Source organism: Silene latifolia, chromosome 3 (genome assembly GCF_048544455.1).
Source record: "Silene latifolia isolate original U9 population chromosome 3, ASM4854445v1, whole genome shotgun sequence".
Classification (NCBI taxonomy): domain Eukaryota; kingdom Viridiplantae; phylum Streptophyta; class Magnoliopsida; order Caryophyllales; family Caryophyllaceae; genus Silene; species Silene latifolia.
In genome coordinates this window covers 16021630-16093718 of record NC_133528.1, presented here as the reverse complement: position 1 = coordinate 16093718, position 72089 = coordinate 16021630, and the positions used below count along the sequence as shown (strand labels likewise).

At 37.2% G+C, this 72089-nt stretch overlaps 4 protein-coding genes and 2 non-coding genes across 8 annotated transcripts; 5 read left to right on the top strand and 1 right to left on the bottom strand.

Moving 5' to 3' along the window:
* The first annotated feature begins 8353 nt into the window (after positions 1-8353).
* LOC141645960 (ribosome-inactivating protein saporin-4-like) lies at positions 8354-9737 on the top strand. Of its 2 annotated transcripts, none has more exons than XM_074454100.1 (2): positions 8354-8434; positions 8774-9737. In XM_074454100.1, exon 2 carries the CDS (start codon positions 8788-8790, stop codon positions 9646-9648), a length of 861 nt encoding a protein of 286 aa, XP_074310201.1. In that variant the 5' UTR covers positions 8354-8434; positions 8774-8787; the 3' UTR covers positions 9649-9737. The 2 variants fall into 2 exon arrangements, with proteins under 2 accessions (XP_074310201.1, XP_074310202.1); XM_074454101.1 differs by having other exon boundaries at positions 8367-8434; positions 8763-9737.
* A 764-nt stretch (positions 9738-10501) lies between these two features.
* Positions 10502-12346, top strand: LOC141645959 (ribosome-inactivating protein saporin-4-like). Of its 2 annotated transcripts, none has more exons than XM_074454098.1 (2): positions 10502-10586; positions 11309-12346. In XM_074454098.1, exon 2 carries the CDS (start codon positions 11322-11324, stop codon positions 12180-12182), a length of 861 nt encoding a protein of 286 aa, XP_074310199.1. In that variant the 5' UTR covers positions 10502-10586; positions 11309-11321; the 3' UTR covers positions 12183-12346. The 2 variants fall into 2 exon arrangements, with proteins under 2 accessions (XP_074310199.1, XP_074310200.1); XM_074454099.1 differs by lacking the exon at positions 10502-10586 and adding an exon at positions 10621-10922.
* Positions 12347-15194: 2848 nt separating this feature from the next.
* LOC141647293 (ribosome-inactivating protein saporin-7-like) lies at positions 15195-16841 on the top strand. The gene is made up of 2 exons (XM_074455426.1): positions 15195-15390; positions 15763-16841. Exon 2 carries the CDS (start codon positions 15776-15778, stop codon positions 16634-16636), a length of 861 nt encoding a protein of 286 aa, XP_074311527.1. The 5' UTR covers positions 15195-15390; positions 15763-15775; the 3' UTR covers positions 16637-16841.
* Positions 16842-35027: 18186 nt separating this feature from the next.
* LOC141645958 (ribosome-inactivating protein saporin-4-like) lies at positions 35028-36445 on the top strand. Its single transcript, XM_074454097.1, has 2 exons — positions 35028-35158; positions 35497-36445. Exon 2 carries the CDS (start codon positions 35511-35513, stop codon positions 36369-36371), a length of 861 nt encoding a protein of 286 aa, XP_074310198.1. The 5' UTR covers positions 35028-35158; positions 35497-35510; the 3' UTR covers positions 36372-36445.
* A 9417-nt stretch (positions 36446-45862) lies between these two features.
* Positions 45863-45969, bottom strand: LOC141650849 (small nucleolar RNA R71). The gene has a single exon (XR_012546861.1). It is a non-coding gene; the product is annotated as a small nucleolar RNA R71 (small nucleolar RNA).
* Positions 45970-68819: 22850 nt separating this feature from the next.
* On the top strand, positions 68820-68926 carry LOC141650170 (small nucleolar RNA R71). The gene has a single exon (XR_012546220.1). It is a non-coding gene; the product is annotated as a small nucleolar RNA R71 (small nucleolar RNA).
* The last annotated feature ends 3163 nt before the right edge of the window (positions 68927-72089 follow it).

Sequence of the window (72089 nt, the reverse complement as noted above, 5' to 3'; positions counted from 1 at the left end):
ACTTGGCTGGTCTTCTCGATCGTCGTCGTGACAAGAAACGGGTATGTTCCTTTTTAATGGGTCTTGATTCTCGTTATTCTGTTCTCCGTTCCCATATCCTTGGTACGGAACCTTTGCCCAACTCAAACCAAATTTACAGCCGCCTTCAACAAGAAGAAGGCATGCGGTCTTCCTTAAATAACCCGCAATCTGACCCTTGCCCCGATACGATGATTTATGCTGCCCATGTTCCTTATGGAACTCGACAGGTAATCGGGAAAACATGGGACAAATTAAACAATAAGAAGGCATGCGTGTTGGTAATTTTAATGCCAGTAATTTTAATTCCGGTAATATCGAAAACATTAATCCTCCAAACCCCACCTGTCTTGCTTGTAAACGGAAGGGTCATAGCTTTCAAACATGTTTTCGAGTTACGGGATTATTTCCCGACTGGTGGGGCGATCGACCTCGCAACCGCATATACATTAGTCCCGGTGCAACCGACCTCAGCCAAGCCATATTTGTCCCTGACCCACGCTATAAGAAAAAGCAGCCTTCCTCCGCGGCACCGCAAGCTAACATGGTAAGTCAGGTTGGTACGGTTGGTGCACAAGGACCGTCTTCCTCCTCTTCTACACCTGCTGTGTTCGATAATGCCGACTTGAACAATTTAAATGCGGCCGAACGAGCTGAACTTGCCCAGCTGTGGCAGTCACATAAACGCTCGTCCTCTGATCATCTCAATGGTAAGGTTTCTCTTTCTTCTTGGATAATTGATACAAGGGCGTCTCGTCACATGTCGGGATGTTTATCCCATTTTTCGAATATTCGAAATATCGCTCCTGTTAATGTTGGGTTGCCTAATGGTGACCGAACTGCGGCTACTAAATGTGGGGATATTTGTTTATCCCCCCGTCTTATTTTAAAAGATGTTTTATACGTGGCAAATCTTCATTGTCACTTAATTTCCGTTTCTAGTCTTCTTCTTGATGACAGTTTAATTATCCAATTTTCACAAAAAAATTGTCTCATACAGGACCGTTCCTCGAAGATAGTGATTGGTGCGAGTGAGCAACGCGAGGGACTCTACTATTTACAAAGTGTCCGAACTGTCGAGGCTAAAGCTCACATGGTGGGTTCAGTCGATACAACCGAACTTTAGCATAGAAGGTTGGGGCACCCTTCCTCACATGTTACTCCTTTTCTTTCAATTTTGCAAAATAAACCTTGCACTACTTCTTCTTTTCATAGCAAAACATGTGACATTTGCCTTCGTGCAAAACAGACTCGTGAACGTTTTTATTTAAGTCAGAACAATGCAACATCTATTTTTGATTTAATTCATTGCGATCTTTGGGGTCCTTATTCCGAAAACGGGTCATGTGGCTCCACGTATTTTTTAACCATCGTTGATGATTTCTCTCGTTCCACTTGGGTCTATTTGTTGCGACACAAAAACGACACCCATCAAAAGATATTAAATTTTTTCGCCATGGTCGATCGTCAATTTAATAAGAAAATTAAATGTTTACGGACCGATAATGGGACCGAATTCTCCACTCTTAAAACTTTTTTTTAATGAAAATGGAGTTATTTTTCAAACTTCAAATGTTGACACTCCTCAACAAAATGGGCGCGTTGAACGAAAACATCGACACATTTTAAATGTTGCCCGTGCTCTTCTTTTTCAAGCATCTCTACCTATTTTCTTTTGGGGGGGAATGTGTTTTAACAGCCGTTTATTTAATGAACCGAACCCCATCAAAACGTCTCCATGGTAAAACCCCCTACGAACTTTTATTTAATAAACCTCCACCAATGGATCACATGCGAATTTTTGGTTGTCTTTCCTACACGAAAACCATAAACCGAACACGTGACAAATTTGCCCCTCGTAGTCGAAAATGCGTTTTCATTGGTTATCCCTCAAAGGGTGGCGATTATGTGACCTCGACACAGGTTCCTATTTTGAGTCTCGAGACGTTGTCTTTGTCGAAGATCAATTTCCCTATGCTTCGATTAACATTCACGACAAAGATACCCAGTCTACCTCTCTTATTCATGACGACCTTACACCTATTGATCAAATCATGATCATTAACAAACCCCCCACCCCAACTGTGACCAACCCGACACCTACTCCTACAACGACCTCGACCTAGCCACCACCCAAAACAACCACCATTCCCACACCGACTCCCACGGCCACCTCCACTTCATCCGACCCTCCACCTTCGACCACCGAGACCGCAAACCCACCCAACCCTACTGCCTTAGGACGGGGTCATCGACTGAAATTAACCAACACTAATCTCAAATATTTCGTGGTTAATACTACTCGTCCTTCACCACATGCTCTCCTCGCATCATCACCATCTTCAGGTACTCATTTCCCGATTTCTAATTATGTTGCTTGCACTAATTTTTCTCCTAACCATCAAGCTTTCTTGACGGCCGTAACTAAACATCACGAGCCTCGTACCTTTAACGAAGCTATGCAGGACGCACATTGGAGGGACTCAATGAAGCTCGAAATTGATGCTCTCGAAAAGAATAACACCTGGACTCTTGAACAATTACCTTCTCATAAGAAGGCCATTAGGTCGAAATGGGTATACAAAATAAAATACAATGCAGATGGGACTATTGAACGCTATAAAGCACGTTTAGTCGTGATGGGTAATCGCCAAGTTGAAGGAGTTGACTACAACGAAACCTTCGCCCTTACAGTCAAGATCGTCACAGTTCGCACTCTTCTCGCAATCGCAGGCGCCAAACAGTGGGAACTTCATCAAATGGATGTTCATAATGCCTTCCTTCATGGTGATCTACACGAGGAAGTCTATATGAAACCTCCTCCGGGTTTTAATTCTTCCACTGATGGGAAGGTTTGCCGTCTCCGAAAATCTTTATACGGGCTCAAACAAGCGCCCCGATGCTGGTATGCCAAGCTCACCTCCGCTCTTACTCAATATGGGTTCCAACAGTGTCTGTATGATCACTCTTTTTTCTCTATTACCACTTCCACCACCAATGTCCATGTCCTCATATATGTCGATGATTTGGCATTTGCGGTAATAGTTCCGATATGATCAAACAATTCAAGAACTATCTATGCAATTGTTTCCACATGAAAGACCTCGGCACCCTCAAGTATTTTCTTGGGTTAGAAATCGCTCGAAGCAAAACCGGGTTGTTCATCTCTCAACGAAAATATGCCCTTGACATCCTTTCCGAAGCCGGTCTTCTTGGGTCCCGACCGGCACACATTCCCATGGAACCGAACCAGAAACTAGCCTTATCAGCTGCTCCACCGCTCAAGGATCCCCAATCATATCGACATCTTGTTGGGCGTCTCGTCTACCTCACCATCACAAGGCCGGATCTCACCTATTCTGTTCACATTTTGGCACAATTTCTGAATGCTCCTACCACCGAACATTGGAACGCAGCCCTACAAGTCGTCCGTTACATTAAAAATTCTCCCGGTCAAGGACTTGTATTACGCTCAGAATCCGATCTCACTCTTCATGCCTATTGCGACTCCGACTACGCCACATGTCCGACAACACGACGGTCCCTCACAGCATATTTTGTTCTCTTCGGCTCTTCCCCGATTTCTTGGAAAACAAAGAAGCAAAACACCGTTTCCCTCTCATCCGCCGAAGCTGAGTATCGCGCTATGGCCTACGCCACCTGCGAGCTCAAATGGCTCAAAGGTCTCTTGACCTTCCTTAGGATTCAACACCCACAACCTATCACTCTTGAAAGCGACAGTCAATCTGCTCTACACATTGCTAGTAATTCAGTCTTCCATGAACGGACTAAACATATCGAAGTTGACTGTCATTTCATCCGCGATGAGATTCAAATGGGCACTATCGCTCCAAGCTACATACACACCAAGAATCAACTCGCCGATATACTTACCAAAGCACTTGGTCGCGCCCCGTTTACACATCTGTTATCCAAATTGGGCGTTTCGAACCTCCACGCTCCAACTTGAGGGGGGGTAATAAGAGTCGTTGCTCTCTACCAATAGAGCCGTTGGCTCATATATCTCAAGCAAGGCAAATCTTCTCATATTTCCTTGCAAAACATATTTTGTTATTTCGTTTCCGTAAATACCGTCACATGTATATAGTATATAAGTAAATACCATTCTTTGTATTCATTCACGATTCACAGTAATAATACAAATATCTTACATATTCAATTACATATTCTATTATAACCCATCAAGTAGTTTAGATCATAATAATTCGACAAATTTAAATTTTGGATTAAACACGACTCACCCGAATTAATAACATCAACCGATAAAATCCAAAGTAAACACAACTCATCTTAACCTCATCCTATTATGTCAATAAAAAATAGGAAAAATTACAAATAACCACCACGTATTTCCGACTTTTTACAAATTACCACCTCGAATTTGTTTTTTTACAAATAACCCCCAAACTTTAACGTATATTCCCCAATCACCCCCGTATTTTTTTCCCGTGCATCATTTTTCTTATTTCCCGACTCGTTAAGTGACGATTTTCGTAAAATACCAAACCTACCCTCATTTATTCATTACGCGCTCCTCTACCACACAACACATTATGATGATTTCAGTTTACCCAGATATACATTTTCTTCATTTTACTCTAACCCTAAATCCCAAATCTCTAATCGCATCCCCGATTCAATTCGATAATTTGGGGTATTCATCTTCACTTTCCCTAATTCAATCAATCCATCACTGATGAATCATAATTCAGTCGATTAATCGACCACCCAAAACAAACTGTGGAAGTTAGTAACTAAATACATTCAACAATCTGATTAATATGGGTCACCAAAAATCAAGTGAAAATGCAAGTATACATTCGATGACCAATAAATCTTATCTGGGCATCCATCACTTGAAGATTCCCGTCATCCGAGATGTTGAAGAGGGCAGATAAGTATTTTACTAGTATCTGTTGGCCACCAAAACAACCTCCGAAGAATTCTCAGAACTAAACTTGTTATTAAACCATATGGCAGGATACCAATTCGGCGGGTTAGTTGGACTAAAGAAACCCAGTTGGAAATTAGCATTGTTAGAGACCAAAAGGGAAGCAAACAATTGAGGGGTGAGAATCAAATAAATTAGGGAAATTTATTATCTGAATTTAGGGGTGAGAATTTGGGGAAATGTTATGATGTTTGTGGAGGGTGGCCAATATAAATTTAATAAGGGTAGTTTTGGTATTTTACGAAAATCGTCACTTAATAAGTCGTGAAGTAAGAAAAATGATGCACGGGGAAAAAATACGGGGGTGATTGGGGAATATACGTTAAAGTTTGAGGGTTATTTGTAAAAAAACAAATACGAGGTGGTAATTTGTAAAAAGTCGGAAATACGTGGTGGTTATTTGTAATTTTTTCTAAAAAATAAACTCATCTTAACTTAAAATAACTCTACTTAACTAACACTTGGGAATACGATGACAAATTTTGCTGCGTACTTTGGCATATTTCTCGATCGGTACTAGACTACTTGTAGTAGATTAGCAATAATATATTGCATTGCTTATTACTAATCTAATAAATAGAGGTCAAAGAACGTGCGAATAACACTAATTAAACATTAATTAATTAATTAAGTAGAGTTAGTACAATAATGCAAAAAATATAGTTTACTAATGGATGAGAGTCCTATATATTTAACATTAAAATTATTGGGTAAAATGGCCGTTTCACACAATCAATATCTATCTATATTATTAAAGGAAGCTTTTTTCGAGCGATTAGAAAAAGTCTAATCTTTTGAAATTACCTAAAATAATTATAAATAAAAATATATTTGGAGATAATACTAAGCTACTAAAATTCTATCATAATTTATGTAGATGTAATTGATTACAATTATAGTGTATATAAATAAATTGTGGGATGTATCTCCCTACTGGGTACAGCCCATTAATGTTTGGAATCTCCAACTTATATGAGATATTCTTAGATTAAAATAATTAAATTAAATTAATATATTTGATAGTATTTGTATTAAATTAATATATTTGATAATATTTGTAGATTAAATTTCGTCTAAACAATATAGTTAGTAGACACAACTTCTAAGTTCTAATTTACGTAAGGAGTATCAATTTGAATATGTATTGGAGACTTACTCCCACATTTTATATGTATAAATAGGAGATATTGATAGCCCGAAGAGGAACTTCTTTTTACGTAATTCCCCTCCCCGTAGTATATTACTCCGTAGCTTTTTTACGCATAAAACATATTCCTATATTTGTTTGATTAAAATAGGTTTACTGAATAATCTTCTCTTTATCGCAGGAAATATATATGAAGACTAAAGTACGGTGCTCAGTTATTGGAGTTTCGGCCGCAGATGACTCAGGGAGGACCAATATTATCGAATTCTTTATATATTAGCTTTTGTTGTTGCATATTGTTATTGGGAGACTTTACGTTTTTAGTTATAGTCTTATTCTAAGTTTGACAGTATAATATGTTAATGATATCGCTTTACACCAAACATCCTCAATTATCTAAAAACGAAACTGACTTTGATTGATACAGAGTATACCTCTTATTTACATCTTTTTCATACGAAGTACAATTTTGTTAGTCCTCATATATACTGTTTGATTATGCATGCTTTTGTTTGTTCATTCAATATTGGTTACATAAAAGTATAAAACTAACCTTCAATACAATGTATTCATTTCCAATTTTCCAATGAAAATGGAGTCGGAAAAAAAAAAATTGCGGAAGTTGCTTAAGAGATTAATTTAGTGATTGTAGGTTAGAATTCCTATACAACTAATCTTTATGACTATAATAACCATATTATCAAAACGTATGCATATATTCTCATGCATACCGTTATTATATAGGATCACAACTATAAGCTCAGTTCAATTCAGCAAAATTAAGGTCAAAAACAGAGCTTTGGATTATTATTACTCCCTCCGTCCCGGTCATTTGTTGTCCTTTGGTTTTGGCACAAAGACCAAGAAAATAGGAGAGGGCCAATAGCTAATTGACAAGTGGAACAAATTGAGTTGAATGATCAAATTACTCATCAAGTTCATTCTTAAAATAAAAAGGACATTAAATGACTGAGACACCCCAAAAATGGAAAAGGACAACAAATGACCAGGACAGGGGGAGTACGTCGTAATCATAGGATATTAAAAATTGGCCCGTGCATCTTTGAAAATTCATCGAGTACTTCAAATGCTAAACATTATAACCCAAAAATGGAAAAGGACAACAAATGATCGGGACAGGGGGAGTACGTCGTAATCATAGGATATTAAAAATTGGCCCGTGCATCTTTGAAAATTCATCGAGTACTTCAAATGCTAAACATTATAACTAAGAAGCAAACAATTAAATAACAGTGAAACTTGGCATCATCAACCAAGTGTGTTCTAACAATGTCGTTCAGCTCATTTTGGACTAATCACGACTCACCTCAAATAATTTTTTTTTGTTCTAACGAAGCGCGCATTTAGTTGCATTCAATAGAGGGGAGCGGAAATTCAAACCTAATTAAGACCTATTGTCCATAATTAACACTGACCGATAAAATCCAAAATTAAGCACAACTCATCTTAACTTCATCTTATTCGGTCAAGAAACGAAATATTTAACTTTATCTCAACATAAGAGCATCTGCAATAGTTCTCTTTAAGGACCTGCTTGCAATTTTTGCAAAATAGTAAGCATGTAGCTTACCATTAAAGATGAAAAATTGAGATGTAGCTTACAAGCATGGTAACGTAGCTCTATCAAGTTACATGTTTGCTTTAATAAAAAAATAAAGGATAAATTCTCATTAGGTAAAAATAAGAATGTAGGACCCGTACAAGCTACAAGATATTGTAGTTCGCCATTAGAACGGTACGTAGTCAAAAAGCAGGGTAGCTTAAAAAATTAATGTGGCAAACCAAACTACTCGGTACTTCGTATTTGTGATGAAAATAACCTGGCCAATCTAAGTACTTTGGCATATTTCTTGGCTACTAGTGGAAGGGTTTGGGTTTCGAGACAAAGAAAGATCAAGGCAGCGTCAGTGATTCGATTCCTTTGGTAAAGACTATCGCTTACTAATCTAAATCAAGATCAAAGAATGCGAGAAGTACACTAATTAACTAACTAGAGTTAGTACAATAATGCAAAAAAAATTGTTGTTTAATAATAAATGATTAAATATGTTTAACGAGTAGCAGGCACATTGACATTAGGCCGAGGGATGCGGGAACACGCATGTTAGGTGTTAATTTTATTCATTTTTGGATGGGAAAAACATGAATTGGCAAACTCTTTGGAATCTCTTTGCTCTTATAAAAAGACCTCTAAATGTAAGACTTTCATTCACATATTAAACATCTTCTCCTCTTCAAGAGTATCACTTCAACCTACAACCGGATTTAATTACTAGGTACGCGTGTATTTTTTTCATTTCATTTATTTGTTTATCTTTTTTATTCTTTTGAAGGAATATTTCAAGTTTTTAATTGAAGGTAAACAAATGAAACTTAATTAATGAAAATTTTGTATTCATTTCGTTAGATATAGTCTAGGAATAACTCGTCGAAACTCATGGTATCTATTGCGTTATTATTGGTGACACCTATTTTCAAGTCAAGCACTCTCTCATTTACGAAAGTCTCTCACGCGTGACGTGACGTTATCATTACCTTATTAGATATCAATATTTTATCGTATATTTTTTAATTTCTGCTCAAACTTATGACGTCTAAAAGTAGTTTTCCAACAGGTAAAAATACAAAGATGAAGGATGGGCTAATCGTGACAGTAACATGGACCATCCTGCTGTCATGGGCTTTGATAGCGAATGCAATCCCATTGGATCTCGCTAATCCAACCGAAGCTAAATACTCGACTTTTCTCACCGCGATTCGAAACGATGTGAAGGATCCAAAGCTCAACTACGGTGGTACTGGAATACCCGTAATAGGTGCACCCACTGCCACATTTCTTAGGATCGATCTCACAGTTGCGACAGGAACAGTCTCACTTGGTCTAAAACGTAGCGACTTGTACGGGGTCGCATATCTTGCTAAGAACGATAGAAATGTATTTCGGGCATATTACTTTGATGGCCAAATTACTTCGGCTCAATTAGACAAACTATTCCCAGAGGCCAAGGGTACCGCAAATCAGCAAAAGATAACCGAGTATGACGAAAGTTATGCAGCACTAGAAAAGGCGGCTAAAATGACTAGACAACAAGCTGGGTTAGGGATTGCCAAACTTGTTACTTACCTTGGAGCGGTTAACGGGAAGGCGCGTAACGTACAAGCTGAAGCTAAGTTAATAATGGTTGGCGTTCAAATGGTGTCTGAGGCGGCGCGATCTGGGTACATCCAACAGGCGGTTCTTGATAATTTTCCAAGTGGGTTTCGCCCTGATGATAATGTTATTATATTGGAGAGGAATTGGAGAAGGATTTCAGAAGCGATAAAAGCTTCTAATAAGGGAGTGTTTACGCCACCCATTGTCTTAGGGACTCCGGATTTAACCACCACTTGGACTGTGAGCAATGCCGCGGAGCTCAACATGGGACTCCTCAAGTATCTCGGAAATGCTCTATTAGAGTCGTCTTCTGAGGAATATTATGCTGAATTTTGATCAATGTTTGTGATTTCTGTTTCTGTTACCTTTAATTACATTACCTCTAACAAAAAATAAAAGTATTGGACAAATAATTGGGACCGAAACAATGCTGCATCTTTTTTGATTCACAAATTCTCGTGTAATACATTTTTACACGATTTTATTGTAAAATCAAATGACATTTTACTTGTAATCCTATTAAATACACAAAACTTCCCATTGCTATGTTTGTTTGCAATAAAGGTATGTTAGATACCACCATTGTCAGACTCATCAATCTCCATATGCAAATGTGAAGATTTGATGCTTTGTATGGTTCAGAATCACTCTATTTCTTCTTTTCTTAATCTTCGTGCCCAAAATAATGTAATAGATAATTATTGATCGAGATAAAGCTAAGGGATTATATATTGTCGTAACTCGTAAGTGCATTATTGGAATAATACAATCACGTAGAGTCAAGATCAAAGAAGGTGAAAATTACAATAATTAGACAAGGAGAGTAATACAATAAATACGAAAATATTTTGTTGTTTGGTACACAAAATGACAATATTATTCAATGATGAGTTGCATAGCCGCCATGGCACGAGGGAGGCTGCGAAATACTCACTAGTCACTCTATCCCGGTCATTTGTTTGATGCACAAAATAAAGAAAAAAAGGAAGATATCAATTATTAGATACGAGTTAACGAGTATACTAAATTAAGAGTGGAGGATCCAATTGCCTATCAAAATCATTCTTATACTATAAAGGCGAATAATTGACTGAGACACACCCTAAAATAGAATAGAAAACAAATGAACTTAATTTAGGGTACTAGTGGTGTAGATTATTCATAGCTGGACTCGAAAGAGATGAATGGTCCCACTTCGTAACCTCGTAGCCCAGATAAAAAGCCCACTTTTAGAAGACTTCCATGCACAAATACATTACCACTGGTGTTACTAGGTACGTTTTATTACTTTGATTTGATTATATTTTGCTTCATTGTAATATTAATAATAATAATAATAATAATAATAATAATAATAATAATAATAATAATAATAATAATAGGAAAAGCCTTGTGTAACTCATGATAGGAAGAGTGTGAGAGTACTAGTGGTGATAACGAGTCAAGCCCAGTAAGGCTAAGTTTGTGCTCGTGAAGCAAAAGTCAAGCTCGAATTGATTTTGAGAATTGATTTTGAGTTTGTTTGCGCTTTAAAAAATTGAGCACAATATCAAACTCAGTGAGTTTAACCCCGAGCTCGAGTAGAATTCGAGCTAAACTCAAGTCTATATGTAATTGTTTCATTTCGTTTCTCACTTTGATATTTTTCAAAAACTTGGGATTCGAAGGTTATGTATAAAAACATTGGATGAAAACAAAGATAAAGTTATGATAAATATTTTTATAAATAAGACGTAAGATATATTATCTAATCATACAAGTATAATTTGAATCGCTCGTGAGCCTTTTGAGCCGAGCCAATGTTAAAACTCGCCTTAACTCATTAAGTTCTCAAGTTGTGCCCAAACTCGAGTCAGCTCAGGCCAAGTTTTGACCGAGCCGAGCTCTAACTTCTCGACAACTATCTCGTCTCGTTATCGCTCCTAAATCACATTATTGTACAATGCTTGTGAATATTCAGCTGATTATGCACAATGCTAATCCAATTTTGTAACAGGTAAATACTGAGAATGAAGTCTTGGCTAGTCGTCATAATAACATGGACAATCCTTCAATCATCGGCTTTGTTAGCAAATGCAATCGCATTGGATCTCGTAACTCCCACAGAAGCTAAATACTCGACATTTCTCACTAGTATTCGAAACAACGTGAAGGATCCGAGTCTAAACTACGGTGCCACGGGTATACCTGTAATAGGAGCACCCACAAGCACATATCTTAGGATCGATCTCACAGTTTCTGCAGGAACGGTCTCTCTTGGCCTTAAACGTAGCGATTTGTATGTCGTTGCTCTACTGGCTAAGAACGATAAAAATGTATTTCGGGCATATTACTTTGATGGCCAAATTACTTCGGCTCAATTAGACAAACTTTTCACAGAGGCAAAGGGTGCAAAAAATCAGCAAAAGATAACAGAGTACGCCGAAAATTACACATCACTTGAAAAAGCAGCCAAAACAACTAGAAAACAAGCTGGGTTAGGGATCGGCAAGCTTGTTACTTACCTTACAGCAGTAAATGGGAAGGCGCGTAGCGTACCAGCAGAAGCTAAGTTTATGATGGTTGCTATTCAAATGGTATCTGAGGCAGCGCGATTTAAGTATATCGAGCAGAAGGTACTTGATAATTTTCCGAATGGGTTTACTCCTGATGATAATGTTTTCATATTGGAGAGGAATTGGAATAGGGTTTCGGAAGCAATTAAAGCTTCCGATAAGGGAGTGTTTCCGGCACCTCTAAAATTGGAAAATCCGGACGAAGGGACCACTTGGACGGTGACCGATGCCACGGAGCTACATGTGGGACTCCTGAAGTATCTTGGAAAAGCTCTGTTCGAGCCGTCTTCTGAGAAAAATTATGCTCAAGTTTGATGAATGCTCCTTGTGTGATTTGCGTATTTACCTGTTGTATATATTTTATCGCTAAATCCTAGCTTCGCCACTGTTGTCACGGGTAATTGAGTTTTATTTATATGGTATGTGGTTCGAACGTTGTCTTCTGAGAATAATAAAGAGTCTTATCATGTTGTTAATTAGTTTATCATCCATTAACAATACTCTTTCTAGCTAATTTTAATTAACACTTAAATCATCAATTCGATCAGAATAATAACTTGGTATGATAATATCTAGTAAGATAGTTTTAGAATAGATAAATCATCACAACCAAAACCTTAAGGTGATGGTTGAGCTCTAATAATTATATTTATTTCCTATTATTTTAGGAAAATGAGATAGCGCTACCGGTACTACCCAAATTAAGTGCCACTGAGGTTATAATAGTAAATTACGTAGCTATTTTTATTTCCCTCTCTTAAAATTTAAATTCCAAACTAATTAGTAGAAAAGGGTAGTTTAGGAACTTATATTATACTCCTAATTAATTGTAAAAAAAAATATGAGTATGATCATCCTGCCATTTTGCCAGTTTTTTAGGAGAGAAGACGTTACAACAAACAAGATTGTTATTTATTTACACATCTTGTTGACATCCTATAGTTAACACATAAATGATGTAGATTTGTATATTCAGAAGGAGCTCAACAGACATGGTGGTGGAAAGATGGATCGATTAATGGATAAGTAGTGGTTATCGATGTCACGGTTGAAAACATTGTTGCTCAATTTTGGCTTGATTCGGAGTCGGGTTTCGCTTCCGATCTCGTATTGTGCGGTGCTACATTTATAGGCAGAGTGACAATGGATTCAATTGTGTGGGTGTGACAAGGTAGAGCTTGGTAGTGATAATTGTGGTTTGATACGTGATGAAGCCATGGTTCAATGGTTGTTTTATAACATAGCAATAAATAGGTGAAATGGTAAACAATGTAGCAGTCAGACCTGCAAAAATTTGGATAAATTGATTTGTTAAGGACAAGCTTAGGCCAATCTACCTTCGCTCGTCTGTTCATTGGCATAGTTTTTGAATTTTGGTCTTAATTTACGAACTATCTGTTACAAAAAATTTTAGTATCGATAGTCACTAAAAAACAAAGAAATTCATGTACTATTTTATGAAAATGAGTACTTTATAGCAGTTTGGTATATAAAATTGTTTTGAGGTAAGATATTATGATCAATTTAGTTTAGTTAAGATATTGATTTTAATTGAAGAGATATAAAATTACATATGTATCCTTGAAATTTTGGCGCAAAACCGAAAACTAACTTTGTATTTTTTATTTTATACCTTTAATTATTTTTCTCTTTTTATATAGGGAAGTTAATAATTAGAATTTTTAATTAAATCTTTGATAGTTTACAATTCACAAAAGATCAAATACTCTGTGATTATTGGCTAACTAGAATCTATCATGTTAGACAAAATTGATTATCTTCAAATCTTAATTGTAAGATTGGAAGACCCCTCATGAAAGGTTGTATTATAAATCAACGATATATATGATAGAAGATGTGTAGAAATGAAGCAAATCAATTTCCGAGTTATTTGTATTATGGAGAATTTATTTTTTCTGTTTTTTATAAATTTGTATCTCATTAAATTTAACATATTATGTATGGACTACATGTTATAACTTAAATTAATAAAAAGATTTATTTGTTTAAAAAAAGAAACAGAAAGAATCAATTATTTAGCTTATCTTAGAACTTGATGTACAACAACAATAATAAATTTTACTCTCTGTTCCGGTCAATAGTCACACTTTCATGTTTAAGGGTATCAGTCAATAGTTTACACTTTTCGTTTTTAATAAACAAACCAAGCCATGTGGGTAAGGACCGTTATATTTCCTTCTCATTTCAAGTTGCTTTTATTTTTTTTTTTTTTGGTAAAGTTGCTTTTATTTTTGTAATAACTACACACTCGTTCCTCTTTTCTTGCCTTACATACTAATCGTATATAAATCAATTGTAATTTATTAACTGGGCGAAAGGAGTAACATATTCCTTGGCTACATCGTACATACTTTACATAGTCAATATAAGTGTGCACCAAAAAAGATTATTTTAAGCTTTTAGTGGTTTTTTAGTGGCACTAGTAGTAGATTAATAACGATATATTATATATATACATTGAATTATTGCTCACCAAATGCAGTGTTAACTGTCCATATCAATGAAAGTGAGAATAACACTTCATTGACAAAGAGAGTAGTACTATACTACAATAATGCAAGAAATTTGTTGTTTTGGTAATGAAAATGACAATTTATTCAATGATATATGAGTAACATGGCACGAGGGACGCGGGGATACGTAAGTTAGGTGTACCCGTCTAGTTCATTTGGAATCGAAACAGATAAATGGGCCCACTTATCGGAAGCTGGTAAAATTAACTCGACTCGTATGATCCGTTCGAATAACATGGATTCCCACTCTGAATTGAGGATCCGAATCAGCCCGTATTGACCGGGCCTTGATCAACCCGACCTGAATGTTTATTTTCGCATTGATTGACCGTTATTTTTAACAACCAGCCCAAAATGACCCGATCCGACCCAAATTCTTGCAAGCTTCAAACCCGAACTCACCTGACCCTAACATGAACCCGACATCGATTACCTGTTTTCCAGTATAGTGGTAACTTATGACGAGAAAATATCACCATTTTATACTTGGTAATAAGTAGTAGTGATCATTTAGCGATAAAAAAATATAATTAACAGCAACTCTCCTATAGGACCGTCTTATAGCATAAGACTGGTTCAATAGGAGAAAGCCCAAGCACATGTCATTACTTTATACAGCTTTTTATTTTATTTTGATAACTTTATAACTTATTTTGAAAACTAACATATTTAAATATGTATATTATCAACTTATAATATTAAGTTATTAAAATAAAAATATTATTTTATATTTTTACTACGTAATTTTGATGGGCCTCATTTATTAGGCCAGTCTTATCTAAATTTAAGTCCTACACAACAATTTGTGAATGATCAAATACTTTATCCGTCTTAATTTCAAATGGATTCAATGATTTGAAATGAAAATTTGCGCTTATAAAAAGCCCACCTTTGAAAGACTTCCATGCACAAATTACAAACACAACAAAATATCATTTCTTCTCTTAAAGCTTATAATAAAAGTTCGTACGTACAACCTGAGTTACTAGGTACGTTTATATCTTTGATTTACTCTTGATAATCTAATTTTTATTTTCATTCTTTTAAATGAAATCTTTGGATTATTCTAGTCGAGAGCCTAAATTCAAGATACAAAATTTCATCACCTTAAAAAGTAATAACTTTGGATTTGGGTAAAATTATGTTTTGATGACATCCAACCTGAATCCGTATCCTATAGTATGTCTCGATGTTTTAGTCATCATATTTCATATCGGGTGCCCGATAATAAAATCAGTCATAACAATAATAACTAATCTAGATTGGATTTGGGTAAAATTATGTTTTGTGTCAACTTAGACTCACTAAATAAGTGATCTTAACTTATGACATCATTTATATATAATAATGCTAATTAACAGGTAAACACAAAAAATGAAGTCCTGGCTAATAGTCACAATAACATGGACTATCCTTCAATCATCGGCTTTGTTAGCAAATGCAATCGCATTGGACCTTGCTAATCCCACCCAAGCTGGATACTCGACTTTTCTCACCGCTATTCGAACCGATGTTAAGGATCCGAAGCTCAACTACGGTGGTACTGGTATACCCGTAATAGGTGCACCCACTGCCACATATCTCAGGATTGACCTCAAAGTTGCTGCAGGAACTGTGTCTCTTGCCCTTAAACGCAGCGACTTGTATGTCGTTGGGCTACTGGCTAAGAACGATAAAAACGTAAATCGGGCTTATTATTTCAATGGTCAAATTACTTCGGCTCAATTAGACAAACTATTCCCGGAGGCAAAGGGTGCTGCAAATCAGCAAAAAATAACAGAGTACCAAGAAAATTATGCATCGCTTGAAAAGGCAGCCAAAGCGACTAGAAAACAAGCCGGGTTAGGGATTGGAAAACTTGTTACTTACCTTAATGCGGTAAATGGGAAGGCGCGTAGCGTACCAGCTGAAGCTAAGTTTATGATGGTTGCTATTCAAATGGTATCTGAGGCAGCGCGATTCAAGTATATCGAGCAGATGGTACTGAATAATTTTCCAAATGGGTTTAATCCTGATGATAAGGTTCTTATATTGGAGAGGAACTGGGACAGGATTTCGGCAGCAATTAAAGGTTCTAATAAGGGAGTATTTGTGCCACCCCTTGTCTTGGGGTCTCCGGAGGTATCGACCACTTGGACAGTGAGCAAAGCGACCGAACTGAATATGGGACTACTCAAGTATCTCGGAAATGCTCTTTTGGGGTCGTCTTCTGGGGATAATTATGCTGAAATTTGATGAAATTTTATTAATTCTTGCAGTCGAATAATGAATAATGAATAATGAATAATGAATGTAATTTATGGTGTGTGATTTGCGAATTGTAGGTTCGACACATTTGAGTGTCTTTGTCATCGATTCATCGAGTCCTATGTATGCGGCGTACTGGCATTATTGTTACAATAACGTTTTCATCTTTGAATAACCCTCTTTTTAGGGGTCATCAGCCGCCCATTGTCTTAAAGTATTTAGTAATTTACCATTGAAATTAAATTTTCAACCAAAGGCCAATTGCTTTACTGTACTATTGAAAACACAACCAATCTAATCTACTTGTTTTTCTAATAAAAAAACTCATGTTATCTTAAGATGAAATGAACATGACCAAACACCAATTGCTTTACTCAATAGCACTTGCCAATTGGGACTACATTGCTAAATTTTGACATATTCCTTGGCTTAGATTGTGAATTGGTCGTCATAATCAAGTATTGTAATGATAATTAGTAGTCCGGATTAGTACAACTAGTAGATTAGCAATAATGTATTTAATTATTGATTGTTTATGCTAAGTCAATATCAAAGAACGCAAGCGAAATTATAATTTAATCGAGGAGAGTTAGTACAATAGCGCAAAAACAAAATGTTGTTTAGTAATGTAAACGATATCCATTCAACAAAGTACGACCATGGCACGAAAGAGGAATAAGTAAGCCTAGATATGTCAAAGCCCGATCTGATCCAAACAACCCGGTTTTTTCAATCCGCAAACAACCCGACTCGTAAATAACCCGCAAACAACCAGGGTTTTTCAATCCGAACCCGAAAGATACCCGAACCCGTTTTGACTCGTAAACAGCGGGTGGACCAAGACAATATATCTCTTTTAAAATACACGTTGTTGTATAGCTATTGATGACTTATATTGTTTGAGAAAATATATGTATATATGCGTTATGTCACATCATCATCTTAAACCACATGCCACATCATCACCTAAAAGTGTATGTCACGTCGTCACTTTTACCGTATTACCTTGAACTGCATTCCACATCATCACCGCCAACTCATCACCTTGTACCACATGCCACGTCATCACCTTAAAGTATGTACCACGTTGTCACTTTCACTATATATATAGTACGTCGAACCGCATTCCACATCAGCACTGTCACCTTACCATTTCGATGGACCATATGCTACGTCATCACCTCGAAAAAAAAATATATTGAGCGACCTCACCTTTCGATTTTAGCACGTTATTTCTTTAAACAAAAACCCTAAGGCACCCTTCACTCCTCACCTGTCACCTCCATGAAACTTGCCTGCCTTCTTTCCCCATACAAAACATGGATCCTGCTCCGGCTTCAAAATCGAGTTTGTCCGCGGGTGGAACAGGATGTATATTCGATCCGGAGGTGTATAAAAAGAATAGTGAATTCCATGCCGATTACATATGGAAGAACATGAACAAAACTTATTCCGAATACTTCTATGAAGGCGCCGGGAATAATGATATGACGGTTGTTGCTGTGAATGATGATGCGGAATTATTAATCATTTGTATGGAATGCTACAAGGATGATAGTAGTTTCAAGACGGGTTATAAATGGGAGAATTTGTTGTTGCACGAATTATTTGAATACGACTCTCTCAATTGTCTAACCGTTCTTCTCGATGACGATGGCGAAGCCAAGGGGATCATTGGGGAAATGCGTCCTCCCATCGAATTAATGGAACTCGCCTGTGATTACGGAGCTCATCGTTGTGTTAACCTTTTGCTTCATCATTTCGGTCCGGATCTCGCTAACCTCAGGGATTCTAACAATCTATTGCCACTCAATCATGCTCTTGCCGCATTGTACCTACCTACTTACTATTTAATAATCTATTGCAATTCAATATAATTTAATTTTAACTATATTTAATTGAATTGTTGCGTCAAGCCGCCATCCGTCTTCCGATCCGATCCGCCGCCGCATCACGGTGTTTCTCCGCGCAACCACTAGCAACACCAGAAGTTGACACAACATTTGTAGAATCATGGAAGAAAATGATACCAAATTTGGACCCACCAAATACACCATCGGCATACATGAAACCTCGACCTCCAACACCTTCTGCTATCCCTTCTAAACTCACTGTTAGCCTCGCTCTCCCTTATTCCTCCCTCCTTGCCTCCAAAGAGGTTCGCCTTTCTTTTTTGTACTCCCTCCGTCTCAATCATTTGTTTACTTTTGATCCTCAAGTTGTGGACTTTGTATGCTGTTTATTGTTTTTGTGATCTGGGTTTGTCGATGTTTGCGATTATTTTGACTCTATCTAATTCGGGTTATTTTTATTGTGTATATTTGGGGATTCTGAGCTATTGATTTGAGGGTGGATATATGTGTTTAATTTGTTTACATTTGATTAAAATACTTGTCGCAAGAATTAGAAAGGTAAGCAATTGATTCGTACGGTGTAAATGTTAGGTTCTGGTTTTGTTGTAATTTTGGTTTTGGATTGTTCGGAATCCGCATTGGAGTTAGATTTACACCGGGATAAGACCGTGGACGGCAAATCCCTTAGCCCGCCATTTGTGGAGCCCATAGGCATTGAGGTGATGTCTATTTTGTTGTTGTTTCTGTTGGGATTGGAATTTGGATTTCTCTAGGTTATACCACTGCCTTCGAGCGTTTTAAAATGGCTTCCTTTCAATATTGCTCGGGTTGTGTTTTGTTTTGCTGTCTTTCCGTTGCATTGCACATCCATGTGAATCATGCTTGGGTGTAATTTTAAAAAAAAATTATAACCGGAGCTATTAATTTGGGTGTAATTTTAAAAAAAAAAATTAACGTGGGAGTAAATGTAAAAATGTGTATTTGGCGTGGGTGTAATTGATAATTTACTCTAAATTTAATTTGGTCTTGTCAATTAAGAGTAGCACTCACATAGCCCTGCAAAAATCGTCCACAGAGGAGGTCACCGAAGGGAAATTTATTTATCTACCTTTATAGTAATATAAATAACAAGGAGTTTTACAATGATGTTTGCGAATCACATCACGAAACTTAATTGTTTTCATTTAGTTGTAAGTAATTGATTCATCTCACGTATGCGACAATCTCAAATACGAGTACTCCTTAAGTACGTTATATGAAGCCGTATCAAATTTCTAAATGAATTACGCATGTCATTAACATAATTTCACACTTGATACTTCATTATACTTCTGATAACTTCCAAAGTTTGGAACAATAATAACATCAACAATCATCTACAGTAGTTGCTAATAAACAAATACTAATTCTTCATCAAACTATTCTAAACAATAATTAAAACACCACTTCAGCAATTATGCGATATAGCAACATCCTTCTTCTTCAAGGATTGTCTGTCAATTTCCCCATCAGATTCCCGTGAATTTCGCCTATAAAACTTGAATACTCCATTTGATAGAGAGACCGGTAAACGCACATCCTCGTACCTTCCAGCTTTCGAAACAATCGAAGTCTCCATAAGAGTATTATTATCCTCTCTCGAATTTTGCACCTGTCCTTCAACTTCCATGACTTCCGGTGAAGCTTGGCGGTAAAGGTGAATAACACCGTTGCAAAGAGATATTGGGGTTCGAACATCCTCATACCTATGGGCGCGCGAGACCGATCTCGAAATTATCGACATTGGCGACGATGATGAAGTTTGGAGTGGTAGTAGGATGGATGTATAAATATTTCTGGAATTTGTTACGCTTGATGATTGTTAATTACGGAGTAGTATTAGAGAGATGGATGGAGGTGAAAGTAGAAGGGTTTGGTGCGTTTATTAATTTATTTATAGGAAATTGTAAAATACCTTGTTGATTATTTTTGTAATTTTGAATGTTTTTTGTTTGCTTGTTTTGCGAGCTGAGATTTGGAAAGTGTTTCCTTAATGAGATGATTTTAAGTGATTAGGAAATCTTTCCTCGGTTGATTGTGATTTGATTGTAATTTATGATGCGCCATTGTTTTTTAAGTAATTTTCGGAAGTAATAATAGTAGTTGGTTAGGGGAAAGTAACAAATTATAGTCCCACTAGTTCTGGAACCCGTGTATTGCACGGGTGGTAACAAAAATTATTATTAAAAATAAAATTTTGGTATTTTTTTGAATTGTAAACAAATATATTTTAGAAAAAGTTATTTTGTCTACCTGTACACTTTTGATAAGTTTATGTTGTTTAGTTTTATTCGAAGTACTCTACTTTTTTCTTTTTCTTATTTTTAACTTATAAGAGGTGAAATCGAAAGTGAACATTATTATAGATTTTCTAACATGTTTATTACGCAATATACATTTAATTTTACTCATTGTTGTACTCTTTTTATCATATTACCCCTCTTGTTTCATGTTTCCGTCTCAACTTTCCACCTTCTTTCTCATTTCTTCTCTCACCCATCATCGCCTGGACTTCTAGCAGCAGCGTTCGCCTTCACTGACAAACGACCCCGAGACCCATCATAGCACACCCTCCACCGTAGTGCGTGGTGACCGCATCTAACATTTCAGACCACGACGTTCATTTCAACCCATATTCAGTAGCTCCCCACAACTAATAACCACCACACTGGAATCCATATCCTACGTCGCCCTCCAGCTACCTTATCCTCTCTTGCAATCTTGCTCTTACCATTCCTTACATCCCCTAGCTACCTCTACCATAACCACCATTCTCGTAACCATGTTATTTCTTACCCCCTCGTTACGCACCTATCACGAGTTCACGACCTCTCACCATCAACACTGCCTATTCATTCGTCTTTTAAGTCGTCAAATACAAATGTTTTATTTCTTTTCTTTTGTTTATTGAGTTATGTTAACACGTACCTCTCAAAATTGTTAATCATTTTGTCATGTAACATAACTGCTAATTTGAGATAATTTAAAATGAGAGATTGAACAATAAAGTTAAAATCAATAAAGTATTTTTTTTTTCACAAAATCTTTGAAAAGATAGTCTCTCAATAGCGTTATTGAGAAACCTATCATACGTTGGAGTGAGGGACCCATTAGATTTCGTTTATCCCTATTATGTCTCACACTAAATTAGTGGAAACTGTTTCTCATAAGACCTACTATTTTTTTGCTAATACCGTGCAAATATATATATATATATATATATATATATATATATATATATATATATATATATATATATATATATATATATATATATATGGGTTTTTCTAACCTATGCCCACTAGACATAGGATAAGAAACCCAAAAAGGAAAGTAATAAATGTATTTTGTTGTAAATAAAAGTAAAAGTAATTTATATTGCAATTTCCCATAAAAATATTATTTATTTCTTTCCCTTTTGGGTTTCTTATCCTATGCCTAGTGGGCATAGGTTAGAAAAACCGTATATATATATACTAGTTTAGACCCGTGCAAAATTACACGGGTATATATAAAAGAATTTAGAAACAAATAAGTCTATAATCTGAAACGGTGTATCTAGTACCATATTTAGCCATGTACACTATCAATTTAGTTATATAGTTTCATTTGCCATTTTCATAGTATTTCATCTATTTCAATCATTTGTTATCTTTCATTAAAATCTCTCGCAATAGGGAAAAAAAAAAGGTAACAATTGAATAAGACAAATCATGTACATATTTAACATTTGACAGTTGACACTATAGTAGTTTAGATCTTGTGTTCCTACTTTAGAATCCGTTTGACGATACCCTTTCTAAAAACAAAACAAAAGAACCACTCAAATGAAATGAAATAAATAACACGAATTTTTGAGAGACATATAGCCTTGACATAGGAAAATTGACCCAACACCAATGAGCTGACTCGATTAATAATATGACCGACCTGAATATTTATTATTGCACATGGTTCATTGCCCCCTAAATAACCTAACAATAGTCGACCCCATAATGACCAAGACTCCAATTGATGACCGGAATTCTGTTAAACCCAATAATGAATTCACTCGAACTGAACTGACCAGACCCGCACCCAAACGCCCCACACCAAAACCGGTTACCCGTTTGTCATATCTAAAGCCCAATATTATTGTTCAATCAAGCATAAAAAATGATGATTTGAAAAAAAACGAATTCAATGCTCATAAGCTGTTTATGTGATATGACAATGATGAAATGTCCCAAAATAATACAAATAAAATCGGAAAGTGAATAGGAAAATTAACGAAATGAAGGTACCGTAGATTTTATTGTTACATATTTGCAACTTGAAAGACAAAAACAATGAATTATAGGGTTAAAATTAAACTTTTTAAGATAGTTTTTTAATGATGGGAGTCGGGAAATTTAGTAGGGATACAGATGAGAAGTGCCGACAGAGATGAAGCTAGAAGGAGAAGATAAAGCAATGAATTATAGGGTTTTGCCGTTTTTTCTCTCTTTACTTTCCTCTTAACATGGTGGACAATTTTAATTAATGGGCCTAAATGTAGAAGATTGTAAAGTTATGTTTTAGGTTAGGCGGGAAAAACATTTTGGGTGGTTTGTGTTTTATTATTTAGTATATATATATATATATATATATATATATATATATAAAGGAAGCTTTTTTCGAGCGATTTGAGAGACTCCAACCTTTGCGAAACACTCCGAGTACGAACTACCTAATTATATAATATAATAAGCAAATAGATAAGCAAATATTATCATTATTATAGTCTATCAAGAATTCTACCACGGCTAAAGCAACAACAATTTTTAGACTTCTGGTATAATACAATCATGATTGTCTTCATATATATATATTACCATTGTTGCATACTTGCATACCGTCATTAGCTTAGTTAGGCAGTTATTCTTAATTGTTAATTGTTAATTGTTGTGTGTATTATTGTATTTTATGTATTTGTTACTGATTTCATAATTTTTTCTTTGACTATAGGATTGTACGTTGTACATCAAGTCGGATTTATTGATGATGCTCAGTTGCTCACGACAATTACGCAACAGAGGTTAGATTTTTTCGAGAAAGCAATTGTATTGATTTGAAGTTTTTAATGTTTTAACGGGTGGTATTTTCAAATTGTATCTTATCAGTGGCTAACCCCCAAACATCGTCTTATATATCCGGCAACGATTTAATCACTGATCACTGGTATCCGTATCACCCCCACAATTTCACGTTTATAATTGTAATTAATTCATCTCCTCTTTCTACTTTGTAATTATTTGGCTTTGTTTACGTACAGTTTGGAATTGTTGAGGATATCTTAATTTTATTATTCAGGTCTATTCTCTGTTACTCCATCAATAAAAAATGAAAATTATTGCAAAGTTAATATCTCAAAGGCTATTAAGCTTATTAAATATTAAATTTAGTTGGATTTACTGAGCAATTTTTACTATGGCGTATTTTAGAATCTTAATTGCAATGGTGATGAGATACATTGTCGATACATACGTTGCACTTATGTTATTACGAACGAGATTTTATGTTATAATACTTTACCTAATACCTGCTTTATATCAAACGTTGATTTCAATATGATTTTGATCACATGTATCAAAAAGGGATTAGCTAAAAATCATAGCCAACAAAGTTTCATACAACCATTAATTAATGTATATACTACATATCCAAATTTCATACGCCATCGGGAGTTTTGGTCTTTCTTTAGTTAACCTACATGTTATTTTGTTCACAATTTATTTTGCTTCAAATTTTGATCTAACACATACGAAAGGCGAGAGTAATAATCTTGAGTCCAATAATAATTGAAGATAATAATTTATCACATTATATTCAATAAAGCCAATCGCATACCAACTGTAGTTAGAAATTCAAAAAGATAATAGTTTATGAAATTACAAGTTAGTCAATTACCCAACCGTATGCTAGGTACTCAGCTGTTTTTCAATATACGACGTTTTGCTTTTTAAGGCGAGTCTTTGACTTTAATATATACAAAAATACATTTGGTCAAAAATAATAGTTTAAATTATACAATTAAATTTCTTATGAAAAGCTCTTTCATATGAGTATACATATCACAATATTTAATCATATAGTTTGGGAGATATTGAAGAGAGAAGTGCGTGTCTCAAACTGTGAAATAGTCAGATAAAAAAAGGGAAGTATAGTTTAGTTACAGTTCATATTTTTAAATATAGTTGTAGGGAATCAAGAGTATTATATGTTTATGTTCATTTGGACCTTAATTTTAGCTTATTTCAGTTTAGTTTAGTTACATTTCATCTTTTCGCAAATTACTGTTAGACCATGTTCTTTTCGCAAATTACTGTTAGACCATGTTCTTTTCGACTTATTCCAGTTTACTTCAGTTAAGCTCAACTTATTTCAACTCTATTTAACTCAGCAAATGTCTACATTCAACTCACTTAAGATATTTCACTTCAGCTCAATTCAGTTAAACTCGACTCTATTTAGCCCAAAAAGAACAGGGCCTTACTTCAATACAGTTCAGTTTAGCTCTTTTCAGGCATAAAGAACGGAGATCGTATGCTTTAGTGTAATTTAAATAATTCATTATTGATAATGCTAATTTCGTCTCAAATTAAGATTTCGATAAAAAAAATCCTCCATTTATTTATAAACTTAGAATAAATTCCGCAATATGTTTTGGTATGTTAATTTCTTTATTTGTAGAAGATAATATTAGAGAGTTAATTATTGTTAATGATCCTATTTATTCTAATTTCTAGGTTTGAGGTCCTTTGACTTTGCTTTTAAAAGTTGACACCACAATAATAGGACTTGCTAATATTTTCCAAGTACTACGTTATTAAAAATAGACCAGTACAAATAGGCCCGTGCATTGCACGGGCATTAAATCTAGTCTAGTCTAGTATATTAATAAAGGAAGCTTTTTTCGAGCGTTTATAGAGTCTCCAACTTTAATGAACTACTTGAGATGCATTAAATAAATTATTATATGGAATATTTAATAAAAAAAATATTAGATAGACTATTACCATAAATTGAGTATTACTACAATCCTATAATGAACCGACTTATTATTACATGTATACTCCGTATATACTTTGAGAGTCCAATGACAATATAGTTTCTATGAAATCAAACACCTACGATCAGTTTGATTTGGAATTGAAAATTGAATAATCTGAAGTGTTCTTGAGTCTTACAATTCTAGGAGTACACTACTACTCCATACGTGTATATAATACTTCTCTAACCCAATAGAATAACCCTCCTATGTCTCAACTTTTTATAATTTTCTTTTTCTACCTCTAATTACCAATTTGTCTGATTGCTAATATGTTTTGTTGTATGTTGACAGGCGGATAACGGAGATATGATGATTCATAAGTGATCGGTCAAAGAAAGCTAATATTATATTCATTGTAAGTCGATATGAAGTGTAAATTTTAGTATATAATATTCCTAAATAAACTTAGGCGGTATCATCATTATCCTTACGGAGTATGGGTTATACGATTTTTCATATTTAGTTTGTAATTAAATTATTTTTAGCTTTTACTTACTTCAATATATCTATCAAGCTAATCGTATACACATTTGCTTTATATATTTTATTGTAGTAATTAATTTGATTGTTATTTGTCATTCTCAAAAGTGTTCTTATTTGGTCATTTGATAGGGAGTCGAGATTTACGGTAAGGTTTTGATCTCCATGTTATCTGATGCAGATGATAATCTGAGCCTAATTACACTCAGAAAAGGTTGACGCGTAGCGCTAAAGGTATAGATGGCAAGCATGATCTGAGATTGGCGAGAATTTAAAAATTGAATATACTTTTAATATGAAATCTATATTATTATAACAATTCTTATAAAATAGTCTAATTATTCAAAAGACGGATGTATGAAAGCAACATAAATTTCGTATGAACTAACCACTTCGTATGACATATGCATAAATATTGAATTGTGAATTGTGAGAGTGATTTGATGTTTTTTATGAGTTTTAGGGACCTATTAATGTGTACCTGATAATTATGTAAGTAATGCCGCATAACTTTCAGTAAGAGGAGTATATATCTGAGGTACTACCTCTAATTCTATAGTTTATGAGCATTATAATAAAGTTTTTGAGTTTTATTTTAAAGTTTTTGAGTTTCACTATTAAGTTTCTGAGTATATTCACTTAAACTTCAAGCTCTAAAAAATTACATAAAACTCAAAAACATTACATATAAAGTTTAGTTAAATTTGAGTTTTGATGGAAAAAATATTAAAATCTAACTTATAAATATGCTCAAAAAAATACACATATACTCAACAATAAATAAAGTTTGAGGTAATAAGCTAAAAAAAAATACATATATGCTCAAAAAAAAAGTTGGAGATAATACATCCGATGTATGTTCCTTTTTCTCCATAACTTTGCTAATACTAGATTACTGGGATTCCTTAAAGTCAGTTTCGTACTAGCTATTCTATTAGGGATCAATGTGATGAAACAATCGTCAAAATAACCCCTTGGTTATTAAGTCCTATTCCGTATTATTATTACGATATATTAGGAGTATATAAGAACAAAAATGGTTATCATGAGATGATAATGTTGAAGAATTTGTATTAAGCAAATAACACGTCTCCTTTATATATACATGTGTATGTAAAGATTTATATTCTCTTCATTCAAATCATTTCTATACATTTTTGGAATATATGTGAGTTATATTTTAATTAAATGTATAAAATTGATTAGAATAGAGAGAGTTTATTAACATACATAGTCCCTTTTATTTGAAGTTGGTCATGTATATTTTTTATTCTAATAAATATTAAATATCAAATATCGTCAACCGGATTTTGTGAAAGTAATGATGTTACACCAATTGATATAATTCCACAAAAAGATTAGTTTTATATACTTTTATAATAAATTATGGCGCCACATCGATCTGCTAATCATGATCTTTTAATTACCGTGACTCTTTTTTAATTATTTTGTTGTACTTACGATTTTCTAATAGTTCTCTAGGATTACTACTACTCTGTGGGTGTGTAGGTAAAAGTAAACACGTGCAGGATAAGATTTCGAAAGAGTTGTAATTCCCACTTTGGCTAAACACTTGCATATTAGATACTAATACAAAGAGAATATTATTTGTTTGCCTATATGAATATAAATGATTTAAAATAATATACTTCAATAGAAAATTATGTCTACAATGACCTATGATTTGTATTAACATTTCAAAAGCATGTCTCAAGTCCTTGGAGTCAAACATACGAGTAGGGAGTAATTGAGTCTCGTGTGCTTGGGCAGGGTTGGCATTGGCTCAGAAACTTGAAATCGGCTCGAGTTCAACTCAAACTTAACTAACTTGAGCTTGATTATATCATTCAATTTTTTTACCTTTTCACTTTTAAAATCAAATGATAACAATAATTACTATATTTTAAGATAAATGCAACTATAAAATACATAACAAATAAAATAAAAATAATCATAAATTCTAAATTAACATTTGATTAAGAACAAAAATATTTGTAAAATATTAAGAATTAAATATTAGGGTTTTTTTATAACTGCTACCACGTATAATCCAAATTTTAACAACCGCTACCAAAGTAATTTGTAACGTAATTTTACGACGTAACTTACTTTAAAAAATTTCTCATGTTTAGATTTAATTTTTCAGAGTCCAACTTTTATAAACTATCATTAGTTATATTATGGTTGACAATATTTAAAGAACTTATACTCATTTTTAGTTGAAACCATAAAATTAAATGATTTGGTTTTAACCATCTTTCTTAGTTAGCTATATGAGCAAATTGCACCATGGCTGAATAACAGTGAACTCCGCGAGAAATTGACCCTTTTACGGACTTATATTTTGAATCAAACTCCATATTTACCGATTTACGATTAACTATATTTACGAGTTTATCCATGAGATTGATTCATAAAAAAATAGTTTGTATTAATATTGAGGTATTAATTATACAAGCACATACCCTACAGAAAATACGTATAGGCCCGTGCATCGCACGGGTATTAAATCTAGTATATATATATATATATATATATATATATATATATATATATATATAAGAGTTTTTTCGAGCGATTCTAGAGCGTCCACATCATCAAAAATTAATTTAGGAAAGTTTCATAAATAATATTTTCCACATAAAAAATAAAGTGGAGAATCTTTTAATTATTATAATATCTATATTTCCTATTTTATATTCATGAGAAGTTTCTAATTTTTATATAAAAACTTTGACATTTCATCTGGCAAAAAAATGTCGTTATAAAAATTATGAAAATAATATAATTAGATTCGTGGCAAAAAAATGCTTTCATTAGAGTATAGATTTCATATGATTTGCACATACGAGTATTAAAGATGGTGTACTTCTTTTAATATGTTATATGTCCCACATTGAAAAACAATGTTAGTGTGGTGATTATAATACGTATAAATTATATAATTGTCCCACTTCGAAAGATTAACATAAGGTGGGTGATCCTATGATTATAAATAGAAGTTATCATTGGAACCTATATACCAACCAAAAACCTTTTGAGTCTCTTAAGTATTGTTTTGGAGAGCTCTTAAGAGTTTATATTATTAAGTTCACAGTATGATATATACATATTTTTTCTATATTATGTATTATATTCAAGTGATGTTTATAATCTTTATATAAAAACTTATACATCTCATTTGCCAAAAAAATATTATAAAAAAAACGTGCGAATATTAATAAATAGTACTCCCTCCATTCAAGACCAAATACAACATTTTCATTTACACATTTGCCAAGACACAAATTACAACGTAAATATCTTTAAGTTTACATTATAAAAAATTTAAAATTTGATATTCTCATTGTACTTTATAGGTGAATCAAATAAGATCCCACATGACCATATTTTGTCTTACATATTGCAAGGAATAGTAAAGATTCTATTCGTTCATGAATAGTGTAAAAAAAAGGAATGTTGTATTTGGTCTTGAATCGAGGGAGTATAGTATTTGCTCATTATTATTAACCTGAGTTAGATGTCGAATTATGTACGAAAAAATGGTGTATTTCTAAGTATGTTATTTGTCCACATTGAAAAATATGTTGGTGTGGTGAATATATTACGTATAAATAATAGAATTATCCCACATCGAAAGTTTAGCATAAGGTGGGTGATCATATGATTATAAATAGAAGGTATCCTTAGAACCTAAATACCAACCCAAAACCTTCTGAGTCTCTTAAACATTGTCTTGGAGAACTCTTAAGAGTTTATATCATTAACTCCACGATATGATATATATATTTTTTGCACATATTTTAATTACGATTAGAAGTTAAAAAAATGTATTATACGAATATTAATAAATAGTACTCCTATAGTATTTGTTTATTATTATTATTAAACTGAGTTACATGTCGAATTAGGTGTGAAAAAGATGGTGTATTTCTAAGTATATTGTTTGTCCCACATTGAAAAATAATGTAGGTGTGGTAAATATACTACATATAAATAGTTGAATTGTCTCACATTAGAAGATTATCATGAAGTGAGGTATCACATGATTATAAATATGAGTCATAACTTAGGGGTATCAACCCAAAATCTTTTGAATCGCTTAAAAATTATCTTAGAGAGTTATTATAAGAGTTTGTATTAACGGCAAACCTTAGTTACAACAATACCATACAAATATTAATCACGTAGATATTTATAAAAGCGATTATATATTACTATATTAGTGATATTATAATGTTTATTTTAAGACAATCGATAATATAATAACTTTATTTAAGACAGAGTCATAATTAAAAAAATAAAATGTGTGCTAATATACATAAATTTGTTTGTGTCATATAATGATAATCTCTGCACTAAAATAGAAAATTTATGAATTATAATACAATAGAAAAATCTTGAATCCACAAACAAATCAATAATGAGCTTTTTTACTTTGATAAATAGTAGAATTAAATCTTTTTAACTTTCAAATATAGGTAATTATTATGCCTCATTACATTTGAGTAACTAAAATACATCATAATTTTTAACCATTAATCAAAATCGCACCAGAAAAAAGAAATATTTTGCATTTGTTTATACATTCTATTGTCCCTCAATTACATCTTAAAAGTCGTGTTAGGAAAAAAATGTAATTTAAATCATATCATTTGTACATATTTTAATTATGACAAAAAATGGAAAAAACGTACAAATATAAATAGATAGTATAATATTTTCTCATTATTAAATCGGGTTGGATATCGAAATAGGTGCAAAAAAGATGGTGTACTTTTTCGTGTGTTATTTGTCCCACATTGAAAAATAATGTAGGTGTAATAAATATACTACATATAAATAGTTGAATTGTCCCACATTAGAAAATTCAGATAAGGTGGGGTGATCTTAAAAATTAATTTAGGAAAGTATTATAAATAATATTTTTTGATGTAAAAAATAAAGTGGAGAATCTTTTAATTATTATAAAATTTATTTCCTATATTATATTCAAGTGATGTTTCTAATTTTTATATAAAAAATTTTACATTTCATTTGGCAAAAAAATATCATTAAGAAAATTATGAAAATAACATAATTTGATTCGTGGTAAAAATGATATCATTAGCGTATAGATTTCATATAATTTGTACATATATAAAATTGTATACTTCTTAGTATGTTATATGTCCCACATTGAAAAATAATGTAGGATTATATAAAAATAATAAAATTGTCCCACATCGAAAGATTAACATAAGATGTAGTGGTCTTATGATTATAAATATGAGGCATCCTTGGAACTTAGGTATCAACCTAACATCTTTTGCGTCTCTTAAATAAGATGTTTTGACTTTTGATCATATCTAAATAAATGATTAGAGATAAGATGTAAATATTAAGACCTTATAACCAATTTTTTTTAACTAAGTTAATTACCCCGTTGCAACGCACGGGCATCCAAACTAGTAATTATGATTATGATAATTGTATCCCACAACGATTCTAGCAAAATTATAGGAGTCACACCATTCAAATATAATATATCAAAATTCTAAAATCTCATTCTAAATTTACAAAAATAACTTAGATTATTATAATTCAAAAGTGATTGTTATTGTGTACAAAGTAGGAAAGCTTTTCGAAATTATCATATCTTGTAATATCTAAATTAACAAATACTTATTGTCAAAAAAAAAAATTAACAAATAACTTAGATTATTATATTTCAAAAGTGATTGTTATTGTGCACAAAGTAGAAAAGCTTATCAAAAATTCTCAACTACTGCGGAACACTATTCTTTTTCCCAGGGTCAGATATAAGGGTGTTTAAACCCATTCATTTGAACAGGACCCCCAAATTTTGGGGACCCAATTTCTGAAAATGCAGTACTTTACAGATATATACATAACAGTGCATAAAACTAGCATCAAACATACTTCCTCCATTCAACTCCACTCTACCACCTTCTTTTTTCACGTTTGCCAACGCGTGTTTTACGCGCTAAATATCATTAGCTACGTATTTGCAAAAATTATAAAAGTTAGATATTTTTAATGTACTCGTAAAGACGAATCAAACAAGATCTCACATGAATATATTTCCATTTACGTATCGAGAGAAAATCGAAATTGGATACACAATTGTGAATAGTGTACAAAAGTGAAATAGGTAGAGTGAAGTTGAATGGAGGAAGTACTTGTCTCAGTTGGTAGTGGTGAATGTATGTCTGCCTAAGGGTCACTTGTTTGATCTATGGCAGCGACATCTTATACCTTTTTTTTAGTTTTGTTTAATGTGAGGATAAGTTAGTAAGACCATATTTCCTTTTTTTAAAGAAAACATCGTAATTTGTTATTTCCTCCTTTGCACATACAAGCTTCTTTTAAAGGTCCGGTTGTGGTTATCACCATCATTTTATGCTTGTTGTGGTTGATGTGATCGAGTGGATCTGTAGTTCCGTCATAGAGCGTCATGGTTGGTGGTACACGTCCTTTGGGAACGCCGACGAGGGCTATGTCGTCCACGAATGATGAGTTTGTATAGCTATCTCGTGCCGCTTTCTCTAATGGACGTGCTACACCTAGTATCATGTACATCACGTCCCTCAGCTCCAGGTATTGATGCTCTAACGAACTACCTGCTTCTGCAAGGGGTTAGAAACAGGCGGGAAAGAACCAACATGAGTACCTCCTAACCAGGGTCCTCTAGAAAACTGGCTAGATGCTGGGTGACTCGTCATTGGTGTTGCACTGACTATAGATCCAGGTTGCCATTCTGGTGTCTTCTGCAGGCCTCCAACCCACGCTCTAGTGGCGAATTGGTTATATCATGGAATTGTTGCGCTGATGATAGCTTCATATTGCCATCCTGATGTCTAGTGCACGAGAGTACCTGCAAACACTACTACAGATACAGGCTATAACAACGGGTAAAAACCGTTGTTAAAACGAAAAGCGGACGTTGTTAAAGCGGCCGTTGTAACATGTATTTACAACGGTTAGGTTATTTACTAAAACCGTTGTGGAAATTATTCACAAGGGTTAAAAGCCGCTGTTGTTGCGAGTAAGTCGTTGTGGAAAGTTTGACAAAATTTTGGTGGGAAAGATATAACAACGGTTATAATATAAAAAATTGTGAAGACTTTTAACAAGGGTTATATTTAAAAAAACCGTTGTTAAAAGTAATAACAACGGTTATATGTTAAAAAAACCGTTGTTAAAATTGACTATTAACAACGGTTTTTTAGCATATAACCGTTGTTATTGATGTTTATTATTTATTTTTTTTAAAATTTACAAAATTAGTGCATTAAAAATCCCTGTATCAACAACAACAGCAGTATCAACATACAACAAAAGCTCACTTTAAATGGATTAACCCAAAATTAAACACCTGCAAAGTTTTATGCACTAGCACAACGATTTTCTCAAAATATTAATACCACAATTCAAACATCCATTTACATCCGAGAGTTACGACTCCACTACTACGCATGCACATTTTAGTGAATAAAATATTAAACAATACAACTCCAACAAATTTACATCAATCTCGTATCACATCCAACATAACAATAACATCTTAGTGAATAGACTATTCAATATTACTGATAAGTAGTAATTTAGTATCATTTGTACCCATACTTTTACTCTTATTCAACTCGATTTTGTGTGCGTTAAATGTTTAATTAGCTCATTTAATTACTAATTTATAATAATTAGTCGTATTGGTTATATTTATTAATTAGTTGGATTTTTATTTAATATTAACATTAATATCGTTTCATTATAATTTGTAGGCGAGGCGGTATAATAAAGTGGAGATTCGAGTTAGAATAAAAGGGAACGGAAATCGAGGAGCGAGACGGGTCAATGCGAGATCAAGTATTAAACAAAAGTAGCAAAGTCAAAGGTTGACAAATTCAACCAATGACTTGCTTTCATCACCCTTGTCAACCATACTCTCCTGAACTCCCATTATCAATCAACTCATCACCATTTACTTTCACCATACTGCTCGTGCAACAACCAGCAGCATTCACCTCCATTTCGTACCACACATCACCATGTTTCGTCATCACCACGACCGCCTTTCATCAACATCTCCGCTGCACCTGCAAATCACCATACCCTCGTCTCCGAGCTTTTCATTTTAGGTACCTGAAAAGCCATTTCAGGTACCTGAAATAACTTTACCAAACAACACTAGGTAAAACAATTATCTGAAATATTAGTTGTTTGTTCCGGGTGTAATTCCAGAGCAGATTTGTTACCACGTAAGCTTGTAGAATGATGACTTTGCTTGACTCTTCCTTTCGGCCTCTCCTGAAACAATGAACAAACCGAGGGCTCGGCTTGGTACCGAGCGTACTCACTCCGACGCTCAAGTCAGTAAACTTAAAGGGATTAAGTTGTATGTTACTTGGCAAAGTATATTGTAGAGAGATAAGGGAGTTAATACCAGATGAATAGTGAGTTTATGGATGTATTGTGGATTAATTGGATCCTTTTCTCAATGAGGATTGAGGAGTATTTATAGACTTTCACCTTTTGTCACGTAGTGGCCAAGTGGCTTTAGCAGGTGGAAAGACTGTTCTACCCTCGGCCGAGGGACCCATGGCAGGCCGGCGGGCCTGGTTGGCTCCATGCCGAGGGGTCTTGGATATGAGTACGCGGATATGTCTCCCGGCTGGCTGGTTGCCTAGCCGGGACCCAAGTTACAGGCCGACTGGCTGCGTCGGTTAGGCTGTCTAATACGTTGACTTGCTGTGGATATCTTTGACAGCATAGCTCGGATTCTTTTAAACAAAACTCGAAAACTTTAATACACAGCTCGGATTCTACACCGTACAACCGCATACAACTGGTTGTATAATCTACTAATTGCGAGGGATGCGGGAACACGCATGTTAGGTGTTAATTTTATTCATTTTTGGATGGGAAAAACATGAATTGGCAAACTCTTTGGAATCTCTTTGCTCTTATAAAAAGACCTCTAAATGTAAGACTTTCATTCACATATTAAACATCTTCTCCTCTTCAAGAGTATCACTTCAATCTACAACCGGATTTAATTAATAGGTACGCATGTATTTCCTTCATTTCATTTATTTGTTTATCTTTATTTTCTTTTTAAAGAATATTTCAAGTTTTTAATTGAAGGTAAACAAATGAAACTTAATTAATGAAAATTTTGTATTCATTTCGTTAGATATAGTCTATGAATAACTCGTCGAAACTCATGGTATCTATTGCGTTATTATTGGTGACACCGATTTTCAAGTCAAGCACTCTCTCATTTACGAAAGTCTCTCACGCGTGACGTGACGTTATCATTACCTTATTAGATATCAATATTTTATCGTATATTTTTTAATTTCTGCTCAAACTTATGATGTCTAAAAGTAGTTTTCCAACAGGTAAAAATACAAAGATGAAGGATCGGCTAATCGTCACAATAACATGGACCATCCTGCTGTCATGGGCTTTGATAGCGAATGCAATCCCATTGGATCTCGCTAATCCAACCGAAGCTAAATACTCAACTTTTCTCACCGCTATTCGAAACGATGTGAAGGATCCAAAGCTCAACTACGGTGGTACTGGTATACCCGTAATAGGTGCACCCACTGCCACATTTCTTAGGATCGATCTTACAGTTGCGACAGGAACAGTCTCACTTGGTCTAAAACGTAGCGACTTGTACGGGGTCGCATATCTTGCTAAGAACGATAGAAATGTATTTCGGGCATATTACTTTGATGGCCAAATTACTTCGGCTCAATTAGACAAACTATTCCCAGAGGCGAAGGGTACCGCAAATCAGCAAAAGATAACCGAGTATGACGAAAGTTATGCAGCACTAGAAAAGGCGGCTAAAATGACTAGACAACAAGCTGGGTTAGGGATTGCCAAACTTGTTACTTACCTTGGAGCGGTTAACGGGAAGGCGCGTAACGTACAAGCTGAAGCTAAGTTAATAATGGTTGGCGTTCAAATGGTGTCTGAGGCGGCGCGATCTGGGTACATCCAACAGGCGGTTCTTGATAATTTTCCAAGTGGGTTTCGCCCTGATGATAATGTTATTATATTGGAGAGGAATTGGAGAAGGATTTCAGAAGCGATAAAAGCTTCTAATAAGGGAGTGTTTACGCCACCCATTGTCTTAGGGACTCCGGATTTAACCACCACTTGGACTGTGAGCAATGCCGCGGAGCTCAACATGGGACTCCTCAAGTATCTCGGAAATGCTCTATTAGAGTCGTCTTCTGAGGAATATTATGCTGAATTTTGATCAATGTTTGTGATTTCTGTTTCTGTTACCTTTAATTACATTACCTCTAACAAAAAATAAAAGTATTGGACAAATAATTGGGACCGAAAGAATGCTACATCTTTTTTGATTCACAAATTCTCGTGTAATACATTTTTACACGATTTTATTGTAAAATCAAATGACATTTTACTTGTAATCCTATTAAATACACAAAACTTCCCATTGCTATGTTTGCTTGCAATAAAGGTATGTTAGATACCACCATTGTCAGACTCATCAATCTCCATATGCAAATGTGAAGATTTGATGTTTTGTATGGTTCAGAATCACTCTATTTCTTCTTTTCTTAATCTTCGTGCCCAAAATAATGTAATAGATAATTATTGATCGAGATAAAGCTAAGGGATTATATATTGTCGTAACTCGTAAGTGCATTATTGGAATAATACAATCACGTAGAGTCAAGATCAAAGAAGGTGAAAATTACAATAATTAGACAAGGAGAGTAATACAATAAATGCGAAAATATTTTGTTGTTTGGTACACAAAATGACAATATTATTCAATGATGAGTTGCATAGCCGCCATGGCACGAGGGAGGCTGCGAAATACTCACTACTCACTCTATCCCGGTCATTTGTTTGATGCACAAAATAAAGAAAAAAGGAAGATATCAATTATTAGATACGAGTTAACGAGTATACTAAATTAAGAGTGGAGGATCCAATTGCCTATCAAAATCATTCTTATACTATAAAGGCGAATAATTGACTGAGACACACCCTAAAATAAAATAGACAAACAAATGAACGGGACCGAGGGTACTAGTGGTGTAGATTATTCATAGCTGGACTCGAAAGAGATGAATGGTCCCACTTCGTAACCTCGTAGCCCAGATAAAAAGCCCACTTTTAGAAGACTTCCATGCACAAATACATTACCACTGGTGTTACTAGGTACGTTTTATTACTTTGATTTGATTATATTTTGCTTCATTGTAATATTAATAATAATAATAATAATAATAATAATAATAATAATAATAGGAAAAGCCTTGTGTAACTCATGATAGGAAGAGTGTGAGAGTACTAGTGGTGATAACGAGTCAAGCCCAGTAAGGCTAAGTTTGTGCTCGTGAAGCAAAAGTCAAGCTCGAATTGATTTTGAGAATTGATTTTGAGTTTGTTTGCGCTTTAAAAAATTGAGCACAATATCAAACTCAGTGAGTTTAACCCCGAGCTCGAGTAGAATTCGAGCTAAACTCAAGTCTATATGTAATTGTTTCATTTCGTTTCTCACTTTGATATTTTTCAAAAACTTGGGATTCGAAGGTTATGTATAAAAACATTGGATGAAAACAAAGATAAAGTTATGATAAATATTTTTATAAATAAGACGTAAGATATATTATCTAATCATACAAGTATAATTTGAATCGCTCGTGAGCCTTTTGAGCCGAGCCAATGTTAAAACTCGCCTTAACTCATTAAGTTCTCAAGTTGTGCCCAAACTCGAGTCAGCTCAGGCCAAGTTTTGACCGAGCCGAGCTCTAACTTCTCGACAACTATCTCGTCTCGTTATCGCTCCTAAATCACATTATTGTACAATGCTTGTGAATATTCAGCTGATTATGCACAATGCTAATCCAATTTTGTAACAGGTAAATACTGAGAATGAAGTCTTGGCTAGTCGTCATAATAACATGGACAATCCTTCAATCATCGGCTTTGTTAGCAAATGCAATCGCATTGGATCTCGTAACTCCCACAGAAGCTAAATACTCGACATTTCTCACTAGTATTCGAAACAACGTGAAGGATCCGAGTCTAAACTACGGTGCCACGGGTATACCTGTAATAGGAGCACCCACAAGCACATATCTTAGGATCGATCTCACAGTTTCGGAAGCAATTAAAGCTTCCGATAAGGGAGTGTTTCCGGCACCTCTAAAATTGGAAAATCCGGACGAAGGGACCACTTGGACGGTGACCGATGCCACGGAGCTACACGTGGGACTCCTGAAGTATCTCGGAAAAGCTCTGTTCGTGCCGTCTTCTGAGAAGAATTATGCTCAAGTTTGATGAATGATCCTTGTGTGATTTGCGTATTTACATGTTCTATACATTTTATCGCCAAATACTAGCTTCACCACTGTTGTCACGCGTTGTCTTCTAAGAGTAATAAAGAGTCTTATCATGTTAATTAGTCTATCATCCATTAACAATACTCTATCTAGCTCATTTTAATTCACACTTAAATCATCAATTCGATTAGAATAATAGCGCCCTTCACATTCCGCGTATGCCTTATCCAGTTATCCTGTCGGTACATTCCAATACCGTCAATATACTCCAATAAACTTCGTAAAATAATCAATACATATATATAAAGCAGAAACTTTTCGAGCGATATTAGAGAGTCCAATTTTTTTAGAAATCCTATAATTTAAAGAAAAATTTAATAAATTATCCTAATAAGAGTAGATTTCTAAAAAAGAATATTAAATTTATAAAATTATCCTAATAAGATTAGATTTCTTAAAAAAAAAAACAAATTTATTTAATTTTATATCCTAATATAAGTAGATTGAATTTATTAAATCACACACCTATATGTATATTTTAGTGATTATAAATTTATATGTAATTGTGAGTAACAACTTCTCATTTTATCTTAAGTTGAAAATGAACTAAAATGTCATTCAATGTATCCTAATAAAAGTAGATTTATAAAAAGAACAAAAAAAAAAGTATCCTTATAAAAGTAAATTTCTTAAGAACAAAGCAAATTTTATTTAATTTTATCCTAATATAAGTAGAAAATAAATGAACTAAAGTGTTATAGGAGGCAGTTTAGTACTTTATATTCCACGAGTATTTGTGATATTGGCATAGTGTTTTCCGAGTAGTAAAGCAATAACCAGTTGTTGTATCAATAGGACCCACATTATCATATACGGAGTACTATAAAATGCAATTGTTCCTTCAAAGTACCAAATATATATTGATGAAACAAGCGTATAAATGAGTAATAATGTATGCCAACAACTGTTCTTATTTAGAGTCTACAAAAATGAGTATTAGCTTGAAATAATTTCGTATATCTAGGTTATAGGTACAAGATTCATGTTAATAATTACATACTAAAGTTTAGTTCATTTAAAAAATTACACAAATTCTCAATTAAGATGGACACTATCCATCTTAAGTTTAAAACGGGTCAAATATATACCAAATCACATGACAAATTGCCTAAAAAATGTCAAATTTTTTGTCTTTATTACCACTATGTGGTAGTCTTTGACCCGTTTTAAGATTTAAGACGGATATTCCATCTTAAACAAGACGTACTTTTTCAATCTTAAATATTCCGTAAGTAATCGTACGGTGACACAAATTTTTATCTGGTCTTGAACTACTATAATATGATGGCTTGAGCTTCAAAATTAATTTTCACTAGAACGTCCAAAGAAAATCAAATAGTTACCTTATCTAAGCAATAAAAAATTAGAGTATACTTAGTGTAAGATAATAGTTATTCATTCCATTTTTATTGTTTTATTTTCATTTTGAAAAATTTAAGAAATATAGGTGATATTACTACTCTATCCCTTAATTAAGAAGAAGGGGGAGAATGTCATCTTAATAGAATGAATAATAGTATAAGATTAGGGGTAATAGTAATAGTACATCGATTTTACCATTATCAGAGGATGCTGGTTGATTTGGGATAAATTTTGGAGAAAAAAGGTTTATAAAAATAGAATGAGTGGATTATTTAATGATCCGTATGAGACTATAGTGACATTTATGTGCATAACATCCCACTTTTGCCGACCATTTTCAAGTTATGTTAGCAAATCCAATATCTGCAAACTACTTAAACATAAATGAGAATATAAAATTATAAATAAATACCCCGTATATGAGTTTTGAGTAGAGGTATGATTTTGAAGTGCCCTAACCATGTTAGACATTGATCTGATCCTACTACTAAGTCAGGACTTATTACTACTACGTATATAATTTAGTTTAAGTGGACTATAATACAAATTTGACTCCTAATTCTATAAATAAATTTTTATTACATTATTGATGTATACCAATAAGGTAATTATATTAGTGCATTGAAATAGTATACCAAATGCACAATTCGCTTAAAATTTCGAAAGATAAACTATTAAGTACGGTGTATATAATAGAAGAGGAGAACCGGAGTGAGTTCTAATATTTAAAAGAATTGATACGATTCGATAATTCTCGGCCAACCTTAAATTTGTAACCAAAAATAATATATTCAGCAAGTCACAGAAAAAAAAATCAGCATTTGGCAGGGTATAACAAAATTTTGGTAAATAATTAAGATAGTAGGGGAAAAAATGTTTAAATTCAAAGTACTTTAGTTTATTGGAAACGAGAGAAATGTTTAATAATTTTTTGACAAAAAAACGCTTATAAAAGCAAAGTTAAAATCAAAACCAATTAAACATTGTATATTTTGTAAAAAAAAATGGGCATATAACCAAACAGAGCTGTATAATGATGGTGGTGAACATTATTAGTAGATTAATACAGAGGAACATATGTATATACTCCATAATTGTGATGAATATAATAAATAAACAATTGGTCATAATAATTGTTATTTATCGTAAATATAAGAATAGTTAGCACTACAATAAGAAAATCACTTTTATTATAAAGCAAACTCTATTAAAAGTGTTCAATTATATCAGTGCATTTGTTTTGGTTGGAGTGAATGTAAATGTCGATTTATTAGGCCGGTATTAAATTGTACAGCAGGTCAACTATGGGCGTTATGACATACATAAAGCTAATATTTACATCTTCATAACTCTTGACGCAGTTATGGTTTCAACCATCGTTCATGCCCCTTCTCCATATGACATCCTTGCTTTTAAATGAGTCATTTTTTACTTTCATTATGCGCGACTTTGACTAGGTATTTGAGTTGGACTCGGCAAGACGAAATTTGCTCTTGAAAATTTCACAATAAAGTACATACCCAATGAAGTTAATATAAATCATATTGCCAGTTAAATAATTCCATAATCAAATTTTTTAATAAAACTAATATAGATCTAATCGGATTTACAAGTAATACCTACTATCTATCCTAAACTCTAAAAAATTAAACATTTACTCCCTCCCTGGTCAATAGTTCACACTATCCCTTTTTGAGTGTTTTAGTCAATAGTTTACGTTTCTGTTTTAGGTATGTTTATACTCTCTACTTTATCTTTTAAAAATATAAAATCAATTCCCCTCTCTTTGTACCTTGGTCTTTATGTATATATTTCCCCCGTCCCGATCAATAGTTATCTATTACTTTTGGCACAAAGATTAAGGAAATAAATATGAGTGAATTTGGACCACATGCACATGAGCCACAAAAGGTTGCCAAAAATGGAAATAGATAACTATTGTCGGGACGGAGAGAGTATATGAAGCATATGTAAACATTTTATTGAGACAGATGGAGTATTTAGTTACTGGAGTAGTTAGTTATTCTCTAAAATATAAAGATACATCTATATAATAGACATGCAACTTTAATGACTCATATCTTCATAGATGTACACGGGGATAATGATGGGTTCTCAGATACAAAAATATATTTTGTGTTTAACCGGAGACAATATCCATTGAGGTCATGCTACGCCATGATGATAAATAGAGGCAATGGGCATTCACTTAATCATGTTGAAATTTATATGAACTCAAATTTTAGTCATGGTTAGCTTTAAGTAACAACGTAAAGAAACAACATCACCAAGGGATGAATGAATGCTCTACATTGTTGATAGGGAACAAGTATACCAATGCCACACGAAAGATATTGTTTACATGAAGTTCATAGGAAATAATCAGTCTTAATTGTAAATTATGAAAACAAATTCTATTGGTTAAAGATATAACAAATTCTCCAAACATGCTACATATATGATCGAGATACCTGTTGTTTTGCGTACCCTCATTCAGCTTTTACACCGTATTATGCTTACAGAGTCGAATATATGGGTAGATATTGTAGGTTAATCTAATTTGCGAAGAAGGTTAGCTTCAATTATCACATGTTTATTTTGGTAGAATTAAACCACATTTGGCAATACCGTTTTATGTTAACTAAAATCTGATGGTACCTACAACAATAAAAATAGGTAACTACATAATTGAATAATACAACTGTCTATTTGGATGTTATACAACTGATATAATTAATACCAAAGAGAGCAACTTTTACGTTACAGGGACTGAAGATCCAACAGTAATCAACTAAATCAACCAGAAGTTTTATGCGTTCCAATTTTTAACATATTTGGATTTTTTTTATATTTAGTTTAGTTGACCTCTGCTACCAAACATGGCAATGCAAACCAACGTTTACAATATGTCGTTCAACAAATTCTTGGAACATTCAACATGCACATTGTTAAAGATAATCCTAATTGGAGCCCCGTGCATCGCACGGGCTTTCCAACTAGTATCTAGTAAGATAGTTTCATACTTACAATTATTTTTCTCTTTTAATATAGGAGAATTAATATTAGAGTTTTTAAATCATTGATAGTTTAAAATTTGCAAAAGATCAATGCTCTAGTGGTTCGTTATATGGAACTACATACTCGGTGATTATCGGCTAACTAAAATCTTTCATGTTAGATAAAATTGATTATCTTCAAATCTTAATTGCAAGATTCGAAGATCGCTCATGAAAGGTTGTATTATGAAACAACATATATATGATAGAAAATGTGCAGAAATGAAGCAAATTAAGTTCCGAGTTATTTGTATTATGGAGAATTTATATTTTCCGCTTTTTTTTAAATTTGTATCTCATAAAATTTAACATATTATGTACAGACTACATGTTATAACTCAAATTAATAAAAAGATTTATTCGCTTATGATAACACTATTTCAACCCCTATATTTTGATGTCCCGAACCCGTTTTGTAATGATAAATCAAGCATTATGAACTCATTTAGTTAGTATTAGCCTAAGTCCGAGTTCTTTTCTCTCATGCTTAGTGTAAGACCTCTTTTGAGCTTTTTCCCGTACTTATAAACCCTTTTGTAGGTACCATGCTCAAAAATGCAAGAGGGACGGAACTTGGAGCGGAGTTTACTCGAAGAATGGAAGCAACTATGAGGAGTTACAGCAGAGGGTACAATGACACACGACCGGGCATAACTTTACCCGGTCGGGTACCTCTTACCCGTTTGTCGTTTTCAGTTTTTTCAGCCCATTTTGACTTTTTACCCGAGAGGGTATAATTGTACCCGCCCGGGCATAATTGTACCCTCCCGGGTACAATTTACTCCCTCGGCTGCAGTTTTCGTCTTCTTCTTCTTGTAATCTCACCTAACTTTTTGGAGGCATATAAATACCTAATTTCCCAGAAAATTAGGGATCCAATCCTAGTTTGAGAGAGAATTTGTAAGGTTAAGAAAGAGAGACTCAAATCTTTTGTAACTTGGCAAACATTCTTCATAAATCAAAAGATTATTATTATTGTTCTTATCTTGTTCTTCCTTATTGTTCATCCTTTCAATAGTTGGTATTACTTCTTTCCTTTTTCTCTTTTCTCCCTTGTTCTTCAATTGTTTTCCATTGTTGTTTGTTGTTGTTAGATTTCTTTTTGTTGGAATTTGTTGAGACTTGTTGTTTGTTGATAGCTTAGTTAAATTTGCATCTTTGTTGTTTGATTGTTGTTGTTTTCACCATTGTTCATCTTTTCCTTGTTCATCTTTTCATTATTTCTCTCTCCTTTGTTTTTCTTGGGATAGTTGTCCTCAAAGACTTAATCTTTGAGTTGATTGTGTTAAAGATTGTGTCTTTTTGTTTGTTCATCCTTGCTATTAGATTAAAACCATCTTTCTTCCTAATTATTGTTGGGTTGTTGCATATTTAAAGGTAGAATTCATCTTATCACCATGTTTATGCTTAAAGACTCTATCTTTGTTGTTTTCTTTGCCTTTAGAAACATGATTAGTGAGTAGTCTACTTCTAGGACTCGGTTTGACCCAATATGGGTAATTTCACTAATTAATCATTATTAGGCTAATTTGTGGAGGAAAATTGGTTAGGGTAGTCTTGGGGAATTTTCATGCTTAAGGTTTGGTTTCCGGGTAGTGTCGGCTTTTGACCCTTGTCCACCAACGGAAGTTGGTTAGGTTGTTAGTCGAGTATTTGGGGACCGACCCTTGTCACCAACTAAGGTTGAGACCGGAAGGGAGAACCGAGGGAGGGTGCCTCTAGGCTAGTGTTTGAAATCGACCTCCGGAAGGGGGAGTGGGATGACCCGAAATATGATGAGGGCTTAATGACCTTGACCATTTACTTGACCTCCTTGGAAAAATGCATGTTCTTGGGGTTGTCGGGTTTTGAGTTAGGGAGACCGGCTTTCGAACCCGGGAGGGGGGTTAGTCGGAGTAGCTAGTGTCCTAGTGCGAGACCGGAAGGGAGGTTCTAGGCGAATTAGAGCCATCTCCCCCTTACCTTTCTACCCCTTTTGATTAGCCGAGACGATTAGTATGCGGAATTACTCATATTCATGGTCGGACCGAGTTCTAGTCTTTCTCTTTATTTGATCTATCTCCTTTCTTTAGCTTGTTTTTACCTTATCTTGTTGTTTGTCCTTAAATTTGTTAGTTTAGCGTTAGTTTGTTACTACCCTCTTTGTTATCTATCGACTTAGCTAAGCTCAAGAATATAGACAATTAGTAATCACCCCTACTCCTTGTGGATCGACCCTCTAGAGTGTACAACGATAAAATCGTGCACTTGCGAGGTTTAACTTGAGACCATCAAGTTTTTGGCGCCGTTGCCGGGGAGTACGGCTTGATATTAATCGTTTTTGTTCTAGTTTAGACTAAGTCCTTTGTTACTAATCCTTTCTTTCAAGTGCTTAGGTCTTTTGCATGAGTAGGCGACAAAGAAGAGGTCAACCAACATATCCTATTGATCTTGAAATTGAAGCTACGGCAAGCAGACTTAATTCTCTAAGAAGAAGGGGTTTTCTAGATATACCACCAATTGAAGAAGCTAATCACCAAGAAGCTACCGAAGTGTTTGAAAATCCTTTTGGGGTTTTAGAAGAAGAGCCTAACACCATGGTTGAACCGGTTCCGATAAGAGACACTATGGCTCCTAAGCACATAGTCAATCCAAGCATCCAAAGGCCACGAATTCAAGCTAATAACTTTGAGATTAAAAATGCCTTGCTCAACCTTGTTCAAGACAACCAATTTGGAGGAGGTCCCTTGGAGAACCCAAATGATCATTTAAATGATTTCCTTGAAAATTGTGATATGTACAAGTCAAATGGGGTCTCCGATGACGCGGTTCGCCTTAGGTTGTTCCCCCGTTCTCTTAGGGGTTCGGCCAAGGATTGGTTGAAGAATTGTGACCCGGATTCCTTCAAGACATGGGATGAGTTGGCTTCGGCATTTTTGAACAAATATTTCCCACCCTCAAGAACGGCCAAAGTCAAGAGTGAATTACAAAGCTTTACTCAAGAAGAGGATGAGACCTTATATGAGGCATGGGAGCGGTACAAGAAGCTCCAACGGTTATGCCCACACCATGGCATCTCCGAGGCCGAGCTAGTGAACAATTTCTACAAAGGGTTGACTCAAGACCTAAGGCTTTCATTGGATGCGGGATCGGGGAAAGGTGCCTTAGACATTTTGGGGCATAAAGCGGCAAATGAACTAATTGAGGAGATGGCCTCAAGAACTATGGAATGGGGAAGTGATAGGCAAATGAGGAAGGGCAAGAGCAAGGATTCTAATTCGGTTTTGAATGTGGAGGTTAAGGGTATGCTAGATGAACTCACCCAACAAGTTGCTTTGCTAAATTCAAAACCTAAGGGCTCCGATATGAGGCAAGTCTTGTCGTGTGAGTTGTGTGGTGAACAAGGGCACACTCCCATTGGGTGTCCCTTGATTGCACCCCTAGGTGAGGAATGCTATGAGCAAGTAAATGGAATTTGGGAGTCCACAAGTGCAAGACAAGGGTTCAACAATAATAACAACAACCAATTTGTCAATGGAAAAAGAACTCACCCTTTCTTATCTTATGCTTCACAAAACATTCAAAACCCCACCACTTCCCAACCTCAACAACAACAAAGGTTCAATCAAAACTCTCAATTCCAAAGACAAATGCCACCCGGTTTCCAAGGGAAACAATTCATCACCCAAAACCAACAACCATTTGGGGGTTTCAAGGGGCAAAATTTCAATCAACAACAAACCCAAAATTTCCAACCACAAAACCAAAACTTCCAAACCCCTCAAAAACCATCTTGGGAACAAGCTTTTGAACAATTGGTTATTGCAAATCAAAAATCCGACTCAAAGCTTGATAACCACATTGCCTCACAAAACCGGGTGAATGATGAAATACGGGCATCACAAAAGGCTACGGAAACTCATGTGGCCCAAATTTCTCAACAATTGAGTCAATTGGCTCAAAATCCGGGGAAGTTTCCGGGTAATACGGTTAACCCAAGGGAGATGAATGCGGTATTTTTGAGGAGTGGGAAGCAATTGGAGGAGATTGAGAAATCTCCTAAGTGGAAGAGAAAGAGGGTGACTAATGAAGTTGTGAAAGAGCACCCGGTTGAAGTTGTGCAAGAAGATGAGATTATGGTGGAGAAGTCTAAGGAGGTGGAGATGGTTGACCCTCCAAAGCAAGATGAGCCTATTGCACCTAAGGCCAAAGAATGTACTCCACCACCAAGGGAGTATGTAGCACCAGCACCCTTTCCACAAAGGCTTGCAAAGCCTAGAATTGAAAAGAAATATGAGAAGTTTGTGGAGATCTTGAAGGGAATGAATGTCACGATTCCTTTCCTTGACATGATTACCGAAATTCCATCTTATGGCAAATTTCTTAAGGAACTTGTCACTTTGAAGAAGAAGAATGGAGAGGTGCAAACCATCAACCTCTCTAAGGAATGTAGTGCTATACTCACTCACACCAACAAGCTTCCTAACAAGCTAGAAGATCCGGGGAGCTTCTCTATCCCTTGTTCTATCCAAGGGGTGGCTATTAAAAGAGCTTTGTGTGATTTGGGGGCTAGTGTGAGCCTCATGCCACTTTCTATATTCAAGAGGCTTGATTTGGGAGACTTGAAACCTACTAGAGTTTCACTTCAACTTGCCGATCGGTCGGTCAAATTTCCCATTGGTGTGCAAATTTCCCATTGGTGTGATTGAAGATGTACCCTTGGTAGTTGGGAAGCTTGTCATACCATGTGATTTCTTTGTTATGGATATGCCGGAGGATTACAATGTGCCTATTATTTTAGGCCGACCTTGTCTTGCTACCGGTGGAGCTATGATCGATGTAAAGAGTGGCAAGTTATCTTTACAAGTGGGTGAAGATAGAGTGGAATTTGAACTCCACAAGTCCATGGAAGCTCCATCTCTCGGTGACACTTGTTGCATTGTTGACATTCTTGAGAATCCCATGGAGGAGCATGACCCAAAAGCTTCCTCCGTGGATCCTTTGGAGACTTGTCTTGTTAGTGGGTATGAGGTCGATGACAAAGATATTGAGACTCTTGCATATGTATGGATGTTGGATTCGGCTCCTATTCATGAACAAGCTCCCAAATTTGAAGTGTTGGAAGTCGGTAAGAAGGAGGAGAGTTCCACGCCTCCTCCTACGGTTGAACTTAAACCTCTTCCCTCTTCTTTGAAGTATGAATTTCTAGGAGATAATTCCACTTTTCCCGTCATCATCAATAGTGCACTTGATGACACCCAAACCTCAAAACTCATTTCTTTGCTCAAAAGGTTCAAGGGTGTCCTTGGGTACGCTATTGGTGACCTCAAGGGGATTAGTCCCTCTTTGTGTACTCATAAAATTCTTCTTGAAAATGAGGACGCATCCTCAATTGAGCCACAAAGAAGGCTTAACCCCATCATGAAAGAGGTTGTAAGGAAAGAAGTCCTTAAGCTACTTGACGCGGGCATTATCTATCCTATTTCGGATAGTAGGTGGGTAAGCCCGGTTCATGTAGTTCCTAAAAAAGGATGCATGACGGTAGTGCGAAATGACAAGAATGAATTGATTCCTACAAGGACGGTAACCGGGTGGAGAATGTGCGTGGACTATAGGAAGTTGAACAAATCCACCCTAAGGATCACTTTCCCTTACCGTTCATGGATCAAATGCTAGAAAGATTAGCTCAACACAACTATTTTTGCTTCTTGGATGGCTATTCGGGATTTTTCCAAATCCCTATCCATCCAAGTGACCAAGAGAAGACCACCTTTACTTGCCCATTCGGCACCTATGCATATAGGAGGATGCCGTTTGGGCTATGTAATGCTCCCTCTACCTTTCAAAGAGCTATGATGTCAATTTTCTCCGATTTCATTGAACAAGAAATGGAAGTTTTCATGGATGATTTCTCGGTTGTTGGGAAAAGTTTTGAAAATTGTTTGATGAGTTTGGAGAAAGTTTTGAGTAAATGTCAAGAGTCCAACCTTGTACTCAATTGGGAGAAGTGCCATTTCATGGTACAAGAAGGTGTTGTGTTGGGACACATAGTGTCCAACCGAGGAATTGAAGTTGATAAGGCTAAGATAGAGGTCATAGCTAGTCTCCCACCTCCCACCAATGTTAAGGGGGTGAGAAGTTTCCTTGGTCATGCGGGCTTTTATCGCCGCTTCATCAAGGACTTCTCTAAGATCGCGAGACCCTTGACCGAGTTGTTAGCCAAAGATACCCCTTTCTTGTTTTCTAACCGGTGTCTTGATGCTTTTAATAGGTTGAAGGAAGCTTTGACAAGTGCTCCAATTATACAACCTCCGGATTGGAGCTTGCCGTTTGAGTTGATGTGTGATGCGAGCGATCATGCCTTGGGCGCGGTATTAGGCCAAAGGAAGAATGGAAAGGTGCATGCAATTCATTATGCAAGCAAAACTCTAGATGATGCTCAAACAAATTACTCAACAACGGAAAAGGAGCTCTTAGCCGTGGTTTTTGCAATGGAGAAGTTCCGGACCTACTTGGTGGGAGCTAAGGTTATTGTGTTCACCGATCATGTTGCTTTGAGACACTTGCTCATCAAGAAAGAGTCCAAGCCTCGGTTGATTAGATGGATATTACTCCTCCAAGAGTTTGACATGGAGATTAGGGATAAGAAAGGAGTTGAAAATGTGGTGGCCGACCATTTATCCCGGCTAATCAACCTCAATGTTGACAATGGGCTTCCTATCAATGATCACTTGCCCGATGACCACTTGTTGTCCCTAAGTTTGGGTGAAGCACCGTGGTATGCGGATATAGTGAATTATTTGGTTTCCGGGATAATCCCGCATGATTACGACTATCACAAAAAGAAGAAGTTCTTCCATGATGTGAGGCACTATTATTGGGATGACCCATGTTTGTACAAGTCTTGTGCCGATGGGATGATAAGAAGGTGTGTTCCAAGAGAGGAAGCTACCTCCATTATGAGCCATTGCCATGACTTGCCTTGTGGTGGCCATGCAAGCTCCAAGAAGACGGCCGCTAAAGTGCTTCAATGTGGTTTCTTTTGGCCCTCTCTATTCCGTGATGTTGCCTTTTATGTTAAAGGATGTGACAAATGCCAAAGGAGCGGGAACATCACAAGGAAACATGAAATGCCCATGAATTTCATGCTTGAGGTTGAGCTTTTTGATGTATGGGGGATAGATTATCAAGGTCCCTTCCCATCCTCATTCGGCAATGAGTACATACTTGTGGCGGTCGACTACGTTAGCAAATGGGTTGAGGCGATCCCGACTAAGACTTGTGATGCTAAGGAAGTGATCAAGCTACTTCAAAAGGTCATCTTTCCAAGGTTTGGGGTCCCGAGAGTCCTCATTAGCGATCGTGGTACTCATTTCGGAGAGAGAGCATTGGAAGCTTTGTTGAAAAAGTATGGAGTGCAACAAAGGAAGAGTCTTGCCTACCATCCTCAAGCTAATGGGCAAGCCGAGATTTCCAACCGAGAGTTGAAGACTATACTTGAGAGAACCGTGAACAAGTCAAGAAAAGATTGGTCCTTGAAAATTGATGATGCTTTGTGGGCTTACCGGACGGCCTTCAAAACACCTATCGGTACCTCACCATTCCGATTGGTGTATGGCAAGGCTTGTCATTTGCCGGTTGAACTTGAACATAAGGCATATTGGGCCATCAAGCATCTCAACTATGACTTGAAGACGGCCGGTGAGAAGAGAATTCTTGACTTGAATGAATTGGAAGAATTTAGGCTAGAAGCCTATGAGAATGCCAAATTGTACAAAGAAAGGACGAAGAGATTTCATGACAAGTGTATAATTAGAAGAGAGTTCAAGGAGGGTGAGTTGGTTCTTCTATATGATACCCGTTTGAAGTTCTTTTCAGGAAAATTGAGGTCGAAGTGGACCGGACCCTTCACCATTGTCCGATCTTTCCCTCATGGAGCGGTTGAAATAAGCCAAGGAGACCGAACTTTTAAAGTAAACGGTCAAAGGTTAAAGCATTATCACGTTGGCAATCCCGTCCAAAAGGAAATGAAGATACTTGAGACCTTTCTAGTGAATTAAGTCTTTTTCGTCCTTAACATGAAAATTGTTGGCTTGTTTACTTGGTCGAGCCTACGACGTTAAACAAGGGCGCTTCTTGGGAGGCAACCCATGCAATAAAATTTGATGAATTGAAGTGGGATTTTTGATGATTGATCGAGATGTGTTGCTTGTGTTGTGTCGAGAGATGGATCACCTTGAGAGGGAAAAGTGGAAGGAGGCATAATGGGTGGAAGTGATAGTGGGGATTGAAATTCTTGACTAAGGAAGCCGATTTGACATTGGAAGGTGCTATCTTGCTTTCAAAGGGTGCTAAGTTCATTGATTTTAAGGCCGAGGGACCTAGTTGTACCCCAGAGGGTACAATTGTACCCGGACGGGTGAAACTTTTACCCGACCGGGTAAAGTTAACTCCCTCGGCTGCATGATAAAAACTCGAAAAAGCTGAGCAAAAAGGCATTTTACCCGACCGGGTATAATTGTACCCGACCGGGCGTAATTGTACCCGACCGGGCACAATTATACCCGTCGGCTGCAGCATCTTTTTCCACCCGTGTTTAGTCCTTTATCCCTTATTTCCTTCATATTTTTTATCATTTTCCACCTACCTTCTTCAACCTCAACACTCCCTCTCTCCTAAAAACACAAAACACCATTAAAATACCACCAAAACTCAACCTTCTCCTTCAATTTTAACCCACTTCCCTTCATCAAATCTCTCCCAAATTTCACTATTGTGATCCTCACAACCTCTAGTTCATGATCCCATAAAAATATTCGAGTTCCCTCCACTCGGATTTTTGGTTTCCGAAAATACCCTTGGTCCAAAAACTCAGTTTTTTTCATTTTTCTTTGCTTGGTGGCGGTCCTGAGGCCATTGTGGTGCACTTGAAGAAAAAAAATTCGTGCTTTTGGTGATTTTTCGGGTTATTAAGGCTTATCTTAACTTTCGGGGTCTAAGCTTTGAGGTTGGTGAGTTTTTGAAGACATTCAAGCTAGTAAAGGGTGAAGCATGGCAACTTCTAGGCAAAGGGCCGCCTTGAAAAATGCATTATCATCTCGTTCTAAGGTAAGCAATCCCCCTAGCTTTACTAATAGTTCTTTTGGAATTTCTTTTAAAGATAAAAAGAAATTAGCCTTGTTTAATGAATTTGTGGGAAGGAATTGGGAGCCAACTAGGTGGGCTTGTGGTGAAACTATGGATAGAATGGGTATTAATAAGGAGGTAGAAGCCCTTTGTGAAAGAATTGGTATTAGTAAAATTTTCAATGCCGATGTCGAGACCTACGCCCCCCTTGCTTCGGAATTCTTCGCCACCTTTGAGGCGGTTTTTGCTTCTCCATATAGCAATTCGACCGTCTCCTTTCAATTGGGAGGAATTCAAAGGAATATGTCCTTAGAAGATTTTGGCCGACATTTTGGTTTTAAGATTTGCTCTTGGGGTGGGTATAGGCCGGCTCAATCTAGTGAAGACATTGCTTCCCGTAGTGCCTTTTGGAAGCTAATTACCCGGAGGTCGGAATTTTCTAGCGGGAAAGAAAGTTCCGTTAAAATTAGGAATGCCGTACTTAGGTACCTTGCCCGAATTCTAGCTTCTTCCTTATTTTCCTCGGCCGAGACGCACCACAATTGTAGTGTCTTGGCCCTCCACCTTTTACAAGATGCCATCTACGGACGAGAGATGACCATAGACCTTGTCACGGCGCTAGCCAAGCATTTCCTTGGCATTTTAGTTAAACCAAAACCGTTGATATCTTGTGGGGGTCTCATTACAATTTTGGCTAACTCTTTGGGAGTAGTGCACAACTTTGAAAAGGTGGAGGGAGGGATTTGGCTTGAGGAGGCTCATTTGCCTTGGCTACGGGAGGTTAAAGGTCGTCTAATGTATGCTATTACCGATTCTCGTTATCTCTTATTGCCCAACCCTATCGCCACAACCGTTTCCAACCCATTAAATTGGGGGATGCCTTACCGGGAAGATGAATTTGAGCTCGTGAACCGAAAGTGGAAGAAGTTAACTCATCAAGGGGAAGCGGGGTTTATAGTGTATGGACCGGGGGATATGGAACCTATTGAGCAAGTTCCCAATATACCTCAACCCGAGGTGTTCCGGGATGACTTGGGGGGAGGGAGCAACCAAGGACAACCCAACGTCACCCAACCCGAGGTCCGTGAAGAGGCACCGAATGTAGGTGGGTCGGGAGGTGTTCATTACTCTACTTATGATGTTGGAGGGGGTTCTACTCCCATGGAAACCGACCAACAACCTAACACCTCCCAACCATCCCAAAACCCCGAACCTACCTTTGACTTCTATCCCAATTATAACTTTGGCACCCCTTTGAACCAAGACACCGAATTCCACTACCAACCCCAACCCCAACCACAACCACATCAACCTAGCCGAGCTTCCTTCCATGTACCATCCTCTAGCCAATGGGAGGACATGTTCGGCATGGTGAGGGAGACAAGAGACTTTGCTAAGGAAGCTAGGGATATTGGGACTAGTAACCGAACTTATAGTGAGGAGACCCGGAGGATAATGCTTGAGAACCAAAGAATTTTTGACGAAAGTCGTAGCTATGCAAGGGACACGAGGAACATGGCCATGTCTTCCCTCCTATATGGGAGACGGAACGCGGACCGTCTCCATGCCTTGTCCGGGACCCAAAATGAGATGATGAGACAATTGGAGGAGCTTAGAGCTAGGAGCTTTGCCTCCCGCCAAGACCCCTCTAACCAACCACCACCCGGATCACAATAGGTGGTGGGTTTTGCGGAAGCTTGCTAGTTGTCCCTTCGTGTCATTTTCTCCTCCTCTCTTTCTCTCGTGGTGATTGGTGTGTTGGTACGTTTAATTCTCTCTCTTGGTTATTTCTTGACTTGTTGCCCTTTATCTTGATTTTATTTGGAATTGGCCCGGTGTGTTTCACCTAGCACCTACTCCCTTGATGAAGTCGGGTGTGTTCTATTGCTCCCAAATTTAAAATCCAAAGCCTTTGGTATGCTCCTCATAATCAATCCAAATGACAAGTACGATCTCTCCCTTTTATCCAAATTCTCTCCTTCACGTTTAATTTTCGCATGCATTTAGTTGATAATTCATTTAGTTGCATCATATAGGATTGCATTAGATTTTAATTTTGTAATATATTGTCACATTTAGTAATTGCATTCACTTAGCATAATTTGCATTGTCATTTCAATTTTGCATATAGAATAGAGCATGCATTGCATTTTCAAAATAAAAACCAACTAAAAATTGAAAAATGACAAAAACCACCAAAAACATGTTAATTTATTTCACTAATATGCCCTCCCATGTCTATAAATAAGTGTGGGGAGGGCCTAAAAAATAAAAAAAAAAATATGTCTTTTAATTTGTACTCCCTCCACACATTTATTTCCATTTGGAAGTAATGTAAATAAATAAGTGTGGGGAGGGAGTTCTCATATCAAAAACCCAAAAATACGTCTTTTAAATTTTTCAAAACCAAAAATCACAAAAATATGTTATTTTGCCTTTGAAAAATCAAAAATCCATAAAAATATGTTCATTTCTTTTTGTTATTCACTCCCTATGCTTTTGTCCATTGAGGACAATGTACATCTCAAGTGTGGGGAGGGAAATATCCACTCTTGTACATATTTGTTTATAATTGTAAATGTTTATAAATTAGATAAAATGCCTAAAAATTGAAAAATTTCTGAAAAATTCAAAAAAATTGCATTGTATATATATGTTTTGTCTAACCTTTTGGCTTGGCGCATTGACCACTTGAGGCAAAAGGGAGCTAGAAGACCGCTTGGTATAATCCTTCCTATCTCTTGCTCCTTTTACTATTCTTTCTTTTTGGTATCTTGCATACTTTGAAGGAGAATGGGAATTTTGTTGCTTTGGGTGTCTCCTTGGGAGACCGTTTGGAATTTTGGTGATTGATGTGCTGCTAGGATTAGCCAATTTGTTGCACGTTTCATTTCATGTTTGTTTAAATCTCCGCATGCATTTGTTCACATGTAAATATATGTTGCATTCCTTTCTTTTTGCATTAAGTTTGTATATAAACTTTTAAGGAAGAACATGGTCAAGGAAGGGAACCAAGTACCCCCATGATGAGCTAATGTGCCCAATTGTGCCTTTCCCCTCCTCGTGACTCGCACCCGTGGCCTCTTAGTTAGCCGAGGAAGGAGGGCTTGACCAATGAGTTTGGACCGATCTTATGAGACCTAGGGCCGTAGACTAGACCTTTGGCTCGACTTAGCTACTCAAAGGTAAGGGTAGAGCCTCCTAGGGTGGGTACATTCATACCCCGCCCTCATCTAGGTTCGAGAGTAGGTCTCCTCGCAAGGCGTGTCACATCATTACGCATAAGTGTGTCGCATCGTCCTTAGATCATGAAATTGCATTACATTTTTGTGCATATGATTTGAAGCAAAAATCAGTTTTTATGAGCCTCACATAGCCAAATAGCCTTGTTTTCTCCTTTACATTGTTTCCCTTTTTGATTCACCCCCTTTGAGCTTAGCCTTTTCATTTGGCAAACCCACCTAAATAGCTACATTCCCATAACCACCCTTCCTTAATCAAGAATTGGTCGGTTTTTGTAGTTGTGTTGTAGGAGGTGATTTGGGGTATAGTGATGGATAGCATACATATCCATTTGGGTCGGGATTTGGTATGATTTGGCTTTATATATATAAATAAGAGGTTTTGTTCAAAAAAAAAAAAAAAAAATAACGAAAAACAAAATAGAAAAGTGAAAAAGTCATGAAAAATAAAAAAAAATGAGTTGTGTTGTATATATTTGTTTGTTGTCAAGAAAAAGAAAAAGGCAAGCAACACCCCTACTCATCATTTAAAGGGGTAGAAAAAGCCGTTGCTAAATAAAAAGGGGCAAATTGATGTTTTTCCAAAGATGAGTCGGGTTTGCACATTTTTTTTGCATGGCTTGGGAAACCGAGTCGTTGTTACGGTGTAGACGTTACCATTTGTTGAAATAAAAGGAGTTTTATCAAATTTTTCCTACTTGAGTTGGGTTTATGAAATTTTTGCATAGTTTTGGTCATCATTGCTATGTTAGGGCATAGACGTGTCTCATGTGTTGCAATAAGAGATGAGATGTGATGTGTCGAGTGTCGACGATTCTTGATTTGAGCCCCACATGTCCAAACGGTGCTTGCACCAATCCCGTTTCGACCTTCTCCTTAGCCCCGTTGTAACCCTTGCTTCATGTTTTGTGCATTTTTCCCATTGTTTGCATTTCATTGGACATAGGACGATTTTACACACTAGATTGCGGGCACGTTTTCGCTAGTCGAGTTAGTTGAGCGATTTTGGTTACTTTTTGTCCCAAAAATCACCCTGTTCTTTCATTGAGTGACGAGTGAAAACCGTGAGGATGTCGTTGCCTTGGTCCCCTTAGTCATGGGTCCTTTGGTTGAATCTTGTGTCGGTTTTGTAATTCTCGGCGGACTTGCCCTTCCTTTCCTTTCCCCGCTCTTGAATTTGTTTCTTGAGCATTGGTCACACAAGGGTTGCTTTTGTCACATTTAGGGGGGTTGACACCTCAATTGGCACTTCTGAGACGGGTACTCCCGACCGAGACCATGTTTTGTTGTTTGAAAAATCCGACCACTTAGATGAGGAAAGTGGATCATTTTGTTAGATGCATTCTATTTGTTGATTACGTGCTTTCATGATGAATGTGTCGAAGGTTTTGTAGCAAGACCCAACTTGCCTTGCAATAGGGCACTCTCCCCTCATGAGTGTCAAATTGTGAGTTGAAGGGGCGTTGAGTGCGCTAATACTCGATCGGCTATTAATTTAGAATAATTGAGTGATGCTTATATTGTGCACACGCTCTTGATAGATATTATTGTAGTCTCTTGTGCATTGGTTTTGGACTTACTCGGGGACGAGTAAGGGTCAAGTGTGGGGAGATTTGATAACACTATTTCAACCCCTATATTTTGATGTCCCGAACCCGTTTTGTAATGATAAATCAAGCATTATGAACTCATTTAGTTAGTATTAGCCTAAGTCCGAGTTCTTTTCCCTCATGCTTAGTGTAAGACCTCTTTTGAGCTTTTTCCCGTACTTATGAACCCTTTTGTAGGTACCATGCTCAAAAATGCAAGAGGGACGGAACTTGGAGCGGAGTTTACTTGAAGAATGGAAGCAACTATGAGGAGTTACAGCAGAGGGTACAATGACACACGACCGGGCATAACTTTACCCGGTCGGGTACCTCTTACCCGTTTGTCGTTTTCAGCTTTTTTCAGCCCATTTTGACTTTTTACCCGAGAGGGTATAATTGTACCCGCCCGGGTATAATTGTACCCGCCCGGGCATAATTGTACCCTCTCGGGTACAATTTACTCCCTCGGCTGCAATTTTCGTCTTCTTCTTCTTGTAATCTCACCTAACTTTTTGGAGGCATATAAATACCTAATTTCCCAGAAAATTAGGGATCCAATCCTAGTTTGAGAGAGAATTTGTAAGGTTAAGAAAGAGAGACTCAAATCTTTTGTAACTTGGCAAACATTCTTCATAAATCAAAAGATTATTATTATTGTTCTTATCTTGTTCTTCCTTATTGTTCATCCTTTCAATAGTTGGTATTACTTCTTTCCTTTTTCTCTTTTCTCCCTTGTTATTCAATTGTTTTCCATTGTTGTTTGTTGTTGTTAGATTTCTTTTTGTTGGAATTTGTTGAGACTTGTTGTTTGTTGATAGCTTAGTTAAATTTGCATCTTTGTTGTTTGATTGTTGTTGTTTTCACCATTGTTCATCTTTTCCTTGTTCATCTTTTCATTATTTCTCTCTCCTTTGTTCTTCTTGGGATAGTTGTCCTCAAAGACTTAATCTTTGAGTTGATTGTGTTAAAGATTGTGTCTTTTTGTTTGTTCATCCTTGCTATTAGATTAAAACCATCTTTCTTCCTAATTATTGTTGGGTTGTTGCATATTTAAAGGTAGAATTCATCTTATCACCATGTTTATGCTTAAAGACTCTATCTTTGTTGTTTTCTTTGCCTTTAGAAACATGATTAGTGAGTAGTCTCCTTCTAGGACTCGGTTTGACCCAATATGGGCAATTTCACTAATTAATCATTATTAGGCTAATTTGTGGGGGAAAATTGGTTAGGGTAGTCTTGGGGAATTTTCATGCTTAAGGTTTGGTTTCCGGGTAGTGTCGGCTTTTGACCCTTGTCCACCAACGGAAGTTGGTTAGGTTGTTAGTCGAGTATTTGGGGACCGACCCTTGTCACCAACTAAGGTTGAGACCGGAAGGGAGAACCGAGGGAGGGTGCCTCTAGGCTAGTGTTTGAAATCGACCTCCGGAAGGGGGAGTGGGATGACCCGGAATATGATGAGGGCTTAATGACCTTGACCATTTACTTGACCTCCTTGGGAAAATGCATGTTCTTGGGGTTGTCGGGTTTTGAGTTAGGGAGACCGGCTTTCGAACTCGGGAGGGGGGTTAGTCGGAGTAGCTAGTGTCCTAGTGCGAGACCGGAAGGGAGGTTCTAGGCGAATTAGAGCCATCTCCCCCTTACCTTTCTACCCCTTTTGATTAGCCGAGACGATTAGTATGCGGAATTACTCATATTCATGGTCGGACCGAGTTCTAGTCTTTCTCTTTATTTGATCTATCTCCTTTCTTTAGCTTGTTTTTACCTTATCTTGTTGTTTGTCTTTAAATTTGTTAGTTTAGCGTTAGTTTGTTACTACCCTCTTTGTTATCTATCGACTTAGCTAAGCTCAAGAATATAGACAATTAGTAATCACCCCTACTCCTTGTGGATCGACCCTCTAGAGTGTACAACGATAAAATCGTGCACTTGCGAGGTTTAACTTGAGACCATCAGCTTAAAAAAAGATACAAAAAGAATCAATTATTTAGCTTATCTTAGAACTTGATGTACAACCGTTGATGGTCTCAAGTTAAACCTCGCAGGTGCACGATTTTATCGTTGTACACTTAAAAGGGTCGATCCCACAAGGAGTAGGAGGAGTACTAATCGTTCTAATTCACCGGTTTAGCTAAGTCGATAAATAACAAAGAGGGTAGTAACAATCTAGCGCTAAACTATCAAATTTAAAGACAAACAACAAGATAAGGTAAAAACAAGCTAAAGATAAAGGATAGATCAAATAAAGAGAAGGACTAGAACTCGGTCCGACCATAAACATGAGTAATTCCACATACTAATCGTCTCGGCTAATCAAACGGGGTAGAAAGGTAAGGGGGAGATGGCTCTAATTCGCCTAGAACCTCCCTTCCGGTCTCGCACTAGGACACTAGCTACTCCGACTAACCCCCCTCCCGGGTTCGAAAGTCAGTATCCCCAACTCAAAACTCGACAACCCCAAGAACATGCATTTTCCCAAGGAGGTCAAGTGAATGGTCAAGGTCATTAAGCCCTCATCATATTCCGGGTTATCCCACTCCCCCTTCCGGAGGTCGATTTCAAACGCTAGCCTAGAGGCACCCTCCCGGTTCTCCTTCCGGTCTCAACCTTAGTTGGTGACAAGGGTCGGTCCCCAAATATTCGACTAACAACCTAACCAACTTCCGTTGGTGGACAAGGGTCAAAAGCCGACACTACCCGGAAACCAAACCTTAAGCATGAAAATTCCCCTAGACTACCCTAACCAATTTTCCCCACAAATTAGCCTAAGTGACAATTAGTTAGTGAAATTACCCATATCGGGTCAAGCCGAGTCCTAGAAGGAGACTACTCACTAATCATGGTCCTGATTGCAAAATAAACAATAAAGATGGAAACTTTGGTCACAAACATGGTGAGGAGATGAAACTTACTACTAAGCATGCAACAAATCAACAATAATTAAGAGAAAAAGAGATTATTTCTAATAACAAGGTTAACTAATCTAAAAGGCACAATCTTTAACCAAATCAACTCAAAGATTAAGTCTTTGAGGACAACTATCCAAGGATGAACAAGAGAAAGAGAATCAAAGCAAAGAGGAACAATGAAAAGATGAACAATGGTGAAATCAACAACAACAAACAAACAAACAACAATTTTAACATAAACAATCAAATAAACTTGAAGGAAGAACAAAATGTAAACAAATGAAAATAAGGAGAGAAATAATACCAATCAAGAAGCAAGAAAGGAATTATGATAGAATAAATAAGTATAAACTTTCAATCTTCTTCTTACAACCCAAATTCAATCACAAATTAATTGAATTACTAGTCTCATTAAGGAATGATTAGCAAAAGGATTAGCAAAGTTTTAAACTTGAAAGGGAAATATTCTCAGATCTAGGGTTGTGTGTACAAAGGGGTTTAAGAGAGGGTATTTATAGGTTCCACAAGGATTAGGACAGAATTTGGAATGGGCTTCTGAAACACGTACTCGCACTCCCGGCCGGTCAACCGGCTGCCGGTCCTTTGACCGGCTGGGAGTTTCCTGGATTTTGAATTAACGTTTTGAAGTTGTCAGGTATGCTTGGCCGGTCAACCGGCTGCCGGTCCCTGACCGGCTGGGACACCTTTGACTTTAAACTTGACTTTTGGCTTTTGGAGGGACTCCCAGCCGGCTAGCCGGCTGCCGGTCATTTGACCGGCTGGGAGATTCCTGTAACTTTCTTCATTTCTCGTATTTCTTAAGCTCATATGTCTTCCCAGCCGGCTAGCCGGCCGCCGGGCCACCGGCTGGGGATGCTTCTTCCATACTTCTTCCTTCATTTCCATGTATATGTACTCCCAGCCGGCCTACCGGCTGCCGGCCTACCGGCTGAGGATACTCCTCAGCATCATTCCCTTCATCTTTCATGCATAGCTTAGAAATCCCGTCTTTCTAGCTTCGTTTCGCCCGTTTCCGCATTAATTTCTGCAAGGGGGCCACAGTGTCATAGTAAAGGGAATCGGGACAAGAAACGAGAGTAAAGGGGGTACAAAACCGCCTCAAATGGGGTCGAATATGCATGAAAATAGAGGGAAAAAGAGTGCAAAATGGTCCTATATCAAACCTCCCCACACTTGAACCTTACTCGTCCCCGAGTAAGTCCTCAACCAATTGCACAAAGCATTATTATGATAGATATGGAGAGTGGATGCACAATATAAGCATCACTCAACTAAACTACTACTTAAGCCGATCGAGTATTAGCGCACTCAACGCCCCTTCAACTCACAATTTGACACCCATGAGGGGAGAGTGCCCTATTGCAAGGCAAGTTGGGTCTTGCTACAAAACTTTTGACACATTCATTATGAAAGCACGTAATCAACAAATATAATGCATCTAACAAAATGATCCACTTTCCTCATCTAAGTGGTCGGATTTTTCAAACAATAAAACATGGTCTCGGTCGGGAGTACCGTCTTAGAAGTGCCAATTGAGGTGCCAACCCCCTAATTGTGACAAAAGCAACCCTTGTGTGACCAATGCTCAAGAAACTAATTCAAGAGCGGGGAAAGGGAAGAAAGGGCAAGTCCGCCGAGAATTACAAAACCGACACAAGATTCAACCAAAGGACCCATGACTAAGGAGACCAAGGCAACGACATCCTCACGGTTTTCACTCGTCACTCAATGAAAGAACAAGGTGATTTTTGTGACAAAAAGTAACCAAAATCACTCAACTAACTCGACTAGCGAAAACGTGCCCGCAATCTAATGTGTAACACCGTCCTATGTCCAATGAAATGCAAACAATGGGAAAATGCACAAAACATGAAGCAAGGGTTACAACGGGGCTAAGGAGAAGGTCGAAACGGGATTGGTGCAAGCACCGTTTGGACATGTGGAGCTCAAATCAAGAATCGTCGACACATCACATCCCATCTCTTATTGCAACACATGAGACACGTCTATGCCCTAACATAGCATTGATGACCAAAACTATGCAAAAATTGCATAAACCCAACTCAAGTAGGAAAAATTTGATAAAACTCCTTTTATTTCAACAAATGGTAACGTCTACACCATAACAACGACTCGGTTTCCAAGCCATGCAAAAAATGTGTAAACCCGACTCATCTTTGGAAAAACATCAATTTTCCCCTTTTTATTTAGAAACGGCTTTTTCTACCCCATTTATTGATGAGGAGGGGTGTTGCTTTGCCTTTTTCTTTTCTTTATAACGTATATACAACTTGACCTACTATTTTTGATTTTTCACGACATTTTCACTTTTCTATTTTGCTTTTTCATTACAATTTACAACCTCTTATTATTTTTTATACAAAACCAATTTCACATTGAAATCCGACCCAAGTGGACGTGCAAGCCATCCACCATCATGACCCAAATCACCTCCTACAACACAACTACAAAAACCGACAAATTCTTGATTAAGGAATGGTGGTTATGGGAATGTAGCTATTTTAAGTGGGTTTGCCAAATGAAAAGGCTAAGTTCAAAGGGGGTGAATCAAAAAGGGAAACGATGTAGGGGAGGAAACATGGCTATTTGGCTATTGTGAGGTTCATAAAAACTGATTTATGCTTCATATCATGTGCACAAAAATGTAATGCAATTTCATGATCTAAGGACGATGTGACACACTTATGCGTAGTGATGTGACACGCCTCGCGAGGAGACCTACTCTCGAACCTAGATGAGGGCGGGGTATGAATGTACCCACCCTAGGAGGCTCTACCCTTACCTTTGAGTGGCTAAGTCGAGCCAAAGGTCTAGTCTACGGCCCTAGGTCTCACAAGATCGGTCTAAACTCATTGGTCAAGCCCTCCTTCCTCGGCTAACTAAGAGGCCACGGGCGCGAGTCACGAGGAGGGGAAAGGCACAATTGGGCACATTAGTTCATCATGGGGGTACTTGGTTCCCTTCCTTTGACCATGTTCTTCCTTAAAAATTTATTTACAAACTTAATGCAAAAAGAAAGAAATGCGACAAGTATTTACATGTGAACAAATGCATGCGGAAATTTAAACAAACACGAAATGAAACGTGCAACAAATTGGCTAAACCTAGCAGCACATCAACACCAAAATTCCAAACGGTCTCCCGAGGAGACACCCAAAGCAACAAAATTCCCATTCTCCTTCAAAATATCCAAGATACCAAAAAGAAAGAATAGTAAAAGGAGCAAGAGGTAGGAAGGATTATACCAAGCGGTCTTCAAGTGAGAGAAGAGAGAGGAAAGGAGTCGAAAAAATTAAAAGAATAGGGTGCACTTCGTGTAAAATTAGGCGTCAGAATACTCCCAGCCGGTCAGAAGACCGGCCGCCGGTCGCCCGGCTGGGAGAACGTATTGATTTCAAAATTTTTTAGAATTTTACAGAAAACTCCCAGCCGGGTAGAAGATCGGCCGCCGGTCGCCCGGCTGGGAGGACACCCTAGTTTCAATTTCTTCAATATATGCATTCCCAGCCGGTGGGCCGGCTGCCGGCCTGCCGGCTGGGACTTCCCTTCAATCCAATTTGATACACTTCTCCAAGTATACGCACTCCCAGCCGGTGGACCGGCTGCCGGCTGGGACTACTCTTCCTTGCGAATTCGTCAAAATTCCTTTAAATTTACAGGAACTTCCCAGCCGGTCAGAAGACCGGCCGCCGGTCACCCGGCTGGGAACACGCTCCATCACATTTACTCCAATATACCCCTATTCCAATTCCCATCATCTATTGGCCTCGATTTCCGTGTTTTCGACTTTCAAACCCGACTCGGGACGTCGGATAAAGGCCAATAAATGGTCAAACGCTTGTTCATCAAACAAAAACCCCAAATCTTCAACGATCATGACCGACAACAATCAAATTGACAAGTAGTATCCATCCAAAATTCCTCAAATTCTACCTAAATGCAAGATATATACAAAGTTGCATGGGTTGCCTCCCATGTAGCGCCCTTGTTTTACGTCGTAGGCTCGACCAAGTAAACAAGCCAACAATTTTTCATGAAGAGGACGGAAAAGAATCTTAACTCACTAGAAAGGTTTCAAGGATTTTCATTTCCTTTTGGACGGGATTTCCAACATGATAATGCTTTAGTCTTTGACCATTCACTTTAAACGTCCGGTCTCCTTGGCTTACTTCCACCGCCCCATGAGGGAAAGATCGGACCACGGTGAAGGGTCCGGTCCACTTCGACCTCAATTTTCCGGAAAAGAATTTCAAACGGGTATCGTATAGGAGAACCAATTCACCCTCCTTGAACTCCCTTCTAATTATGCGCTTGTCATGAAATCTTTTCGTCCTTTCCTTGTACAACTTAGCATTCTCATAGGCTTCTAGCCTAAATTCTTCCAATTCATTCAAGTCAAGAAGTCTCTTCTCACTGGCCGTTTTCAAGTCATAATTGAGATGCTTGATGGCCCAATACGCCTTGTGTTCAAGTTCAACCGGCAAATGACAAGCCTTGCCATACACCAATCGGAATGGTGAGGTACCGATCGGTGTTTTAAAGGCCGTCCGGTAAGCCCACAAAGCATCATCAATTTTCAAGGACCAATCTTTTCTTGATTTGTTCACGGTTCTTTCGAGTATAGTCTTCAACTCTCGGTTGGAAATCTCGGCTTGCCCATTAGCTTGAGGATGGTAGGCAAGACTCTTCCTTTGTTGCACTCCATACTTTTTCAACAAAGCTTCCAATGCTCTCTCTCCGAAATGAGTACCACGATCGCTAATGAGGACTCTCGGGACCCCGAACCTTGGGAAGATGACCTTTTGAAGTAGCTTGATCACTTCCTTAGCATCGCAAGTCTTGGTTGGGATCGCCTCAACCCATTTGCTTACATAGTCGACCGCCACAAGTATGTACTCATTTCCGAACGATGATGGGAAGGGACCTTGATAATCTATCCCCCACACATCAAAGAGCTCAACCTCAAGCACGAAATTCATCGGCATTTCATGTTTCCTTGTGATATTTCCACTCCTTTGACATTTGTCACATCCTTTAACATAAAAGGCAACGTCACGGAATAGGGAGGGCCAAAAGAAACCGCATTGAAGTACTTTAGCGGCCGTTTTCTTTGAACTTGCATGGCCACCACAAGGTAAGTCATGGCAATGGCTCATTATGGAGGTAGCTTCCTCTCTTGGAACACACCTTCTTATCATACCATCGGCACAAGACTTATACAAACATGGGTCATCCCAATAATAGTGCTTCACATCATGAAAGAACTTCTTCTTTTTGTGATAGTCATAATCATGTGGTATTATCCCGGAGACCAAATAATTGACAATATCCGCATACCACGGTGCTTCACCCAAACTTAGGGACAACAAGTGGTCATCGGGCAAATAATCATTGATAGGGAGCCCATTGTCGACATTGAGGTTGATTAGCCGGGATAAATGATCGGCCACCACATTTTCCACTCCTTTCTTATCCCTAATCTTCATGTCAAACTCTTGGAGAAGTAATATCCACCTAATCAATCGAGGCTTGGACTCCTTCTTGATGAGCAAGTGTCTCAAAGCAACATGATCGGTGAACACTATAACCTTAGCTCCCACTAAATAGGTCCGGAACTTCTCCATTGCAAAGACCACGGCCAAGAGCTCCTTCTCCGTTGTTGAGTAATTTGTTTGAGCATCATCAAGAGTTTTGCTCGCATAATGAATTGCATGCACCTTTCCATCCTTCCTTTGGCCTAAAACCGCGCCCAAGGCATGATCGCTTGCATCACACATTAACTCAAACGGCAAGCTCCAATCCGGAGGTTGTATAATAGGAGCACTTGTCAAAGCTTCCTTTAACCTATTGAAAGCATCAAGACAACGGTTAGAGAACACAAAAGGAGTATCTTTGGCTAACAACTCGGTCAAGGGTCTCGCAATCTTAGAGAAGTCCTTGATGAAGCGGCGGTAAAAGCCCGCATGTCCAAGGAAACTTCTCACCCCCTTCACATTGGTGGGGGGTGGGAGACTAGCAATGACTTCAATTTTAGCCTTATCAACTTCTATCCCACGATTGGACACTATGTGTCCCAACACAACACCTTCTTGTACCATGAAATGGCACTTCTCCCAATTAAGCACAAGGTTAGACTCTTGACACTTGTTCAAAACTTTCTCCAAATTCATTAAACAACTTTCAAAACTTTTCCCAACAACCGAGAAATCATCCATGAAAACTTCCATTTCTTGTTCAATGAAATCGGAGAAAATTGACATCATAGCTCTTTGAAAAGTAGACGGAGCATTACATAGGCCGAATGGCATCCTCCTATATGCATAGGTGCCAAAGGGACAAGTAAAGGTGGTCTTTTCTTGGTCGCTTGGATGGATGGGGATTTGGAAAAATCCCGAATAGCCATCCAAGAAGCAAAAATAGTTGTGTTGAGCTAATCTTTCTAGCATTTGATCCATGAACGGTAAAGGAAAGTGATCCTTCCGGGTGGATTTGTTCAACTTCCTATAGTCCACGCACATTCTCTACCCGGTTACCGTCCTTGTAGGAATCAATTCATTCTTGTCATTTCGCACTACCGTCATGCCTCCTTTTTTGGGAACTACATGAACCGGGCTTACCCACCTACTATCCGAAATAGGATAGATAATGCCCGCGTCAAGTAGCTTAAGGACTTCTTTCCTTACAACCTCTTTCATGATGGGATTAAGCCTTCTTTGTGCCTCTATTGAGGATGCGTCCTCATTTTCAAGAAGAATTTTATGAGTACACAAAGAGGGACTAATCCCCTTGAGGTCACCAATAGTGTACCCAAGGACACCCTTGAACCTTTTGAGCAAAGAAATGAGTTTTGAGGTTTGGGTGTCATCAAGTGCACTATTGATGATGACGGGAAAAGTGGAATTATCTCCTAGAAATTCATACTTCAAGGAAGAGGGAAGAGGTTTAAGTTCAACCGTAGGAGGAGGCGTGGAACTCTCCTCCTTCTTACCGACTTCCAACACTTCAAATTTGGGAGCTTGTTCATGGATAGGAGCCGAATCCAACATCCACACATATGCAAGAGTCTCAATATCTTTGTCATCGACCTCATACCCACTAACAAGACAAGTCTCCAAAGGATCCATGGAGGAACCTTTCGGGTCATGCTCCTCCATGGGATTCTCAAGAATGTCAACAATGCAACAAGTGTCACCTAGAGAAGGAGCTTCCATGGACTTGTGGAGTTCAAATTCCACCCTATCCTCACCCACTTGCAAAGATAGTTTCTCACTCTTTACGTCGATCATAGCTCCCCCGGTGGCAAGACAAGGTCGCCCCAAAATGATAGGTACATTGTAGTCCTCGGGCATATCCATAACAAAGAAGTCACAAGGTATGACGAGCTTCCCAACAACCAAGGGTACATCTTCAATCACACCTATGGGAAACTTAACCGACCGATCGGCAAGTTGAAGTGAAACTCTAGTAGGTTTCAAGTCTCCCAAATCAAGCCTCTTGAATATAGAAAGTGGCATAAGGCTCACACTAGCCCCCAAATCACACAAAGCTCTTTTAATAGCCACCCCTTGGATAGAACAAGGGATAGAGAAGCTCCCCGGATCTTCTAGCTTGTTAGGAAGCTTGTTGGTGTGAGTGAGTATAGCACTACATTCCTTAGAGAGGTTGATGGTTTGCACCTCTCCATTCTTCTTCTTCAAAGTGACAAGTTCCTTAAGAAATTTACCATAAGATGGAATTTCGGTAATCATGTCAAGGAAAGGAATCGTGACATTCATTCCCTTCAAGATCTCCACAAACTTCTCATATTTCTTTTCAATTCTAGGCTTTGCAAGCCTTTGTGGAAAGGGTACCGGTGCTACATACTCCCTTGGTGGTGGAACACATTCTTTGGCCTTAGTTGCAATAGGCTCATCTTGCTTTGGAGGGTCAACCATCTCCACCTCCTTAGACTTCTCCACCATAATCTCATCTTCTTGCACAACTTCAACCGGGTGCTCTTTCACTACTTCACTTGACACCCTCTTCCTCTTCCACTTAGGAGATTTCTCAACCTCCTCCAATTGCTTACCACTCCTCAAAAACACCGCATTCATCTCCCTTGGGTTAACCGTATTACCCGGAAACTTCCCCGGATTTTGAGCCAATTGACTCAATTGTTGAGAAATTTGGGCCACATGAGTTTCCGTAGCCTTTTGTGATGCCCGTATTTCATCATTCACCCGGTTTTGTGAGGCAATGTGGTTATCAAGCTTTGAGTCGGATTTTTGATTTGCAATAACCAATTGTTCAAAAGCTTGTTCCCAAGATGGTTTTTGAGGGGTTTGGAAGTTTTGGTTTTGTGGTTGGAAATTTTGGGTTTGTTGTTGATTGAAATTTTGCCCCTTGAAACCCCCAAATGGTTGTTGGCTTTGGGTGATGAATTGTTTCCCTTGGAAACCGGGTGGAATTTGTCTTTGGAATTGAGAGTTTTGATTGAACCTTGGTTGTTGTTGAGGTTGGGAAGTGGTGGGATTTTGAATGTTTTGTGAAGCATAGGACAAGAAAGGGTGAGTTCTTTTTCCATTGACAAATTGGTTGTTGTTATTATTGTTGAACCCTTGTCTTGCACTTGTGGACTCCCAAATTCCATTTACTTGCTCATAGCATTCCTCACATAGGGGTGCAATCAAGGGACACCCAATGGGAGTGTGCCCTTATTCACCACACAACTCACACGACAAGACTTGCCTCATATCGGACCCCTTAGGTTTTGAATTTAGCAAAGCAACTTGTTGGGTGAGTTCATCTAGCATACCCTTAACTTCCACATTCAAAACCGAATTAGAATCCTTGCTCTTGCCTTTCCTCATTTGCCTATCACTTCCCCATTCCATAGTTCTTGAGGCCATCTCCTCAATTAGTTCCTTTGCCGTTTTATGCCCCAAAATGTCTAAGGCACCTTTCCCCGATCCCGCATCCAATGAAAGCCTTAGGTCTTGAGTCAACCCTTTGTAAAAATTGTTCACTAGCTCGGCCTCGGAAATGCCATGGTGAGGGCACAACCGTTGGAGCTTCTTATACCGTTCCCATGCCTCATATAAGGTCTCATCGTCTTCTTGAGTAAAGCTTTGTAGTTCACTCTTCACTTTCGCCGTTCTTGAGAGTGGGAAATACTTGTTCAAAAATGCCGATGCCAACTCATCCCATGTCTTGAAGGAATCCGGGTCGCAATTCTTCAACCAATCCTTGGCCGAACCCCTAAGAGAACGGGGGAACAATCTAAGGCGAACCGCGTCATCGGAAACCCCATTTGATTTGTACATATCACAATTTTCAAGGAAATCATTTAGATGATCATTTGTGTTCTCCAAGGGACCTCCTCCAAATTGGTTGTCTTGAACAAGGTTGAGCAAGGCATTTTTAATCTCAAAGTTATTAGCTTGAATTCGTGGCCTTTGGATGCTTGGATTGACTATGTGTTTAGGAGCCATAGTGTCTCTTATCGGAACCGGATCAACCATGGTGTTAGGCTCTTCTTCTAAAACCCCAAAAGGATTTTCAAACACTTCGGTAGCTTCTTGGTGATTAACTTCTTCAATCGGTGGAATATCAAGTAAACCCCTTCTTCTTAGAGAATTAAGTCTTCTTGCCGTGGCTTCAATTTCGCGGTCAAGTTGATATATCGGTTGACCTCGTCTTCGTCGCCTACTCATGCAAAAGACCTAAGCACTTGAAAGAAAGGATTAGTAACAAAGGACTTCGTCTAAACTAGAACAAAAACGATTAATATCAAGCCGTACTCCCCGGCAGCGGCGCCAAAAACTTGATGGTCTCAAGTTAAACCTCGCAAGTGCACGATTTTATCGTTGTACACTTAAAAGGGTCGATCCCACAAGGAGTAGGAGGAGTACTAATCGTTCTAATTCACCGGTTTAGCTAAGTCGATAAATAACAAAGAGGGTAGTAACAATCTAGCGCTAAACTATCAAATTTAAAGACAAACAACAAGATAAGGTAAAAATAAGCTAAAGATAAAGGATAGATCAAATAAAGAGAAGGACTAGAACTCGGTCCGACCATAAACATGAGTAATTCCACATACTAATCGTCTCGGCTAATCAAAAGGGGTAGAAAGGTAAGGGGGAGATGGCTCTAATTCGCCTAGAACCTCCCTTCCGGTCTCGCACTAGGACACTAGCTACTCCGACTAACCCCCCTCCCGGGTTCGAAAGTCGGTATCCCCAACTCAAAACCCGACAACCCCAAGAACATGCATTTTCCCAAGGAGGTCAAGTGAATGGTCAAGGTCATTAAGCCCTCATCATATTCCGGGTCATCCCACTCCCCCTTCCGGAGGTCGATTTCAAACGCTAGCCTAGAGGCACCCTCCCTCGGTTCTCCCTTCCGGTCTCAACCTTAGTTGGTGACAAGGGTCGGTCCCCAAATATTCGACTAACAACCTAACCAACTTCCGTTGGTGGACAAGGGTCAAAAGCCGACACTACCCGGAAACCAAACCTTAAGCATGAAAATTCCCCTAGACTACCCTAACCAATTTTCCACACAAATTAGCCTAAGTGACAATTAGTTAGTGAAATTACCCATATCGGGTCAAGCCGAGTCCTAGAAGGAGACTACTCACTAATCATGGTCCTGATTGCAAAATAAACAATAAAGATGGAAACTTTGGTCACAAACATGGTGAGGAGATGAAACTTACTACTAAGCATGCAACAAATCAACAATAATTAAGAGAAAAAGAGATTATTTCTAATAACAAGCTTAACTAATCTAAAAGGCACAATCTTTAACCAAATCAACTCAAAGATTAAGTCTTTGAGGACAACTATCCAAGGATGAACAAGAGAAAGAGAATCAAAGAAAAGAGGAACAATGAAAAGATGAACAATGGTGAAATCAACAACAACAAACAAACAACAACAATTTTAACATAAACAATCAAATAAACTTGAAGGAAGAACAAAATGTAAACAAATGAAAATAAGGAGAGAAATAATACCAATCAAGAAGCAAGAAAGGAATTATGATAGAATAAATAAGTATAAACTTTCAATCTTCTTCTTACAACCCAAATTCAATCACAAATTAATTGAATTACTAGTCTCATTAAGGAATGATTAGCAAAAGGATTAGCAAAGATTTAAACTTGAAAGGGAAATATTCTCAGATCTAGGGTTGTGTGTACAAAGGGGTTTAAGAGAGGGTATTTATAGGTTCCACAAGGATTAGGACAGAATTTGGAATGGGCTTCTGAAACACATACTCGCACTCCCGGCCGGTCAACCGGCTGCCGGTCCTTTGACCGGCTGGGAGTTTCCTGGATTTTGAATTAACGTTTTGAAGTTGTCAGGTATGCTTGGCCGGTCAACCGGCTGCCGGTCCCTGACCGGCTGGGACACCTTTGACTTTAAACTTGACTTTTGGCTTTTGGAGGGACTCCCAGCCGGCTAGCCGGCTGCCGGTCATTTGACCGGCTGGGAGATTCCTGTAACTTTCTTCATTTCTCGTATTTCTTAAGCTCATATGTCTTCCCAGCCGGCTAGCCGGCCGCCGGGCCACCGGCTGGGGATGCTTCTTCCATACTTCTTCCTTCATTTCCATGTATATGTACTCCCAGCCGGCTAGCCGGCTGCCGGCCTACCGGCTGAGGATACTCCTCAGCATCATTCCCTTCATCTTTCATGCATAGCTTAGAAATCCCGTCTTTCTAGCTTCGTTTCGCCCGTTCCCGCCTCAATTTCTGCAAGGGGGGCACAGTGTCATAGTAAAGGGAATCGGGACAAGAAACGAGAGTAAAGGGGGTACAAAACCGCCTCAAATGGGGTCGAATATGCATGAAAATAGAGGGAAAAAGAGTGCAAAATGGTCCTATATCAACCGTACAGTCTAGACCTGGCAAAAAGGGTCAACGGATCGGGTTCGGGTCAGGTCAATTCGGGTCGGGTTAATTCGGGTTTCTCATTGATTTCGGGGTAACTCGGGTCGGGACGGTCATTTCGGGTTTTGGGTCTGTTTCGGGTTTGTTGTCGGGTCAGTTCCGGGTCAAGCGGGTTGGGTCATTTTCGGTTCAATGAATAATAGAGAAATTGCCATTTCAAGTCTTTTCGGTTTTCATTACATAAAAGTTCCTTCATACTGTTATGCGCGGAAGCGTGTTGAGACGATATAATAACAATAGCAAAATAAAGAACACAAGAATTTACGTGGTTCACTATCAATATGATAGCTATGTCCACAAGGGCCAGGGAAATATTTCACTATGTAAGGAGAGAATTACAGATAACAAAAGAT

Coding starts and splice junctions, on each gene's coding strand:
- LOC141645958 (XM_074454097.1), top strand. CDS start 35,511: ATGAAGGATCGGCTAATCGTCACAATAACATGGACCATCCTGCTGTCA.
- LOC141645960 (XM_074454100.1), top strand. CDS start 8,788: ATGAAGGATGGGCTAATCGTGACAGTAACATGGACCATCCTGCTGTCA.
- LOC141647293 (XM_074455426.1), top strand. CDS start 15,776: ATGAAGTCCTGGCTAATAGTCACAATAACATGGACTATCCTTCAATCA.
- LOC141645959 (XM_074454098.1), top strand. CDS start 11,322: ATGAAGTCTTGGCTAGTCGTCATAATAACATGGACAATCCTTCAATCA.